The sequence below is a fragment of the Anolis sagrei genome, chromosome 6 (assembly GCF_037176765.1).
Source record: "Anolis sagrei isolate rAnoSag1 chromosome 6, rAnoSag1.mat, whole genome shotgun sequence".
In the NCBI taxonomy this organism is placed as follows: Eukaryota; Metazoa; Chordata; class Lepidosauria; order Squamata; family Dactyloidae; genus Anolis; species Anolis sagrei.
The window spans coordinates 30412295-30472405 of NC_090026.1; the positions used below are offsets into that span (position 1 = coordinate 30412295).

The 60111-nt window shown below is 41.3% G+C and overlaps 1 protein-coding gene across 2 annotated transcripts; it reads left to right on the forward strand.

Moving 5' to 3' along the window:
- Positions 1-3643: 3643 nt before the first annotated feature.
- ETV4 (ETS variant transcription factor 4) lies at positions 3644-51907 on the forward strand. 2 transcript variants are annotated; one of them, XM_067469996.1, is made up of 14 exons: positions 3644-3868; positions 5241-5318; positions 8045-8147; positions 8270-8366; positions 9878-9925; positions 35953-36006; positions 38194-38320; positions 39267-39341; positions 40833-41080; positions 46083-46157; positions 48025-48093; positions 49261-49430; positions 49526-49627; positions 51364-51907. In XM_067469996.1, the coding sequence occupies exons 3-14, from the start codon at positions 8088-8090 to the stop codon at positions 51574-51576; spliced, it is 1338 nt and encodes a 445-aa protein (XP_067326097.1). In that variant the 5' UTR covers positions 3644-3868; positions 5241-5318; positions 8045-8087; the 3' UTR covers positions 51577-51907. The 2 variants fall into 2 exon arrangements, with proteins under 2 accessions (XP_067326097.1, XP_060636787.2); XM_060780804.2 differs by lacking the exon at positions 5241-5318.
- The last annotated feature ends 8204 nt before the right edge of the window (positions 51908-60111 follow it).

Below are 60111 nucleotides of genomic sequence, written 5' to 3' on the forward strand. Positions count from 1 at the left end.
TCCCACAAATGAACATTACATTTTTATTTATATAGAAGATCAGGGATCCTCAAACTATGGCTCGGGAGCCGAATACAGCCCTCCAAGGTCTTTTACCCAGCCCTCATTCAGGGTCAACCTAAGTCTGAAACAACTTGAAAGCACCCAACAACAACAACTATCCTATCTCATCAGCCAAAAGCAGGCCCACACTTATCACTGAAATACTAATAAGTTTATATTTGTTAACATTGTTCTTCATTTTATTTATTGTATGGTTTTTAAGTGTTTTTGCACTACAATAAGATATATGCAGAGTGCATAGGAATTCATTCATGTTTTTTTTCCAAATTATAACCTGGCCCTCCAACAGTTTGAGGGACTGTAACCTGACCCTGTTTAAAAAGTTTGAGGACCCCTGATATAGATGGTCACTCATTGGCCTGATAGGTGTATTATGTCCAAATTTGTTGTCGATTCGTTCAGTGGTTTTTGAGTTATGTTAATCCCACAAAGGAACATTACATTTTTATTGCTATAGACTAGCTGTCCCCTGCCACACATTGCTGTGGCCCAGTCTGGTGATCTGGAAAATAAAGTAGTGTTGGTTTCTAATATATGTAATTTCTTTATGCTTGTGGGTAAACAGTGTTTCTTGCTGTTTCTTTATCAGTGTTGATGTGGATATTGTCTGGTTTGCTTACTCTGGAACATGCAACTTATACCGTATATACTTGAGTATAAGCCGACCCGAATATAAGCCGAATATAAGACTGTCCAGCTCTGATTAAATCATTATTCTAATCTTCAGTGTAAATGTGCTTATGTATCCTTTCAATAATAATATAGTAAAATAATAATAATAATAATAATAATAATAATAATGAAATCCAGCATATATACCTCATTTGCTGTGTCATACTGTGTTTTTGTGTCAGGATAATAATAATAATAATAATAATAATAATAATAATAATAATAATGTATTGTCGAAGGCTTTCATGGCTGGAATCACTAGGTTCTTGTGGGTTTTTTCGGGCTATAGAGCCATGTTCTAGAGGCATTTCTCCTGACGTTTCGCCTGCATCTATGGCAAGCATCCTCAGAGGTTGAGAAGGTCTGTTGGAAGTAGGAAAAATGGGTTTATATATCTGTGGAATGGCTGGGGTGGGGCAAGGAGCTCTTCCCTGCTGCAGTTAGGTGTGAATGTTTAGCTGATCACCTTCATTAGCATTTGAAGGCCTGCCTGAGTCTGGGAAAATCTGTTGCTGGGAGGTGTTAATCTGTGCCTGGTTTTTTCCTCTCTGTTGTTTAGCTGTTATAATTTTAGAGTTTTTTAATACTGGTAGCCAGATTTTGTTCATTTTCATGGTCTCTTCCATTTTTCCCATTTTTCCTACTTCCAACAGACCTTCTCAACCTCTGAGGATGCTTGCCATAGATGCAGGCGAAACGTCAGGAGAAATGCCTCTAGAACATGGCTCTATAGCCCGAAAAAACCCACAAGAACCTAATAATAATAATAATAATAATAATAATAATAATAGAGTAAAATAATGGAAATATAATAACAGCAATAACAGAGTAAAATTATAAATGCAGTAACAATAAAAATAAAGTAAAATAATAAATGTAATAATAATACTGAGTAAATAAATAATAATACTAATAATAAATAGAGTAAAATAATAAATGTAATAAAATAATAGAGTAAAGTAATGTAAATATTATAATAATAATTAATATATTAAAATAATTCATGTAATAACAAAGTAAAATAATAAATAACCTTGATTCGAGTATAAGCCGAGGGGAACTTTTTCAGCCTAAAAAGAGGGCTGAAAAACTAGGCTTATACTCGAGTATATACAGTAATTGTCCTTCTTTGGGGGTCCCTTTAAAATCTATGATACTATATTTGTGTGTGCGCGCATTATATTTATCTATCTATATCTATGGTTGGGTGGGTCTTTGTCAGGAGGGCTTTGATTACATTTTCTTGCCCTGGTGAAGGGCGTTGGACTAGATGGCCTTAAGTATTTTCTGTTGGTCATGGGGGTTCTGTGTGGGAAGTTTGGTCCAATTCTATCATTGATGGGGTTTGATTGTAGGTGAATTTGGTCCAGATCCATCTTTGTTTGAGTCCACAGTGCTCTCTGGATGTAGGTGAACTACAACTCCCAAACTCAAGGTCAATGCCCACCAAACCCTTCCAGTATTTTCTGTTGGTCATGGGGGTTCTGTATGGGAAATTTGGCCCAATTCTATCATTGGTGGGGTACAGAATGCTCTTTGATTGTAGGTGAACTATAAATCCCAGCAACTACAACTCCCAAATGTCAAGGACTATTTTCCTCAAACTCCATCTGTGTTCATATTTGGGCATATTGAGTATTCATGCCAAGTCTGGTCCAGATCCATCATTGTTTGAGTCCACAGTGCTCTCTGGATGTAGGGGAACTACAACTCCAAAACTCAAGGTCAGTGCCCACCAAACTCTTCCAGTATTCTCTGTTGGTCATGGGGGTTCTGTGGGGGAAGTTTGGCCCAATTCTATCATTGGTGGGGTACAGAATGCTCTTTGATTGTAGGTGAACTATAAATCCCAGCAACTACAACTCCCAAATGTCAAGATCTATTTTCCTCAAACTCCATCTGTGTTCATACTTGGGCATATTGAGTATTTATGCCAAATCTGGTCCAGATCCATCATTGTTTGAGTCCACAGTGCTCTCTGGATGTAGGTGAACTACAACTCCAAAACTCAAGGTCAGTGCCCACCAAACTCTTCCAGTATTCTCTGTTGGTCATGGGAATTCTGTGTGCCAAGATTGCTTCAATTCCATCGTTGGTGGAATTCAGAATGCTCTTTGATTGTAGGTGAACTATAAATCCCAGCAACTGCAACTCCCAAATGACAAAATCAATCCCCCTCCAACCACACCAGTATTCAAACTGGGGCGTATTGGGTTCTGTGTGGGAAGATGGGCTCAATTCTAACATTGGTGGCATTCAGAATGCTCTTTGATTGTAGGTGAACTATAAATCCCAGCGACTACAACTCCCAAATGACAAAATCAATTTTTTTGAGTGAAGGACATACATTGGGTTGTTATGTGTATTGTGTCCAAATTTGGTGTCAATTTGTCCAGTGGTTTTTGAGTTCTGTTAACCCCACAAACGAACATTACATTGTTATTGGTATAGATTAATCGAGACCCAAAGCATCTCACAACATTACAAACACTTTTGACAATTGCCAAAAGTATGTCCAGAAATGTTTTGTTTTTCAAGACAAGCCCCCACTTCCTGCCTTTAACGTTCGAGGCAGGAATGGAAGGAAAGCCCAAAACCAAGGTCTTTGTAAACGTCGCAACTAAACCACTTCGAGTTCCCGAAGGACAGGGCCTTGGTTGAAGCCGAGCCGCTGAGTTCTCCAACCCTGCCCTATTCCCTCCCTCGGAAGTCTTTTATGAATGAATTTCGGGCGCCCTTCTGCGTGTGCGCGCCTCTGTGCCTGTTTTTGTGAATGGAACTTCCAGCCATGAATGAATCTCAGAACGGCCCGCGCCGATTGGCCCGGGACTCTCAAGCCACGCCTCCTCCCGGCAGAGCGAACGCCACGATTGGCTGGGCGTGTCTCAGCGAGCCGAGGGAATCCCCCCTCCCTTTCCTTTTGCCTCCATTCACAAAGTCAATGAAACAAAGAGAAACAGAAGAGAGGCTGTTTCTGTGAAAGAGGAAACGAGCCCGAGAAGGGAGGAGGGAGCAGCCCGTCCCACGAGAGGGAGAGGGAGAGGAAAAGCAGCCGCCGTGGATCCCGATTCGGTGGAAACAACTGCCTGCTTGGGCTGGAGGGTCCAGAAGACCTGACTGAAGCCCCTCTCAGGTGAGGAAAGAGAAGTTCTGGAAATAAAGCTATGTTTTCAGGAACCATTGCAGAAGTTTGGGCGAATTTCAGGGAGGGAAAGGTCATTCGACATTGCTCTGGGGCCTAGATCTACCAAGGGAAAGCTGATGCCTAGGAGAGGGATGCCAAGGACAAGGAAGAGAAAGAGCCAAAGTGCCAAGGATGAAGTTATGATGTGGGGTTTTGCTCAGGGAAAGAGAATAGGTGCAGCCACACTGTAGAATTAATGCAGTTTGGCACCACTTGAACTGCTGTGAGATCCAGGGAGTTGTAGTTTGGTGAGGCACCAGCACTATCAGGCAAAGAAGGCTCTAATATAACTCCCAGGATTCCATAACAGTGAGCCATGGCAGTTAAAGCGGTGTCAAACTGCATTAATTCTACAGTGTGAAACAGGCATGGGAAAACTCTGGCCCTCCAGGTGTTTTGGACTTCAACTCCCACAATTCCTAACAGCCTCAGCCCCCTTCCTTTCCCCCCTCAGCTGCTTTGGACTTCAACTCCCACAATTCTTAACAGCCTCGGGCCCCTTTCTTTTCCCCTCTAAGCTCCTTTGGATTTCAATTCCCACAATTCTTAACAGCCTCGGGCCCTTTCCTTTCCCCCCTAAGCTCCTTTGGATTTCAACTCCCACAATTCCTAACAGCCTCAGGCCCCCCCTTTCCCCCCTCAGTTGCTTTGGACTTCAACTCCCACAATTCCTAACAGTCTCGGACCCCTTCTTTTTCCCCCTCAGCTACTTTGGACTTCAACTCCCATAATTCCTAACAGCCTCAGGCCCCTTCCTCCCCCCCTCCCCTCAGCTGCTTTGGACTTCGACTCCCACAATCCCTAACAGCCTCAGGCCACTTTCTTTTCCCCCTCAGCTGCTTTGGACTTCAACTCCCACAATTTGTAACAGTCTCAGGCCCTTTCCTTTCCCCCCTCAGCTGCTTTGGATTTCAACTCCCACAATTCCTAACAGCCCCAGGCCCTTTCCTTTCCCCCCTCAGCTGCTTTGGACTTCAACTCCTAACAGCCTCAGGCTCCTTCCTTTCCCCCCTCAGCCGCTGAGCGCCTGAGGCTGTTAGGAGTTGTGGGAGTTGAAGTCCAAAACACCTGGAGGGCAAAATTTGCCCATGCCTGGTGTGCATCCACTTAAGGAGAACCAGACAAGCATGAAAGGGGAATTGTAGTGGACGGGAAGGGGGAGTTTATAATCCAACCTTTTTCACCTTTCCTAGTTGGGGAAATACTATGAGAGCATTGCTCATAATAACTGTTCTTCCTCTGGGTTGCTGTGAGTTTTCCAGACTGTATGGCTATGTTCCAGAAGCATTTTCTCCTGACGTTTTGCCTGCATCTATGGCAGGCATCCTCAGAAGTTGTGAAGTCTGCTGGAAACTAGGGAAGTGTCCAGGGTGAGAGAAAGAACTCTCGTCTGTTTGAGGTAAGTGTGATTGTTGTAGCTGGCTATCTTGATTAGCTGCCATGAGTCCCCCTTCGGTGGTAGAGAAGGGCAGGGTACAAATATTTGAAATAATAATAATAAATAGCACTGAATAGTTTCAAAGTTTACCTGCTTCCTGCCTGAGGGAATCCTTTGTTGGGAGGTGTTACCCGGCCCTGATTGCACCATTCACACTTGCCTCAAACAGACAAGCAGTCTTTCTCCCATCCTGGACCTTCCACAGTTATATAAACCCCATTTTCCTAGTCTCCAAAAGAGTTTTTTCTCCTACCGTGGACTTTATATGTAAACCCCACTCATCTAGTTTCCAACAGACCTCACAACCTCTGAGGATGCCTGCCATAAATGCAGGCGAAACATCAGGAGAGAATGTTTCTGGAACATGGCCATACAGCCTGGAAAACACACAACAAACCAGTGATTCTGGCCGTGAAAGCCTTCGACAACACATTGTTGTTCTTCCTCTTCCAAGTGAATTTTTCCTTCACTCCTCACATTTCTATTACTGCAGAGAGTGAGATACTCAACATTGTTCACAGCTTGAATTCCGATATTTGCTGTGTTGGCATTCCCTTGGTCATTTTGCCTGTGCCCTTTGCTTGTATTTCAACTGAATTTTTAAGTGACTGCAGTGCTCCACATTTGGAGACTGAAGGAGACTTTCAGGGGGGAAAGAATCAGTAGGCTTATTTGGGGGGGGGGGGGGGAGGGGGCACTTCCGTTTACAACTACACCTCTGTTGAAAGTCAATGGGATTTAATTCCAAAGTAAGTATGTATAGGATAGCAGCCAGAACAGGGGCAAAGTGCAAACTGGAATGGAGAGATAAGCAAAGATAAGTTTGGGAGAGGAGCAAGTCAAGTAGAGGCCAGTGAAAAACATGAGGTGTGGACTTAAGATGTAAATACAAACAGAGAGTACCAAGACTAAGGAGACATACAATCATAGAGTTGGAAGAGACCTGATGGGCTATCCAGTCCAACCTCATTTTGCCAAGAAGCAGGAAAATCACATTCATTGATGGCCACCCACCCCCTGCTTAAAAGCCTCCAAAGAAGGAGTTTCCACCACACTCCAGGGCAGAGAGTTCCACTGCTGAACAGCTCTCACAGTCAGGAAGTTCTTCCTATTGTTCAGGTGGAATCTCCTTTCCTGTAGTTTGAAGCCAATGCTCCTCATTCTACTTTCCTTGGCAGCAGAAAATAAGCTTGCTCTCTCCTCCCTATGACATTGTAGGGGAAAACAGGAGGCAAGATCTGGCAGAGGGTGAAGCCAAACTCAGAAGGACAGAGAAGGTGGAAGGGTGCATTTGTAAGGCGGTGAACAAGATCCAGAAAAGGGTGCCAAGGAAAGGAGCAGCCAAATACAGAAACAATTTGTAGGGGAACCCAAGAATAATGAAACTGCAAGAAGATGTGGGCTTCAGGGCAGGATGCCAAGGGAAGGGGGCAGGAGAAATCAAATCAAGAGGGGAGTTCCAAGAGAACAGAAGGTGACATGCCAGGTTTTCAGGAGGTGGAAGGTCTAGGAGAGGAGCCACCTCCTAGCAATAGGGAGGAGAAGGTTGCAGGGAAGCCCACAAACTAAAGGGAAATTCCAGGAGCAAGAAGGAGCAAGATCCAGAGAAGCGAGCTGGAAAGCGGAGGAGGAAATCAGATAAAAATGAGAGAGTAAGGTTGAAGAGAGAGCTAGTATGATGTAGAGGTTTGAACATTGGAGTATGACTCTGCAAAACAGGGTTCCAATCCTTGTTCAGTCAGGAATCCACTGCGTGACCTTGGACAACACAACTTCCCCTCTGAATACATCTCATTAAGAAATCCTTGTGATTGGTTTGCCTTAGGGTTGCCGTAAGAATGACTTGAAGACACACAAAACCAAGGAAAGGTTGTAGGGGAACAGGGTGGGGTGGGAACTGTAAGGGGCAAGGAAAGTGAATGTTCATCCCAAAGCAGGATGGGAGGAGGAAGAGTGTGAGAGAAGAATAGCAACAGTCCTTTGAGGCCAGACCAAGAAGGACATCTGGTTCATAAGAAGGCAAGCTTGGGGGTGGTTGTGTGGGGAGGGGTTCTTATAGGTTCCCCACTCCTCCCTGTTAAGTAACCTTTTGCTCTTAAGGCATCTTTGTTTTGGGATGAGTCAGATTGAGAATCGATCCGCTGTATTCACAGATTCTGCATCCATGGATTCCATCGTCTACAGCAGTGATTCTCAATCTGTGGGTCGCCCATGTTTTGACCTTCAAATCCCAGAAATCTGAACAGCTGGTAAACTGGCTGAGATTTCTGGGAGCTGTAGGCCGAAACACTTGGGTATCCACAAATTGAGAACCACTAGTCTACATCTTGAAAATATTCTCAAATTAAAATTTCCAAAAAGCAAATGTTACCGTTTTATATAAGGGACACCATTTTACTAAGCCATTTCTATATTTTTGCACTTGAGCATTCATGAATTTTGGTATCCACAGGGATCCTGGAATCAAAACCTGGCAGATTCCATGGGCCCACTGTTCCCTTTGGTTTGGCATTGCTTGCAGCAGGAAATAGAGGGCCAGCAAAATGCCCTGGTTCGCTAGGGCCCCCCTACTGAGAAATCTGTCTTGGATCTCATTCTTTGTTCTTGTGCAGCGTGCTTGTCGCCACTGTTGAAAAACCTTCCACACCTATTCACCTGGCTCCCCCTTTTCATGATTCTACTCGTAGGTTTGGCTGCCTTGCATTCTCTGCCTGTGAAGAATCCGCGCTCATGACGGATGGGAGGATGAAAGGATATTTGGACCAGCAGGTGCCTTATACGTCTGCACAGGTGGGTAGACTAAAAAGCGTTTGTCTTTGACTCATCTACTCTCGCTATGTTCAAGCTTACCTTATGGGTTTTCTTGTCCAAATGGAGCTTGACAGCTGTTTTTTGTTGTTATTTTCTTAAAGAAACCCTCAGGACATGGAATGCTGGAGAACCGAGTTGTGATGGCTGCACGGAGGAAATCCATGGATCCAGGTGTGCCCCACGTCCCAGACTCAGAAGGTGTGTTGAAAGGATAGATTTTGGAGAGAGATGAGTGGGATGCTTATCTAACTCAGAATCCTTCAGGTGCTTGGGATGGCAATATCTTTCACTTCTGACCAGCTTGGTGCTGGGAGTTGTAGCTTAGGGTGTCTGGAGAGTGCCAATGTGGAGAAGAGGGGTCTATGAGGAATCATTTGAAGAGATTGTAAGTGGATGGGATTGTAGCTGGAAGATAAGATCTTGGCATACAGTCTTGGCCTGAAATATGAGTGCAATGACATAAGAGTTCCCATTTTTCAGAATGAGGAAGAGACTGAACTTTTTCTTTCTGGTCTCCTAGTTTGCTACATATTTTTCTTGAGTTGAGTATCAAGCACTTTAGTAGATCAGTGTTTCCTCTCAAAACATGTTGGGACTAAAATTTGCTATCCTCAGCTATTGCAGTCCAACATTTTGGGAAGGCACTATATTGAAAAAGGTTGTGGTTGACTTGCTTCTACTCTTTTCCCAACCTGGGGCCTTCCAAGATGTTGTTGGTCTGTAATTCCCATGACCCCTCAATACTGACCATATTAACTCATGGAAATTGTACTTTAAATACATCTGAAGGGACCAGGTTGAATGTGGAGTTGAGGTGAAAGACTATTTTGCTGTTGTTTCCTCCTCCCATACAAGTGGAACATGGCGGCTTTTGTCTCATCCAGTTTGATTTGCATCCAAAGGAAATACTCTAGTCTGGGCTGGCAAACTGTTCACATCTGTGGTCAATGAAGTCATTTTGCAATAGCTGTGAAAGCCCAACTTCCAACTCCCGTGTAACAGAGATCATGGCATTTTGGTAAGCCATTTTTGTCCTACCTTGCAGAACAAGTTGTTGGCAGGATAGCCAGCAAACTCAAAGCTTCTCTCCTCCCACCTCCAATTTTAGCCCCTTATCATTTAGTGGGTATTATGGATGAAAGGGGACTTGAATCTGGATCTCCTGGATCCTAATGTAGCATGAGGCGCTACATTACCTGGTTTCTCTATGTATGAATAAGAGCCCATAAGCTTCAAACTTTGTTTGTTTTTGTCATAATCTGGATAGTTTTCTCAGACATATAACCTACCCACATACTTTCTTCAGTCCCTATATAAAATCCCCACTTGAATATCCTAAAGATCACTGCCTACAGCAGTTTGTAGATGATGTAAAGATGGAGAAAATTGTGATGGTGTGGGCTAGCCTGTTTGAAATCATCATAACACTATATTTCAGGGTTGGAGAAATGGCATGCCTCTGGATATAGTTACACTCTAGTTCTCATCAGCTTCAGGCCAGGAATAAGGCATGGTGTCAGCTCTGTATGCATTTGTTTGTGTTTATCAGGTGTGAGGGTGGAATATATAAGATTCGGGTTAAAGACTTTGACCTTGGGTTCAAGACAGTGGGATTGACCCCTAGTTATGTTCTGTTATTGTCCTTGTCTCCTCGCTACATTGTTCCGGCTGCATGGTGGGTCATCCTGTCCCAAATCCCTCCTTTGCAGATCTCTTCCATGACTTGAACCTCCTACAGGAAACGTGGTTTGCTGAAGGTAAGGGCTGCTTTTGCCTCTTGTCTTTTAGTTCTTGCTTCTCCCCACCTTGCCGCTGCCTCCTCCCTTTCGTCCTGTTGCTTCTGGATCTTTTGCATACATAGCTCAGTCTCCGGGCTTGGGTAAACTCAGGAATATGAATCGCATCATTGTGTCGGTATTTGCTTATGAAAGGAACTTGGCATGGGGCCCTGAAAATTTTCCTTTGCTGCTTGGTGGGTTCCTGGTGAATGCTGAGTAGAGTCAAGGGAGGGGGCAGCTCCTTTTGCAAAGGTCTTGATCTACTCTGATATTTTTGGAAGAGGCACAATTATTTTATAAAAATCAGGGGTTGGATTGAGGTTTTTTTTTCTTCCCCTGATGGCTTGGTGGTTCTAGTGTCAGCCTTGACTGTTTTTCTAGTTTCTGACCAACCTGCCACCATCAGCTTGGGAAGGCAAACCTGTTGATTCCCTGAGAGCTTAATTAATGTCAACGGCATTTAATTGCAGTTTGGGAGTTGGTCTTGTGGTTTTGTTCTTGCAGACTCGGATCTAGGGACCTGAGATTTTGAAAAGGTTATCAAAGGCTATGGGTCTTGTTTACTTTAACTTAGAGGAGTTACCTGTGCCCATTTAGAAGGTAAAGGAGTGTTGACATGGATGGCAAATTTTCAAAAAGGAAAACAGTTTATAAGCTGAAGAGGGGAATTCCACCCGCATGACTCAGTAATCCATGCACATCCTAGCAGGCCTTTCATGTTAACTAGGAAAGTGTAGTTGCATTGCATTCTGGTGTTTGTCTCCTTTACAATTGTCAGCTACCACCTGCCATACTGTATAAGTGCTTAATAATTAGCACTGGGAAGTTACTTTTCCAAGTACAATTCCTAGAATACCCAACTAGGAAATTCTATGAGTTGTAGTCCAAAATGAAAATGTTTTCCATATTTTGGTAGTAACTGCAAGAAAAAGGAATATGCTTAGGTTTGAAGGAACTGAATATTTTTAGACATGGCTCCAATTTCTTTTGTAAACTAGCAGATGGATCTTGTGGTTTTACAGCAGTGGTTCTTAACCTTCCTAATGCTGCAACCCCTTAACACAGTTCCTCATGTTGTGGTGACCCCCAACCATAAAATTAGTTTTGTTGCTACTTCACAACTGTAATTTTGTTACTGTTATGGATCGTATTGTAAATATCTGATATGCAAGATGTATTTTCATTCATTGGATCAAATTTGGCACAAATTTGAATACTGGTGGGGTTGGGGGGTGGGATTGATTTTGTCATTTGGGAGTTCTAGTTGCTGGGATTTATAGTTCACCTACAATCAAAGAGCATTTTGAACTCCACCAACGATGGAACTGAAACAATCTGACACACAGAACTCCCATGACCAACAGAGAATACTGGAAGGGTTTGGTGGGCACTGACCTTGAGTTTTGGAGTTGTAGTTCACCTACATCCAGAGAGCACTGTGGACTCAAATAATGATGGATCTGGGTTGTTGTAGGTTTTTTCGGGCTATATGGCCATGGTCTAGAGGCATACTCTCCTGATGTTTCGCCTGCATCTATGGCAAGCATCCTCAGAGGTAGTGAGGTCTGTTGAAACTAGGAAAAAAGGTTTATATATCTGTGGAATGACCAGGGTGGGACAAAGGACTCTTGTCTGCTGGAGCTAGGTGTGAATGTTTCAACTGACCACCTTGATTAGCATATGATGGATCTGGACCAAACTTGGCACAAATACTCAATTTGCTGAAATGTACACTAGTGGAGTTTGGGAAAATAGACCTTGACATTTGGGAATTGTAGTTGCTGAGATTTATAGTTCACCTACAATCAAAGAGCATTCTGAACTCCACCAATGGTAGAATTGAGTTAAACTTCCCACACAGAACCCTCTTTGGCCACCCTTCCCACACCTCCCTCATGACCCCCCCCCCCGGGGGGTCCCGACCCCCAGGTCGAGAAATTGTGTTTTAGAGAAATTTGTTGTTTTTGTCCAGCTTCTGTTACCCTTAGAATTATTATGGAAAAGGTTCTCAAATCTGAGTCTGCATCCGAGAAACAGAATCCATTATGCAAAACTGAACTGACACCGTCAGGGATATTTAATTTGCATAATGTATTCTAGTAATGTAATTTTCTTTGACAGTTTCAATATGGTCTGGAGAACATACCCGTCTGACTGGTAGTATGGCACTGACATTGCAGCACATGTTTTGTCAGATATACATTAATGACCATCAGGACTAAATGCTTGGTAAGGAATTCTGCATTTTAAAAAGAGAATGCTGTTTGTCAGGAATTCAGCTGCCAAATGGGAACACGGATTCTGAGCTTTCAGATTAGCTAATAATGTTGAGGAAAAGTTGAAGGTGTTTGAGAATTTGTATAGTTGAAGGCTTTCTCGGCCGGAATCACTGGGTTGTTGTGAATTTTTCAATCTGTACAGCATGTTCTGAAGCATTCTCTCCTGACGTTTCACCTGCATCTCTGGCAGGCATTCTCAGAGGTTGTGAAGTTGTTTGAGAATTATTTTTGTATCCTTGCTTTGTATTCTGTGAAAGCAGAGAGTTCCTACTTTAGGAGTGGATGCATGAGTACAAATCACTGGAGTAACATTTTGTGGATCTCTTGGGCCACTTCCACATAGCTGAATAAAATCCTACATTTTCTGCTTTGAACTGGAATATATGTGTGGACTCAGGGCCCTTCCACAAAGCCCTATATCCCAGAATATCAAGGCAGAAAATCCCACAATATCAGCTTTGAACTGGGCTATCTGAGTCTACACTGTCATATATTCCAGTTCAAAGCAGATGTGGGATTTTCTGCCTTGATATTCTGGGTTATAGGGCTGTGTGGAAGGGCCCTTGATTGAAACATAACTTATAAAGGAAGAACAAAGGAAATACATTTTGTGGCTCTGTAGAGTTATCATGCCAAACGTTTGACTCTGATTCTGTTTTTCTAATGTCATACTCTTGACTCCTTCATAAACAGTAAATGTGTATGAATGAATAACAAAAAGTTACTGTAGAAAAACAATAGTGCAAGGCATTTCATTATCACCCCAATTTCACCCCATGTTAGTGAAATTGCTATACTCAGAAATATATTGTATTTGATTAAAGTTTCTTAATATGAGAAACTTCTTAAATTCCCATGAAAGGAAATGTGCAATAAACTAGATCTCTAATGTTTTCTTATCTAATTTTGAAGCCGGAGTTGGAGTCAGTACATTTCTACCAACTTCAACCACACCCGAGATTACTTCTGATCCCCCAATTCCCCTGCTATTTTGGAGACGTTTTCAAAGAATGAATATACTCAAATTTAAAATGATGTATACTAGATTTGCTTTAAATATAATGTCTAACACATTAAAATTTGGTATGGAAATTATTCTCTTGGAATATTGATAATGATGTATAGTATATACTTCTGTTATTTTTACTTAAAGAATAATTTTTCAAAGATTACATCCATAAAGAGAATTATACTGTACCAATAAGTTACGGTAACTTTCTCTTGCTGAGGCATTACTGTAGTAATTTCACCTTTATTCATTCCTGTTTTACACTACTAATGAGTTCCATTTCAAGTTGAGAAAAACCTGATTTAGTACAACTAGGGGCCCTTCCAGACAGACCCAAAATCCCAGGATCTGATCCCAGGTTTTCTGCTTTAAGATGGATATGAGTCCACACTGCCAGATAATCTGGGATAAACAGAAGACCTGGGATCAGATCCTGGGATATAGGGACTGTCTGGAAGGCTCCTAGCTGATTGAGTAGAGTGAGATTATTCTGTTTTGTTTTGTCTTTTTTTTTTTTAAACTAAAGGATGGATGTTGAGTCTGTGGGCATGGAAAATACAGTATATCCCATTTTGCATCAGCTTCTTGAACTAGTTACTGATTGAGAAGTAAGATATTTTCTGAAACAGAAACGAACTTAGTAACTCATTCATGTATTAGTTTGTTCTTCTGGGCACTGGAGTTTGTTAATGTGTATCTTAGAACAAAAACTGAAAGTTCATATGATATATTTATCCCTTCTACTGTAATTGATTGCATTACAACATCCCTGATAACTATGGATAAACGCTGTGTGTGCTGAAAAATGTCCACAAGAAAATACAGCATTGGATTATTATTATTATTATTATTATTATTATTATTATTTGATACACAACAAGATAAGTACACAGCAAACAAGATCACTATGCTGGCTTTTGTATTGGATCACACATTTGTTGGACGCTTCCCAAGTATCTAGGACTGTGTAGTATATTGGTGAATAATGAACGTGGATCTGAGAAGGGACAGATAGTAATTTTGTCCATGCAGATTGTTTTCAAGTGCTTTTTTTGTGTAAAAAAACTTGAGAAACTGCAAATTGTTTCTGGTGTGAGAGAATTGGCCATCTTCAAGGACGTTGCCCAGGGAATGCCTGGATGTTTTACCATCCTGTGGGAGGCTTCCCTCATGCCCCTGCATAAGAAGCTGGAGCTGATAGACAAGGAGCTCACCCCACTTCCTGAATTTGAATCGCTAACCTTTCTGTCAGCAGCCCTGCCTGCACAAGGGTTTAACCCATTGCGCCACCAGGGGCTCCTGTTTTCAAGTGCTGGCCAAGGTCTTTAGGCACTGCACCCAGTGTACCGATCACCACTGGAACCAGTTCGATGATGATGATGATCTTTATTTATTTTCCACCTTTCTCCCCAAGGGTATTCAAGGTGGCTAATAGCTATACACTTTGATCAATTTAAAACAAAACAAATACAACAATTAAAAATACATCCATCCATACCCCACACATCTCTTCTCAGATTCCTATGTAGCCAGCCAGTTTCGTTATCATTTCATAGAACAGAAAAGGGACATTAACACTAAGCCTCACTTAGAGTTAATTTTCCTTGCTGCTGCTCAAAATCCTTGAATAGTGAGAAAGAATTAAAACGGGGAGTGCAAGGAGCCAATGAGTGACTCTTGCTTATCTTATCTTTGAAGCGCAACTCCTCTGTTTGCCTTCCAAGCTGAGCTCAGCAAGTTGCTGAGATTTTACCTCCAGGATGGGTGGCAGAATGCATGAAACATCCCCCTCCCCAAAATCTGAGATTGTAATTGCTCATAATAATAACCAAGACTATCACAGATTTGATGTCTGATTCTTTAAATGAATGGTATGGGTGTGCCGAAGACGATTATCCTTATATGACAGTTGGTGATTTATTGCCTGTAGCAAGGAACAAGGGAAAACAAACACTGAAGAATTTAGTAACCATGTTCTTGTATTGGATTAAAGACTTACTGAGCCAGGTACATTCTCCAAACAATGGGCAAGTCATGTGCCTCTGAAAGATTACATGCGGGGCGTGATCGCACAGAGCAAGTTCCCTACTGCCTGCTTCTGGGATTTGGCATATTACCATTGACTGTAGATCCTTCTTAATGCATGGCTACTTCAAAAAAAATCGGTATTTTCCTCCATCTGGTTTCTTCACATAGAAAAGCAAGCTTCAGTGGTATTTTTCATAGAAGGTTATAGACCCAGTTTTGAGAAGAGTAGACGTGAACATGAGTGACTGTACTAGATTCATCAACTTGATTAGAGTATGGACTCCTTATCCATCCATAGGAGCCCCCAGTGGTGTAATAGGTTAAACCCTTGTGCTGGCAGGACCGAAGACCGACAGGTCAGAGGTTCGAATCCGGGGAGAGCATAGATGAGTTCCCTCTGTCAACTCCAGCTTCCCATGTGGGGACACGAGAGAAGCCTCCCACAAGGATGGTAAAACATCCAGGTGTCCCCTGGGCAACATCCTTGAAGACAGCCAATGCTCTCATATCAGAAGCAACTTGCAGTTTCTCAAGGTTTGAGGTACCTAGAGGGGGTGGTGGTGATTATAGAAATAATAATAACAATAAAAATAGTAATAGTAACAGCAACAACTTTATTTTTGGGCGGCTTACATATGGCACAAGGTATTGAGGGTCTTAAAATATATCCCCTGAGATACAGGGGTCTTGGAGTATTTTTAAACAAGAATTTAATCTAAATTACATTAATATTTTTTTTTAAATCCTTTTCATTTTTCTCCTTTCTATTCACCATTCTGAAGGGAAGCTTGGGATGAGGTCAACACAGATGTGTATCTTGGGAATGGAACTCAAGTCTAAACTTGAAATATATTTATGTTACAAATACACATTTTCTGAAGGCAATTTTATACACAATGGTTTTTAATAATTTTGTGCATAAATCAAAGTTTTTGAACACAGAACCACCAAAGGAGTCATTGTCTCATTCGCCCATGTGGACACTTTTGGATTTTGGAGTATAGGCAGTCTGCAAGGTAGGATCAAGATAGTGTGTGTGTGGGTTTGTTCTTAAGCTGAATGTGTATGTAAGTCAGAACAAGTACATTTTTAAGTGTAATTCCATATATGTAAAAAAATATGAGAGAGATTGAGAATGATTAGGATAGCATAGGAAAGGATCAACACCTCCTGGGAGTGGTAGTTGCTAGGATTTATAGTTCACCTACTATCAAAGAGCACTCTGAACTCCACCAATGATGGAATGGAACCGAACTCCCATGACCAATTAAAAATACTGGAAAGGTTTTCTGGACATTGGTCTTGAGTTCTGGAGTTGTAGTTCACCTGTATCTGTGTTTTCATTTATCCATGTCCAATGGGCTTGTGCAATCAAGGTAAACCTTGACTTGTTTTGGTGTCCTGGCTTTTGGTGGGGGCCCCGATCCATTTTTTGAGAGCCTCCCGAATTCGGGAAGGCAGATATCTGTTTTTGCTCTGAGGTGCCAAAAGATTCATTTTCTATCGGCTCATGATGCGGGGGGGGGGGGGGGGGGAGGTGTCCCCGGCTCCCCATCCTGTCATTTTCGGCATTTAAGCTGTTTCTGCTCTAGAGGAGAGGCGCTGCACGCCACACACACACGCTTTCCACAGCATTTAAAGGAGGCAAGTTCTTAAAGCTGTTTCTCTAGAGGAGAGGTGCTCATCTGCAGTCAGCTGCTCACTTTAAGGAGGTTTCTTACCTTTTTCTACTCTAGAGGAGAGACACTCAGCTGCAGGCACAGGTGCACACACTTTACGGAAGCTTCTTATTCTTAAAGCTGTCTACTGTAGAGGAGAGGTGCTGCAGACAGAAGAAGAAGAACTTTATTTTTCTACCCCGCCTCCATCTCCCCGAGGGGACTCGGGGTGGTTTACATGGGGCCAAGCCCAAGGCAACATACAATTAAAAACAGAACAATAACATATTAAATAGCATAAAAACAGCATAAACAATAATAAACAAGCATCATAAACAACAACAGAGATAACCTCTAGTCTCATTTTTCTTGGGGGGGGGGGGAGAGTCAATGTGGGAAATGAGTTAAAGGATAGGCTGGTCAATAAGTTGGATAGAGCGTATAGTAGCATAGGAATATAGCAGTCAATCAGGGTCATTTCAGCTTAACTTAAAAGTGTAGTAATCAAATAAAGGAACTTGAATTCAGGTCATGTTTGTGCACTTTTTCTCCCGGGCCTGTACCACACCAGCAGCCACATACTCTTCCCAAGGCATTTTAAGGAGGCTTCCCACTTGGCTCTTCCAGGTAAGGAAGAGCGATGACCTTCTAGAAGAGGAGAGGTAGCTGGTTTTCAGGAAATTAGACTTTTCTTTTTGTTTGCTGGGGGATTAATAAAAAAGATTAAACTGTGGTCCTGAAAAGCAGAGGAGGTGCTGAGATCGGCTCCCGCTTGCTTTTGTTGTGGGTGGGTTTTCGTACCAGGTGGGCCCATACTGTTATGGGCTCCTGAAGTACCGAAGGTACCGAAGTGGAAGGAATGAATTCCACACACGAGTGTAATGTCCAACAAAATAGGTCCTCTCTAGGTATTTTCTAGGTCCTGTAGTATGACACCATAATATTCCTGAGTTAGAAAAGCCCTAATTTTATTAGGATCTGACAATATCTGCAATTTTTTGTATTCATCCAAAGACCAATATCATATGCTCCATGGATTCTGGGGTTGCATTATACCCCATATTTCTGTGTATGAATAAAACACTCAAGAGAGCTCTTTCGATAAAGAAAACCTCCTCTACTTCTTAGGAAGTAGAAAAAGGATTTGAGCACTTATCCAACAAGGCTACCAGATACATTAATTCCCAAAATAGGCTGGCTAGTAAGGCAGATCTTTGCATCGAACACACAGGATATTTTTCATTACTGCAGACAGTTAGAAAATCTTGCCTGACATGTTAAACTAACCATTGGATCCTCTCATTCTCTTAACACCTTTGATTTTCTGTCAGGTCCCTCATTCAGGGATGCTCCATTAACCAGGGAAAGCTCTGTAAAGACCTTTGTTCATTGTATCCACTTTGCTTGAATTCTCAGGAAGTCTTTTCATCTGTTTACAAGCACCCCCCCCCCCCCCCAATCTATCTCAAAATTGGGAATCAAGGCAGCTTGAAATTTTTTAAAAAAGGAACAATATTGTTAAAAACATACAAAAACAACATTAAAATATAAGGAAATTATTGACAGTATAGTATGACTATCACTCAGTTAATGCAGCAGATAGGTTCTTACACCATTAAAACAACAGCAGTTCAGTCTTTTTCCAGCCAACTTTTGATCCAAAACTAACAATATGCAGATATGAAATGAAGCAGCCAGGTTTCGTAAGCCTTGCATAATTGAACAAAAACATTGTGAGCCTTTTGGAGACTATTTGAAAGCGTCTTCCAAAACACATATACTAGTATGATTTCCATTCTGGTGTTCTGTTTTTTAAAAATGCTGGGTTGGAAAGTAGGCAGGTTTATGTACTTCCATATTTTGTTTCAATTTTGCTGTTTAGGCAAACTCATAATAATAGAATTACTGCCATATAAATCTTGATTATCTCCTTTGAATGGAATTATATGGCAGTGTAGACTCAGGCTGGATCTGCACTGCCATATAATCTAGTATCTTAATCCCAGATTATCTGTTTTGAACTGATTTATATGAGTCTGCACTGCTATATTATCCAGTTCAAAGCAGATAATCCGGGATCAGAATATGGCAAAGTAGATGAGTCCTCATATAATCCAAATCAGATAATATGGATTATCTGCTTTGATGGTATAGATCCAGCCTCATATAATTCGATTCAAAGCAGATAATCTGAGATCAGAAGCTGAATTATATGATAGTGTAGATCCAGTCTAAGTCTAGATTTATCACATAAAGAACGACAACTACATTATATGGCAGTGTAGGTGGGGCCTGAGATTAAGAGGCTTTCGAAAAAAAGAGTTTCCTTGTCAGATGCTTTGTTCACTGCTATGCCTTTAATGGAAAATAATTAAACACTCACTTAAAAAGATAACATGCAATTAGAAAGATAAAAGCAATTTAAAAAACATGTTGGTTTAAAACAATCCAGCAACCCTAGTCTGATCTTTCAAAGCCTTTCGGAATAAGAAGCATTTTGCCTGCTGATGGCAAGAGAGTAAGGAAGGATCTATTCTGGCCTCCCTAGGAAGGGAGTGCTCGATTCAGGAGCTGCTGATGAGGCTGGATCTACACTGCCCTATAATCTTGATTATCAAAGCAGATAATCCGATTTGAACTGGATTATATGAGTCTACATTGCTATATAATCCACCATAGAGTTAATATAGAAATTGAATAGTAGTGGAGCCAAAATGCACCCTTGCTTGATGCCTTTCTCAGTTTTGACCGCTTTGGTAAGATGGCCCTGGGGATTGCATCTTACTTTCAGAGTAGTTCCTTCATGCAGTGTTCATAGTAGTTGTAGAAGTCGTCTGTCTATTGAGGTGGACCCGAGCTTTTCCCATAGTTTGGTACAGCAGATAGAATCAAAAGCTGCTCTGAAGTCTATAAACGCAGCATAGAGGGAGGATGACCTGTGGGAGGAGTATTTTTCTATGAGATGTTGCAATACTATACATCAAGGGTCCACAAACTTCTTAAATAGAGGGCCAGGTCACAGTCCCTCAAACTGTTGGAGGGCCGGATTATAATTTGAAAAAAACATGAATGAATTTCTATGCACACTGCACATATCTTATTTGTAGTGCAAAAATACTTAAAAACAATACAATAATTAAAATGAAGAACAATTTTAACAAATATAAACTTATTAGTATTTCAATGGGAAGTGTGGGCCTGCTTTTGGCTGATGAGATAGGATTATTGTTGTTGCTGTGTGCTTTCAAGTCGTTTCAGACTTAGGTTGACCCTGAGCGAGGGCCGGGTAAATGACCTTGGAGGGCTGTATCCGGCCTCCAGGCCATAGTTTGAGGACCCCTGCTATACATACTATACATTGATCGATGGTGGATCATCCTTCCCTGAAGCCAGCTTGCTACTAGACTCGCAATGTGCCCCACCTTTCCCCTTTAGTGCCCCCTCCCCCCAGTGTTTTTGATCCTTCCTATCAATCTCTTCCCTCCCCCCATTCGGTTCCATACCTGTTACAATATCCTGTGTTTTAAAATGTGATTTTAAACTGTTTTCTAATCTACTTTTAAAAAACTGCTTTATTGGGGAGTTGTCCTTCCCCTCCCAGGGTGCTTGTGCCCCGCTTTGTGCTGGTCAGTGACCATAATAAAGTTTTGTTTTGGCCATTTAATCCAGTTCAAAGTAGATAATATGGATTTTATATGGTGATGTATTTATTTATTTACCACATTTATACCCCCCCGCTCCCCCCCCCCCCGAAGGGGACTCAGAGTGGCCTTACAATAGGCAACAATTTGATGCCGCACAAATATATACAAATAAAATAAACAAATACATCAAAATCCAAAAAGTTAAAAACTGGAATTGTGGGAGTTAAAGTCCAAAACACCCGGAGGGCCGAAGTTTGCCCATGCCTGGTGTAGATGCATCCCTGGATATACAATGCAAGTGACACACTTGTTTTTAATCTCAAATGTATGTTTTATTTCTGCTACCACCATGTCAAATGTTGGTGGCACAGTTTTTGCGTGTGTGGTGCTTGGCAGGTTCCAAGAGGGTCGCATCGTGGTTTGATGCCATCTTTCCAATGCCACTGTTTGGAAAGCCAGCCATTTTCAATGCCACTGTGCCATGAACCCCCCCCCCCCCCCCAGTTCTACCTATTGATCCCATCCTAGATTGAGAAGGGAAAATTCTGAACGACTTGGCTTTTAGCCAACCAACTGTGGAATACAGAAAATATATTTTCAGGGAATAAGCTCACTGTCTCTGGAAAGAACCGTCAAGCTTGCATTGATCCGGCTTTGTTTGAACATTTATCACAGCTGGATTAAAATGCGAGATGCACAAAGCTCTCCAGTCTTGACTTAAGTATGTCTAGAGATGGTGAGTGCCTTTAACAAAATAGATTAGTTACGATTTTGTTTTAAAAGCAGAATAAAATAGAGAATTTAGTTTTGATTCTAGCAATCGAAGTATTTAGACTGTGATCCTTTGCCTATACGCTCGATAGTAAGTTTGCTTAAACTCGATCAGACTTACTTTTCAGAAAGCATGTTTAGACTTGTACGGGAAGAAAAAACTCTTGGCTTCTATGATTTTCTCAAAAGAGATCAGGAAGAAAGATAAGATTTGTATGGCTGTTTCTGTCATGAGTTTGCATTTCAAAAGCTTCTTATCATGAAACGTACATCATTTTAGTACATACACCGAGATATTCCTTTTTCTGTTTTCTGATCTCAAGTAGTCTCTGAATCCAAAAAATCTTTCAAAATCAAAATGATGGTTCCAAAATGTAATAAAAGGGAGGCTTGTTCTGATATCCGTTTTATTCCTGCTGTGCTTTACTGTACTGTCTTTGTCAATTTTTCCATCCATGAAATTTGACATGTTTGAGATAACCACTTCCTTAGTGAAGAGGATGTTTTGATTGTATATTGTTTTAATAATAATGGTAATACTCATCGTCATTAGAAAAATATCCATGAAAATGCCAAATTTGCAAATCCATGCATGTTTCTTGTAGAATAAGTAATACAAGCAGTACATGTTTAGTATCCAAAATGTTTGGAACCAGAAGTGTTTGAGATTTTGGATTTTTCCCCCCCCAGATTTTGGAATACTTATATTTAAATATACCTATCTAATGAGAAATCTTGAAGGTACGACCAAAGTCTAAACAGGAAATTAATTCATTTTTCATACATACCTTATTCACGTAATCTGAAGGTAATTTTATGAAATATTTTAAATAATTGTGTGCGTTTTTGAGAGATCTGTTGGAAACTAGGAAATTTGGGTTTATATATCTGTGGAATGTCCAGGGTGGGAGAAAGAACTCTTTGTCTGTTGGAGGTAGGTGTGGAATGTCCCACCCTGGACATTCCACAGATATATAAACCCAAATTTCCTAGTTTCTAACAGACCTTATAATCTCTGAGGATGCCTGCCACAGATGCAGGCGAAACGTCAGGAGAGAATGCTTCTAGAACATGGCCATATAGCCCGAAAAATCTACAACAACCCAGTGATTCCAGCCATGGAAGCCTTCAACAATACAATTGTGTGCATGTTCGCGGATATGGAACCATCAGAAAGCAAAAGTATCACTGTCTCAGCCACCCACATACATCATTGAATGTGGAGATAGGTAAATCAGATTGGGACTGATAATAGGATTCATATCAAAGAATTATTTTTAAACATTAGAATAAATGAATGGCACCGTAATTTGGACTGGCACTTAGAGGAGAGCATGACTTGGAGGGAATCCATGAAAGTTAAAAAAAAACTGTGATTAAAAAGACCTTCATTTTTTATCTTTCTAGGACTTTCTATGTCCTTCAGAATGACTCTAGTTAACATTTGCTGGAAGCCGATTTTAGAATTGCATTGGAGGATCTGGTGTGAAACTGCATTAAGTAGACAATATAGATCAGTGGTTCCCAACCTTTTTTTGACCAAGGACCAGTTTGACCAAGGACCACTCTCCAACATTAGTACCGATAGGGTTACGAATCAGTTTTTGGTCGGCTTTAGATTTGGTTTGGTTATTTGGGGTGCTGGTTCAGAAAATTGCATTGGATAGACCACATCAGCTCTAGTTTCTGATACAGAACATATGCCATCCAGTAGTCACTATTTGCTCACCCACAGAAAACACTATTTAATCTAGAGCTGATGTTGTCTATCCAATGCAATTTTCTCAATCAGCACCCCAAATAACTCCAGGAACAGGCCTAAAAACGAAGACACCAAGAAAAAAATGTTTTTTGTTGGATGGTTTGGATGTCGTTAATGCTCAGCACTAGAAGAGGGCTTTGCGAGACCAGTCGCTCTTGTCGCAATGGTGTAGTAACGGTGAGGCCGCAGACCATATTTTAATTCTTAGTTCCATGGACCACAGGCTGGGAAGCACTGATCTAGAGATATTCTTCCACATAGCTATATAACCCAGAATATCAATGCAGAAAATCCCACAATATCCGCTTTGAACTGGGTTATCTGAGTCCACACTGCCATATATTCCAGTTCAAAGCAGAAAATGTGGGATTTTGTTTAGCTGTGTGGAAGGGGCCTGAGATACAGCATTTTAATCAAATCCATGAATAATCAAATCTGCAAAAGCCAAACTTGCAAATGTGTAATACATTGTGAAAATTGATATACAGGCAGTCCCCAAGTTACATAGTTAAGAACGGGGTTGGGACAGTAGGAAGTGAGAGCCCTCTACCTCTAGGAAGGGAAATTCACTCCTGAAAGGGTTATTATTAGGCCTGTTTGATCAAGAAAAAATTTGTTTCTAAATTCGATTCTTAATTGGGGTGTTTTTTTGTTTCGATATTAAAAATATTTACAAAACTTACCAAAAAAATGTTTTGTTATTTACGAATTTTCGTAAATATTTACAAAACATTTTAGAAAAATTTTTTTTCTTGATCAAACAGGCTAAGTGTGAATGTTGCAGTAATGGTCACCAATGGCTTTCTCCCACCCTGGACATTCCATAGTATTAGAGATGATATATAACTCACCATTTGCCTAGTTTCCAACAGACCTCTGAGGATGCCTGCCATAGATGTGGGCAAAATGTCAGGAGAGAATGCTTCTGGAACATGGTCATATACAGCCCTGAAAAGTCACACAAGCCGGATGGCGCGCGGAGGCCGCTTGTGAGCGCGCGCGCGCCATCCAATGGGCTCCGGCTCCTGCGCCCCCCCTCCTCCTCCTCCTCCTCCCAGCTGGGAGGAGGAGGAGGAGGAGGAAGAGGAGGAGGAGGGGGGCGCAGAAGCCGGAGCCCATTGGATGGCGCGCGCGCTTACAAGCGGCCTCCGCGCGCCATCCGGCTCCGGTTCCTGCGCCCCCCCTCCTCCTCCTCCTGGGAGGAGGAGGAGGAGGAGGGGGGGGCGCAGGAACCGGAGCCGGATGGCGCGCGGAGGCCGCTTGGATGGCGCGCGCGCTTACAAGCGGCCTCCGCGCGCCATCCGGCTCCGGTTCCTGCGCCCCCCCTCCTCCTCCTCCTGGAAGGAGGAGGAGGAGGAGGGGGGGCGCAGGAACCGGAGCCGGATGGCGCGCGGAGGCCGCTTGTAAGCGCGCGCGCCATCCAATGGGCTCCGGCTTCTGCGCCCCCCTCCTCCTCCTCCTCCTCCTCCTCCCAGCTGCACTTCCTGCAACACAGCTGGGAGGAGGAGGAGGAGGAGGAGGGGGGCGCAGGAGCCGGAGCCCATTGGATGGCGCGCGCGCGCTCACAAGCGGCCTCCGCGCGCCATCCGGCTTCTGCCACGGTGCACTGCTGGGGTTCTTGGGAGCGCCGGATTGGCTCCCAGGCTCCAGCACTGCAGCACCACTCAGCAGCAGCCTCCATGCCATTAACGACACGAGCTGAAGCTCGTAAAATACATGGGGCTGCTGCTTCGATATTTTTAAACCCTTCCGGGTTTAAAAATATGTTTTGATATCGCGTCGGATATTCAAAAAATAACGATTAAAAAACGAAAAACGAATTAACGAAACAAAACCGACAGGCCTAGTTATTATCATGGGGAAAGGTGTCTCCAGTGAAGGTTTAGCACCAGTCCTTGTTTCAATAGCAAATCACATTTTTCAAAATCCAGTTATCACAGGGACAGAAAGTGAGATGAAATCTTCTCAACAGGGGCACAGTCAAATATATGTGTCTTGGGGGGGGGGGGGGGTTGGGGTGGAGGGGGGGTGAAGTTACACTTTTCAAATGTATATGTTCCAACTTACATATAAATTCAACTCAAGAACAAACCTACTACATTTTGGTGTCCAGACTTAGATATCTAAAAACGTAGATGCTCCAATGTGCCTTTGATTAATCAGTTCACTGGATGAATTGGCCCAGCTACCCATAACTTAATTTTTGGCTCATGCACTTTACTATTGTCCCTGTCCCTGTAGTTGTAGAACACTAATTTGACTTGGCCCTTCCAGCCCTAATTTATTATCTGGCTCTTGCATTTCTCTGTCAGCCCTGTCCTTGCAGTTGCATTGCACAAGCCCTTGCCTCATCCCTTAGCTCTGAAATGTCCACTGTGCTTGGCTACTGGTTGTTGTATGATGAATTATGTTTTTATGATATTTGTATGATGTTGTGTATGTATTTTTATTGTGTATATTTTAACTATGTTTGACTGGGTTTGGTCCCCATGTAAGCCTCCTCGAGTCTCTTCGGGGAGATGGTGGCGGGATATAAAAATAAAGTTGTTGTTATTATTATTATTATTTGAAACACAACAAGATGAGTCCACAGCAGACAATCACTCTGCTGACTGTTGTATTGGATCACATGTCGGACACTTCCCAAGTGTCTAGGACTCTGTGATGTATTGGCAAATAATGTGTGCAGATCCCAGTAAGGTGGCCTTCTGCAGCTGGCAGATGGTAATCTTGTCAGTGCCAAGGGATGAGGCAAGGGCTTGTGCAATGCAACTACAAGGACAGGGCTGACAGAGAAATGCAAGAGCCAGATAATAAATTAGGGCTGGAAGGGCCAAGTCAAGTGCAGGACAAGGTCTTTAGGCACTGCACCCAGTGTGTCAATCACCACTCAGACCACCTTGACTGGTTTGTGCCAGAGTCTTTGCAGTTCGATCTTTAAATCCTCATATTGTGTCAGCTTTTCCAATTGTTTCTCTTCAATCCTGCTGTCACCTGGGATTGCAACATCGACGATCCATACTTTGTTTTTTAACACAATCGTGAGGTCAGGAGTATTGTGCTCCAAAACTCTGTCAGTATGAATTCGGAATTATTATTATTATTATTATTATTATTATTATTATTATTATTATTACAGAATCTATCTTGTTCATAGCTTGAGGACTATCTTTAAATATTGTTTGCTTTCATTCCACTTGTTGTTTGACCTTTTCTATTCCTAATGTCAGCTAGAGGATTCTGGGAACTGTAGTCACAAAAGGAACTTTTTGAGGGGCAGGCTTTGCCAGTACACTACCTTTTCACTACAGTTTCTATGCACTCGCTGCTTCCCTGCCCCCATCCTCTGAAATTTCAGCATCTGTTTTAGCTATTTTTATTTAAATAATGCTGAATTTGCATGACTTCATGCTTCCTATTAAATGGTGATTATGAAGTCATCAGTTTCCTTTCACAGGCCTTCATCGAATTGGGTGCATTTCGGGTAAATGTGGCAAACAGGTGCAGCTGCCCAAATTCAGCACTTAAAAAAAAAGAATAAGAAAATGACCAAAGGTCTGGCATTGGAAAAAAAAGACAGAAAGGCAAGGGTTGAGCAATATGAAATGTCTGCCTAGGAAAGTCATGGTTTTGAGTAATGAAATGAATGGAGCACCAGACAGTCTAACAGATCATGAGATCTTTGTGTGGATTGTACCATCTTCTAATGCAAATACATAGCCAGCATAAATGGGAAGATCCTGGTTGAAAAACCCCTACTGAGCCACCAAGTAACTTTAAGAGAAGTTCTTTCTTTCAACTTAGCCTCTTTTATAGGGTTTTTATATGACCAGAGGACCACATTTTATTCCAGTTATAAAATATGATGGCTGGTTTTCCAACAGATAGTAAGGTGAAAGGGAAAATTGGTTGATTGAGGCCCCTTCTGTGTTGTTGGTTGTTAATTATTCGTTCACTTGCTTCCGACTATTCATGACCTCATGGACCAGCCCACACCAGAGCTCCCTGTTGGCTGTCACCACCCCCAGCTTCTTCAAGCTCAAGCTAGTCACTTCAAGGATACCATCAATTCTCTTGCCCTTGGTCGGCCCTTTTTCCTTCCATTTTTCCCAGCATCATTGTCTTTCCAAGCTTTCTTGTCTTCTCATTATGTGGACAAAGTACTTCATCTTTGCCTCTAATATCCTTCCCTCCAGTGAGCAATCGGGCTTTATTTCCTGAAGTATGGACTGGTTGGATCTTCTCGCGGTCCAAGGCACTCTCAGAATTTTCCTCCAACACCACAGTTCAAAAGCATCTATCTTCCTTCACTCAGCCTTCCTTATGATCCACCTCTCACATCCATAGGTTACTATGGGGAATACCATTGCTTTAACTATGCTTCTTCTATAAAATCCAGGTTATGCGATGGTTGGATAAGTGAGACTCCACTGTATATGGCTCTCCTTAGTTATGGTACTGTTCCATTATCTGGGCGGAGGCTACTAGGAGGCACTAAACAGAGGATAGTCCACCCTGCAGGGGCTGACAAAGGAGTAGAACCATTTCCCCCTGTTTTTGTGTTATTCCCCCCACCCATGTCGCTGTTATGGAAATAGCCTTCGTTTATGAAATGAAAAGTGGGGGGGGGGGGGGGGGGAATAACCAGTGAAAACTAAGGAAATGGTTTTCCTCCTTCAACCCCCCCCCCCCCCCCCAATAAAATGAACTATTCTTCTCTGTCTAGCTCCCCATTCTGGCCTCCTCCCAGGTAATGGAACAGTACTGGAGCGAGCAATAAAAATATATTCAGTCTCCAAGTTACAAGCATCCGACGTACAAAGGACTCGTAGTTAAGAACAGGGGTGAGACAACAGGAAATGAGAGAAATCTACCTCTAGAAAGGGAAATTCACTTCTGAAAATAGTTATCATGGGGAAAAGGTGTCTCCAAAGAAGCTTTAACACCAACCCTTGTTTCCACAATAAGTTAACTTTTTCAAAATCTAGTTCTCACAGTGACAGAAAGTGAAATGAAATCTTCTGAATAGGAGCACAGGCAGCAAAACAAACACCACGGGGGTGTTATCCCTTCTCAATGCTTTTGGCTGGAGTTACGCTTATCAAATATACTTATTCCAACTTACGTACAAATACAACCTAATAACAAACCTACAGAAACTATGTTGTTCGTAACTTGGGGACTGCCTGTACTGTGGTGTACCCTGCCTCAAGCTATGAGAAGAGGTGGGTAACAAATCAATTAGTGGGTTGCTGTTGTTGTTATTATTATTATCATTATCATTCTAAGTGATGAAGCACGCACAGAAATGTTTTAATTTGTATATTAAGGCAGATGCTGTCTAAGTCTAGCTAGGAGTAACAAAAAGGCCTGCCATCTGTCCAATACATACTTATTTAAGAATAAACTACATTTAATATATGGGGTGGGGGCTGTACTTATAACTGGCACAATATTTAATGTGAATTGTATGATCATGTATGGGAAAAGTAACTTGGCTGTGCCCTATACCCTTTCTCTTCATTTAAAGCTTTGTAGATATACTTTACAGTTTGTTTTGAAAGGATTAAGTGTGTGATATATCTTCTAACATAACATATTGTGCTTTTAAAATCATCTCAGGGAAGGAGGGAGATATGTGATCGAAAACCATATAGGCAACTTTGCATTTGCTTAATAGATTCTTACACATTTTCCCTTTGCCAGATAATATTAATTGCACATTTTCCATTTCCTTATTTTTAGTTTTATGAATATTTCATGTATGTATTATTTTGTCATTGCTCTCGTGGTAGTTATATTGTTTCCTGTTTCAATTGTTGGTGGTTATTTTAATGCAATGCGCTCTATGCTTGCATTGTTTTGCTTTTTAAAATGTATCTGCAAGTAGACCAGAAAATAAAATCTGTTCCAGGATTCTTATATCTGTTTCCTGTAATGGCCAACCAACTGCCTTCATAAAAAGAACATGAAGACTCTGGCTGGATCTACACTGCTCTATAATGAAGTTTGCACTGCATTATATGGTCAGTGTTGAACCATATAATGCAGTTTGAACTGCATAGAAATACACTATGTGGGTCTACACTGACCATATAATTCATTTCCAATCTGCATTATATGGCGGTGCAGAACCAGCCAAAATGTCTTTCCATCTTATTATTTTTATAGGGACCTGCATATAGCTATCAAAGCTAGTTGACACTGTAGATCAGTGGTTCTCAACCTGTGGGTCCCCAGATGTTTTGGCCTACAACTCCCAGAAATCCCAGCCAGTTTACCAGCTGTTAGGATTTCTGGAAGTTGAAGGCCAAAACATCTGGGGACTCACAGGTTGAGAACCACTGCTGTAGATTATTCTTGGATGTATTGTATCTAAGCCTTGCCAGATTCAAGCCACTCAAGATGGGTTGGACTACAAGTCACATTTTCTCCAGCCACCATGGACAATGGATGGGGCTGATAGTGGTCAAATACATCTATCTGATGGGGATTAGCCACTGAAACTTGTGGCAGTGACTTCTATGGCTTAGTGATGCACTCTGGATGTGCAACTATGGCCCCTTATACACTGCCATATAAAATTCAGATCATCTGCTTTGAACTGGATTATATGGCAGTGTAGACTCAGATAATCCAGTTCAAAACAGATAATGTGCGTTATCTCCCTTGATATTCTGGATTATATGGCAGTGTATGAGGGCATCAATGGAAGAGTAGATTTTTCATAAAAGCCATGCTATGGATAATGGACTCTATAACATCTTTGGAGAATATCAGGTTGAGGAAAGGATTACTATGTGCAAATGAATTAAAGCTGTATTATAAGCAGAATCATAGAATCATAATGTTGGAAGAGACTTCGCGGGCCATCCAGTCCAACTCCATTCTGCCAAGAAGCAGGAAAATCACATTCAAAGGACCCCTGACAGATGGCCATCCAGACTCTGCTTAAAAGCCTCCAAAGAAGGAGCTTCCACCACACTCCAGGGCAGAGAGTTCCACTACTGAACAGCTCTCACAGTCAGGAAGTTCTTCCTAATGTTCAGGTGTAATGTTAGGAATTGTGGGAGTTGAAGTCCAAAACACCTGGAGGGCCAAAGTTTGCCCATGCCTAGTATAGATGTACCAAGAATTAATTATATGGGTACCTATCAGAACTTGGAAAATGTACTTTTTGGACTATAAATATCTGAATCCCCTGACCAGTATGATCTTTATTAAGAGAGTTGTAGTCCAAAAGTATCTTTTCCTGATGTTGTGTTCATGGCTTTCCTCCCTCAATATCCTGAAAGCCCGGTCAAAGTAGGCCAGTAGACCCATTTAATTCAACACCATGTGGAAAGTATTAAAAAGCAGCAACTTCTTGGAAAACTTGTACAATCTATTTATGTTACACGCTCAGGAAACAAAGTCAGTTTTAAAAGCATGAGTGGTCCAGGGTTGGAGTTATTGGAGGAGGAGAGAAAGAGATTGAAAGGTTTTGTTTTTTTTTTTTTTTAAAAAAAGGATTTCGGATGTGAGTAATTTCTTTTAAAATAGATATTATTGTAAACAAAATTCAGTCAATCTAAGATTTCAGATGCAGTTGATTTTAAACATTTTGTTGGAGGAGGATACAACCAAAAGCTTATGATTGAGAACTTAGAAAGTTGACTCTACTCATTCTCTGTTACTCAAGAATAAGACCTATTTACTCCAGCGAAAGTTTTTGTTGTTTGCAATCTAAGAACTGAATGCCAAACTATTATATTATAACTTTAGCAAAGGAATTTTGAATTCGCAAACACATTCTATGTGGGGTTGCCTTTGTAGACGGCCCAGAAGCTTCAATTAGTCCAATGGGCGGCAGCCAGATTTCTAGCTTGGGTAGTGTACAGGGAGCATACTACTCCTCTGTTACGTCAGCTCTACTGGCTGCCAGTCTGCTACCAAGCTCTTGACCTATAAAGCCCTAAACCAGTGGTTCTCAACCTGTGGATCCCCAGGTGTTTTGGCCTACAACTGTTCTAGGTGTTGAATGCCAAAACATCTTGGGACCCACAGGTTGAGAATCACTGCCCTAAACAGTTCTGGGGCAATTTATCTGCCCTAACAAATCTCTTCTTATGAGCCTTCAAGAGCTTTAAGATCGGCTGGGGAGGCTCTGCTCTCAGTCCCACTTCTGCAAGTTGATTGGTGGGGACTAGAGACAGGGCCTTCTCAGTGGTGGCCCCCTGGCTGTGGAACTCCCTCCCCAGTGACATCAGACGGGCCCCATCTCTTCTGGTTTTCAGGGGGGAAAAAATTAAAGACCTGACTCTGTACACAAGCATTTGAAGAATAAGCTATTACAGATTTCGAATAAGGATTATGAGCAAGGATTATGGATTAATTGTATTATGCACTTTATATATTTTAAATCAGTTATTATTCTATGTGTTTTAGTATTTATTTATTGTATTTGTATACCGCCATTCTCAGCCTGTCAGCAACTCAAAGCGGTTTACAGCAAATCAGTACACTTAATATCATAATACAAATTAAAACATTTAAAACAATATAAAACCACAACAGAACCAATGAAACCAACATCATTAGCGTCTCCTTGTTAAAAAACATTCTCCAGTTCCATCGTCTAGTCATTCGGTTTCCTATGTCAGTTACTCTGCATTTGTAAACGCTTGCTCAAACAACCATGTTTTATCTTTTCTCCAATCTGATATCCCTAGGGAGGGAGTTCCATAGCCGGGGAGCCACCACTGAGAAGGCCCTGTCTCTCATCCCTGCCAACCGTACTTGTGATGAAGGCGGGATCGAGAGCAGGGCCTCCCCGGATGATCTTAAGGTCCTAGATGGTTCATAAGGGGAGACGCGTTCGGACAGGTAGATTGGGCCAGAACCGTTTAGGGCATTATAGGCTAAAGCCAGCACTTTGAATTGTGCCCGGCAGCAGACTGGCAGCCAGTGGAGTTGGTGCAACAGCGGAGTTGTATGCTCGTTGAGTGCTGCTCCTGTTAACAATCTGGTTGCCACCCGTTGGACCATTTGAAGCTTCCAGATAGTCTTCAAAGGCAACCCCACATAGAGCGCGTTGCAGTAGTCTATACGGATTGTAACCTGAGCATGGACTACTGTTGCCAAGTCAGACTTCCCATGGTATGGGCACAGCTGGCGCACAACTTTTAACTGTGAATGCTCCCCTGGTCAGCGCCGAAACTTGGGGTTCCAAGCTCAGTGATGAATCCAGGATCACATCCAAGCTGCGAACCTGCGTCTTCAGGGGGAGTGTAACCCCATCCAACACAGGCTGTAACCCTATGCCCTGTCCAGCCTTGCAACTGACCAGGAGTACCTCTGTCTTATCTGGATTCAGTTCCAATTTGCTTGCCCTCATTCAGATCATCACAGTGGCCAAGCACTGGTTCAGGACCAAGCACTGGTTCAGCCTCCTTAGTAGAGGGTGGGAAGGAGTGACAGAGTTGGAGTGATCTCCCCCAGCAGCTTCATGTAGATGTTTTATTTGCCTAACTGTCTTAATTTTTTAATTGATGGGATATATTTTTATGGTTATGTTTTAAATGGCATTGAATCTTGCCGGAGTTGTAAGCCACCTTGAGTCCCCCTGTGGGGGTGAGAAAGGTGGGGTATACATAACCCAAATAAAATAAAATAAAGTGGCTTTCCAATAATTTGAGACAGGAAAGTGTAAATCAAAATGTTACAAAGATCAGAATGGAAGATCAGTTTGTAATGGATACTTTGAAAATATCAAAACCCTTTAAGGAATATTACAAAGGCTTATATGCAGGAGGCAATGAGAAAATCTCAGCAACAGAAAATTACTTGGATAAACTCCAATTAGATAAATTATACTTAGAAGAGAAGCAAAGTTTGAAAGGGCCTATGACAACCATGGAACTCATTGAAGCAATTAAAAAGATTAAATCTGGAAAAGTGCCAGGCCCAGATGGACTATCTGCAGCATATTATAAGGAATTTGAAGATGAGCTACTTCAACCATTTAAAACAGTGTGCGATGACTTATTACAAAAAGGGTGGATGCCAGATTCTTAGAGAAATACCTATATGACAGTGATTCATAAAGAAAATGCAGATGAGACATTAACAAAGAATTATAGACTTCTCTCATTACTAAATAAGGAATATAAAATATTTACTATGATCTTGGCAAACAGATTTAGAAAATTTATTTGTTAGAATATCAACGAGGGCCAGAGTGTTGTGTGTGTGTGTGTGTGCTGGAAAGAAGAATGTTTTTTCAGATTGAGCCGGGTGTGATGTGTTTTATGTAGTCTAACAGGTTTGCAGATTGTTTTATTGCTTTTAACTATGCATTTTAATAAATCCTGTGTTTAATTCTATTTCAATATATGTATACTTTGGGTTTTAATTTACATATTATGTGGTTTTTAGTGTTGGCCACTTCTCTCCTTTGGAAAAGAAGAAGTGGAATATAAATACATTTAATAAATAATAAATGGAAATGTATTTATTAGCTGCTTTGAGTCTTCTTTGGGAGAGAAAAAGCCGGATGATATATATATATATATATGTATGTATGTATGTATGTATATCAAATAAATATACAATTAAGGAGTTGTCTAAGAACTGTTCTTGATTTTTGGAACATTATAAAGACAAAAGGCCTGTTTAATTTTTTTAGATGCAGAGAAAGCATTTGATAATATTTCTTGTAATAAGTTATTTCAAGTACTGTATTGGGGAGATTTTTCAGGCAATGAAGATAATCTATTTAGTTGAAAGTTCCATGATCTTAGCAAGTAGCAATGCAACAAGTTGCAAAAAGTGACCAGATAGGGTTAAAGATGCCTTTCACTCTTTAATTCCAAGTGTAAAAGAACATATTCTTGGCAATATTAGATCAGCCGCCTCCCTCCTGTCCTTCAGAAGGATGGTGAAGACCTGGCTGGGGGAACCAAGCCTTTGGGGCAGTGCAATGAGGCAAAATAGTGTCCTGAGATGGTTTTTAAGCAACTTTTAATGTGAATATAAGTAATATTAATGTTTGTATATATTTATGGTTTTATGTCCCAGCACTGAATGTTTACCGTATCTATGTTGTGCTCTGCCCTGAGTCCCCTGCGGGGTGAGAAGGCGGAATATAAATGTTTTAAATAAATAATAAATTCCTAGAAAAGGAAGTGTGGTTCCATTATAGTATCTTAGGGCCCTTCTACACTGCCATATAATCCAGAATATCAAGGCAGATAATCCAGATTTATCTGTTTTGAATTGGATTATATGAGTCCACACTGCCAGATAATCCAGTTCAAAGCAGATAATCTGTGTTTTTATACAGCTTTGTAAAAGGAGCCATAGGCTCACAGCTGCAGGGTAAGTCAACTTATTGTAACCTCCACTTTAAGGACAGATTTAATTAGGATAAGAGAAAAACACCCACCGATGTCAAGGAAAATGGTCTCTCTTAGAATTATGTAAAGACAATAATCATGCAATTAAAAAGTGAATAAATGGCATTTGAAACTTAGAGACAGAAGATAAACCTGGCAAAGAATACATGATAAAGGAGTTCCAAAATTTTGGGAATAATATTCATATGGTTGTATCGGGGGAAATGTTGTCCAAACCCCAGAATTTACTTTGTGCAATAATTCAAAGAAAACCTATGTAAGGCAATGTATAGATATCTAACCTAAAGCAAGCTGTTAAAGACGTTTCAAGCTTCTGCTGGGGAATGGCAAGATAAGAAGCTTTTCTTCATGACTGTTACTAACAGACTATAAACTTATTCCTATGTCGGAACATTATATCTCTTTGCTGGAACATTGTAAGTTGGTTTGGATGTTTTTTTTAGTACATTTACCTTTTGAAATAGTGTGAAGATTTACTTCCAAGTAGGCTCTATGTAAGGGTTGAAGGAATTATTACTTTGTGGCATCTCTTTTGAGGTATTGTAAAGAGTTGCATATATACATACATTGTTTATTTGTATATGCATAGATAGCTGTGCATTAATTGAAGATAAGAAGGGCCCGTTTTTTTATACATGGTGGATTTGTAAGAAGGTGAAAAGTTATAGGTCTAAAATTTGTATCTTAATGTCTGAATTTCCCTTCATTCTAAGCCCAGCCACAAACTTTAGCCAAAGAAAAGCCATGATTAATGTGGGAAAATAATCAAAAACTGTATCTGAGCAGGTGGTTTTCTGCACCAGTGCCGGTGGATTCCCAAGTCAATAATGGCTCTTTCCATGATTTTTGGAAATATTCTGTTGCTGCAAAAAAGATTCAGAAGAGAGCTACAGTTATGAAGGAAATTCTAGAATATTTTACATTGGACAAAGAATTGTGGCATGGCTCATTTTACTCAAGCTATTATGTGATCTGCCGGCATTATGGCCTTAGATTGTTTTTCTTTTTGGCATGTTTATGCTTCCAAATGGTCTGGATCATTTGCCTTGAACAGTGAGGAACTATTGACTTAGCCACTCTTAACTTGAAAGCCCAGATTTGCTCTAAAAAAGCTCTAGCTTCTCATTCTAGCTAGATCCAACACTTGAAGCATTTGGTACTACAAAGCAAAGGAGAAAAAAAATCCCTAGGGTTTTTCCCGTTCCAAAGAAAGGAAGAAAGAGACAGCTTTGCAAATGGGCAAATCTACTGGGAAAAAGATTATGTAGAATCGCTTGCAGTCCCAAAGGGAAAAACTAGCTTCGGTCTCTTGGCAGTTATAGTCTCCCGTCTCATATGTAGCCAGTCTCCCCCCCCCCCTTTTTTTTTTCATTCTTCTTCTTTCTTTTAGTGTCTGTTTTTAATAGAGAATTGAGTAGGAGGCCAAATGTTACTTGCCCTTCTTTTTTGCACTTTGCAGCTCAGGTTCCGGACAGCGATGAGCAATTTGTGCCTGACTTCCATTCAGAAAACTGTAAGTACTACTGTTAATTGGGGAGATGCAGAGGAGGGGAAGGTCTGATTCTGGTGGGGAAAACCAGAAAAAAAATCGAAGCTACTGGACTATGATGCAAAAGTCTGAAACTCCAGCAGCCTGATCCCTTTCTGCTGACATCAACAAGCTTGGGTTCATGTATCTTAGCACAGGGTAAGGCTTTAAAAATAATTCTTTACTAAACTTTGAGGTTTTTCAAATGACAAAACTTTTTTCTCTCTCTAGTTAATGTTGCTAATTTAGTATTATAGCTGCTGTGGTTACAGATGTTGACTCTTTCCTTTGGATGTCCACATGTACTCAGAAACAGGGCTAACATTCAAGGCACCAAAATGCATGTTGACCAGTGTTGTTGCTGTTAGTAGTAATAATAATAAAAGTTGTAGTAATAATAATATAGTAATAATAATTTTTTTCTTATCTGCCTCTCCTCTTGTCTCAATATGGGTTACAACATAGCTAAAACACATAATCATAATCATAGTAGTAGTAGTAGTATTTATGTACTACTTTTTCTCTGCCAAAGGAAACTCAGAGTGGTTAACATTAAAAACCATATCAGTGTGTAAATTTAAAGCCTACTCTCAAAATAATAATAATACAACAATAATAATAATGCACTTTATTTATATTCTGCCCTTCTCCCCCAGGGGACTCAGAGTGGATTACAGCATCTAACATACATAGGCAAACACTCAAACCCAAATGAACGATTCTTAGGTCCAAAGGCTATACATGATGGGGTGGTGTCATGTATAGCGATGGTCTCAATGCCCCCCACCCAGTCCATTGCCACATAGCAGCTCTGGAAGCCGAGGTCAAGGCTTCCAGAGCTGCTATGTTATATATGTGATTTTAATTGTTGTTTTAGTGTTATATTTTAATCGGATGATTTTAATGTTTATCCATTGATGTATGTATACATGTGGCATTGAATTGTTACCTTTGAAAGGCCACCTTGAGTCCCCTTCGGGGTTGAGAAAGGCAGGATACAAGTATGATAATAAAAAAATCATAATTAAAAAAGGTCTTTCCCTTGGAACCATACTTGGGATGATAGAAGAGGATGGTCATGTGTCTTTGTCAAGAATGGATGGTGCATGGTAGAAGGATTACCAGGAGACTTCTTTTTGAATAAGGCCATGTCTCTGGAAGGCCATGACCAAGAAGAGCGTGATTTCAAGAATTAAAAAAATCTATCAAGTAAAGGAACTAGGGGATATTGAAACTGCTTGTCTACAGTATACACCTCTGGAGCAGACTTAGCAGCTGCTCAGTCTTCCCTGCTTGGGGGAGATGCCTTGTAATCCTGACTAACCTCCACATTTGCAAGTTTAGCTTTTATGGATTTGATTATTTGCAAATTTGATAAACATGGTCTCTAGATCCTCTAGCATGACTCCATAGTGGATTCCACTGGAAGGACCTAGAATTTCCTACAGACAATACCTCTCCAGAAATCTCTTTGCCTTCCAGGATTAGTCTATAATCAACTTCTGGAACTTGATTCTAGGGTCACAGTAGAGCAGTGGTTCTCAACCTCTGGATCCCCAGGTGTTTTGACCTACAACTCCCAGAAATCCCAGCCATCTTACCAGTTGTTAGGATTTCTGGAAGTTGAAAGCCAAAATATCTGGGGACCTACAGGTTGAGAACCACTGCAGTAGAGGATGTAGAGATTCCTAGATAAATGTTCTCTCAGGTTTTTAAAATGCCTTATTTCATTCATATTTTTTCCACTTTCACAGAGATTCTGTGTTTGTAACTCCCACATAAGCAGTGGGGCTATTGTATAACAATATTGTATAACAATATTGTATAACAATGTCTTCCCTTGTGTGGTCACCAGCTATGAATCATTTACTGCTTCTGTAAGCTTCTCAGAATGAGTTGCTGGAGAGGAGGGCTTGAGGAGATGACTCTTGTCCTCATGTCCTGGTTTTGGGCTTTGTAGAGACATCTAAATGGGCATTATGGCAACAGAAAGCTGGACAAGAGAGGACTTGGGCACAGCTCTCCTTACATAGTCCCCAGTATCTGCCACCAAAAGTCAATGCCTTCTCTTGCCTAATAGTAGGTTTGTTCCTTAGCTCATAGAAACTTCCTGTGGGTGCATACATGGACTGGATTGCTCTTAATAACCTCATTTTTGTTATCCCCTTCCAGTAGCCCTCCATAGTCCCCCTGCAAAGATAAAAAAGGAACCCCAGAGTCCGTGTTCAGAAGCTTCCACATCTTGCCGGCACAGGCAACCTTTTCAGTACCGCAATGGAGAGCAATGCCTTTATGCCAGGTAACTTCCTTATATTATCTTCACCCATTTCTTTATTATTCTTTGTATCCAACCACTTCACCAGACTCCCCTATCAGCTAGTTTTGACTATGATTCATCCATCTCCAAGAGAGTCAGTGGAATAATCTTTCATGCTGCAATTTAGTTTCTATGTACAACAAGGGCCAAAAAACCTGGCCATTCCTACTCATGCACTCTCTGAAACTCCTATGTGATCTTTCAATTCCTTTACCTTGATTGCTGGCTGCAGCTTTTTCTCCAGTTTTACCACTCTTTCATGTTCCTAATTCTGGTCAAATGTCTTGCAAAATCCTTCCTCTTTCACATTGATTATATCCCTGTATATACACACATGAACCCAAATAAACACATTCCTTATCTGGAATTCCAAAATGCAAAAGTGTTCATGTGTGTGGCTGAGAGAGCGTCATCTTTGTTTTCTGACAGTTCAAAATACATAAAATTAATTTCATGGATAAGATTGTTCACCATATTGCATACATGATCTTCAAGCTATGTGTATAAGGTTTATATGAAGCCTAAACAAATTTCATGTTTAGACTTGGATCCCATTCCTAGGATATCTCATTATATACATGTATGCAAATCAGATATTCCAAAATCTGGGGAAAAAAAGTCCAAAATAGAGAACACTTCTGGTCCCAAGCATTTCAGATAAGGGATACTGAACATTTATATGTGCATATGTGCACATGTGTTCGTATTGTCTCTTCTTTCTCTCTTCCACTTTCTCTTTAAATGTTTTCATTCTTTTTAGAATCTTTGCTCGGTTTTGCATACTTGCCCACATTTTAAAAATTAATTAAAAGTATAAAACAAAAAAAAATCACCTGTCTTCAAGCATCAAGGTTATGTTGGGTTAAATGTAAGTGAGAGCAAGGAAGTTATATGCTCTGTTTCAACGGATGCTTACACATTTTTCTAGGCAAGATCCCAATTTTGTAAATCCCTCTGGCCCACCTCAAGCTGCACCGAGTCGGGCATACCTTATGGAACACAGGTGAGTCACTGCATAAAATTGGTCTCATTTTGAAATATGTCTGTCATTCTGCCCCCGTTTCCCCTATTGTAACCCTGGAAGCCCACAGCAGTTTAAGGTGTTAATTTGAAACTGAATTGCGTCCTCCCTTGAGAAACATGTCCATCATGCATTACCGCCAAAACCTTTAGACTAAAACTTCTCGATAACTTGAATGCTGTTTATATAACATATACTGTGGCTAAGGCTTGCATCTACACTATTGAACTGCATTATATGATCAGTGCATTTATTTTTTATTTATTTATTTGAACCATTTATACCCTGTCCTTCTCAACCTTCGAAGAAGGACTCAGGAGGGCTTCCAACAGGCAACCATTCAGTGCTGACACAATATAAAACATATAAAATACAACCATATACATTAAAACATTTATAAATATACATTAAAAACAGTTTGCCAGGTTAAAAGTGTAGACTCACATAATGCAATTCAAACTGCATTGAGTTGCATTATATGAGTCTACGCTAACTATATAATGCAGTATAAAGTGTATTATTTGCCAGTGTAAATCCAGCCTATGGCTTCTGTGAAGCTCTCCAGAAAGTGTTGTACATTTGCTGCAACAAGCTGTAGTCGCCCTAGCAAGTAAGACATAAACGTCAGCCTTTATGTAGTTCTCCAGTTTCCCAACAAACCTTTTCCAATGTTTGGATTTAGGGCCCCTCCACACAGCCATATAACCCAGAACATCAAGGCGGATAATCCACAATATCTGCTTTGAACTGGATTATGTGTCCACACTGCCATATGATCCAGTTCAATGTGGATATTATACAGCTGTGTGGAAGGGGCTTTAGAGAGGCTCCTTTGTTGGTCTCTGGTACTTGTTTTGATGGAAATAAGGTGTAAGAAATCCATAACCTTTGTTTATATTAGACTAGGGCACTTTGGATGCTTGCTTGAGTTGGTGGGAGCTGTAGTCCAACACATATTGGCCAAGATCTCACATCTTAGCATAGCGGAGATATGTCGTGCTAGCACTGTCCCTTGTCTATATAGAACCCTGCCATAGAGTCATGTATGAGAAACAGTGAAAGCACATAGTGGTCACTTTATGGTGCAGTTGGTAATCTGTATAGGATGTTTGCAGTGTGTAGTGTACATTGACACACCACTCCAGATTCATTACTGTGTATCTACAATGGTGTGCATCTGCAGTGGTACTGTGTGTAGAACTCAATTCCCACTACCAGTAGTTGGGAATGTTCTTTCCATATTGTTAAAGAAGGCAGATAAGTCTGAGAGGGTATGACAGCAAGTTACCCAGTGAACACAGATCTCCAGAGCCCAGTCTAACACTAACCACTCTACCACACTGTCCTGACCCAGAAGTCCTGCTCAGAAAAGAAGATGTCAACAGTCTTAGACCACCTACCTTTTTATCTGGAGGGGATGTGTTCTTCTGCCACCCTCTGAAACTCTGCTATCTTTCTATGTTTCCCTCTTAGCTCATACCAGCTGCATCCTGAGACTGGCCAGCCCTTCTCTGTCTCCCAGACCTTGGCATCAAACACTCCACCTGCTTATCAGCGCCCGTTGCCTGCCCCATGCCGACCATACCCTCCTCAGGGTTTCAAGCAGGAATTCCATGATCCCATGTATGAGCAAGCAAATGCGCTGGGAGCTACAGGGAGTTCCCAATACACAGCCGGAGTGGTGATCAAACAAGAACAGATGGACTATGCATTTGAAACAGGTAGGAGGACATGAGAGGTCCATTTTTGGGATGGTGGTGCAGTATACAGGCAGTCTCCTAGTAACAAACATCCAACTCACAAATTAATCATAGTTAAGAACAGGGGTGAGAGAACAGGAAGTGAGAGAAATCTACTCCTAGGAAGTGAAATTCACTCCTGGAAGAGTTATCATGGGGAAAAGCTGTCTCCACTGAAGCGTTATCACCAATCCTTGTTTCCACAACGAGCTTTATTTTTCAAAATCCAATTATCACAGGGACACAGAGTGAGGTGAAATCTTCCAAACAAGGATACAGACAGAAAAACAAACACCACAGGGGTAGTAACCCTTTCCTATGTTGCCCAAAGCTAAATTATATATATATATATATATATATATATATATATATATATATGTATGTATGTATGTATGTATGTATATGTATATGTATGGCTGGAATTATACTTCAAAATGTATTTGTTCCAACTTACAAACAAGTTCAGCTTATGATCAAGCCCATAGAACCTATCCTGTTCGTTAGTTAGAGACTGCCTGTGCATATAAGGTGGTAATTTTTATTAATTTTTTTTTAAATTATTAACATCTGCACATTTTATTTGGGGAGGAAAGGACCTGAGATTTGTGACAAAAATTGACAGGTTTTCTCAGTCAGGCCAAATATTTGCTCAGGGTGTATCTGTATTGTCTAATTAATACAGTTTGACACCACCATAAGTGCCATGGCTTAATGCTATGTAATCATAGCATTCGTAATCTAAAATGGTCTTCAGCTTCTCTGCCCAAGAGTGCTGATGCCTCACAACTCCCAAGATAGCATTGATGGGACTTCAAGTGGTTTTTGTTTTGTTTTTTGTCATGTCAGGAGCGACGTGAGAAACTGCAAGTCGCTTCTGGTGTGAGAGAATTGGCCGTCTGCAAGGACGTTGCCCAGGGGACGCCCAGATGATTTGATGTTTTTACCATCCTTGTGGGAGACTTCTCTCATATCCCCGCATGAGGAACTGGAGCTGATAGAGGGAGCTCATCCACCTCTCCCCGGATTTGAACCTGCGACCTGTTGGTCTTCAGTCCTGCCGGCAAAGGGGTTTAACACACTGCAACACCGAGGGTTTCTTTCAGGTGGTGTCAAACTGCATTAATTCGACAGTGTAGATGCAGCTTCAGTCAGGTTAAGATTTTAGATAAACTCGGTCAGGCTTGAGTGTTAAAACTCTGGGTTTGAACTCCTGTGTGTTTTATGACTATCTGTTTTGGGGGGCAGAAAATGTACGGTGGTGGTGGGGGAAGGCTGTGACCTTTGGAGTTCTTTATGGAGACTTTAGGGGGTCCATGTGGCACCAAGAACAGGATTTGGGCACATCCTTTCCACCCAGATTCACACTTTCTGCAACCCCAAAACCTCAGCAGCTGCTAATGGTTTGTTCAGTCTTTTCTCTGTGGCTTTGGCGCTCCTACAACTAGTTAACAGATTTCTTTTCGGATGCATGGCTTCCTTCTGAACAACGACCTCTTCCATGAGTTGTACTTTTTTCTTTTCCGCCCTTCAGCCTCTCACATTTGGATTCTCGAATTGTGCCGTGGAGCTCGGAGCAGGAGTCTTGCACATGCGGTGACCTTGTGATGCTAAAAAAAGGAGAGGGGGCTGGGAGGGGGGAAGAGAGAGAAAGGAGTTTTGTTTGGCTCTCCAGGGCCGAGTCTGGTATTGCATAACCTTGAACCTCCACCCTCCCTGCTGTTTTGGCACGGAGCCTGCTTGTTGCTGAATGAAGCAGAAAGGAATTTCATTCACAAAATGGAGGCAGAGGAACCGGCCTCCTGGGCTGAGGGGAGGTGGGGCAGGATGGGTTTCGGATTACATTGCTCACGCTTTCTCCCCGCGGGACGGCTGACATCAGCGTATGCAGGCTGGTAACCAGACAGCCAAGCTTTGGCTTGCAGCCCAGAGACAAAATCAGGGCAGGCAGAGAAAGTGAGAACTTCCAAATGGAGGGGAATCAAAATGCCCTACTGGAAGCATGTTTTCCTTGGTTTGCTAAGTATTGGCTCCCTAATGTGGCCCAGATACATGCACAATGGACAACTCTTAAAGTGGTTTTTTTTTTTTACTGGACTGATTCTTCCTCTTTTGAAAACTTCAAAATTGCCTATCTTCTTGGAAAAAAGAAATTGACACTCAGAGGGAAAGATGCTAACAGCTAGCCACACTAAAGAATTGCAGTCCTGAAAGGTCCCTTTTGCCAAGCTCTGTTCCTGGCCTTTCCCATTCCTTTTCAGTGAAACTTCATAAATACTCAGCTGCTTTGTGGAAAAGACAAGCTTTTCTTGACTATGCATCGAAATTGGGCAGAGCTTGGGAAAGTCTGTCTTTTTAGACTATGTTGCTCAGAATCCTCCTGGGTAGGGGATTCTGGGGATTGTAGTCATAATGACTCATTTTTTAAACCTTTGTGAATATGTAATGCAAGAGTATTTGATTCTACACTTACATCTGTATGTGGAAATGGGGATGGGATGGGGAACCTTTTTGCTTTTTGGGGCATGGACTTACATTTCTGAATTTGGAGATCCTAATAGGAAGAAAATAGATACTTTCCCCTATGCTACCATCAATTTTATTTGTTTCAAAGAGCTTGAAATAAATTTATTTTATTTATTTATTTACAGTATTTATACCCTGCTCTTCTCAATCCCGAAGGGGACTCAGAGCAGCCTTACAAAGGCAACAATTCGATGCCATATACACAACAGACATAAAATAAACATATTTATTTGTTTATTTACGACATTTATATGCTGCCCTTCTCACCTCGAAGGGAACTCAGATTGGCTTACAAGATATATATACATACAAGATATTATATTATTAGCATAGTACAATATCAGTACTAAATATTACTATACCATTATATTGTAATATTATTAGTAATATTACATGTAATATAAATATATAATTATAATATATTATTTTTAGAATTATATTGCATTACATTATAATATTATAAATATTATATGTATATACAATATATTATATTATATTACATTATATTATATTGTTAGAATAGCATAGGAGACAAGGTGGAACTGTCCCCGGGCCCCCTCTCTCTTCACTCTGGCCCAGAGCGGCAGTTGGTGTTTGGGGGAGGGATCCCCAACCATGTACATTAAAACATGAATTTAAAATTATATAAAGAATAAAATACATTATTAAAATGACAAAATTATAAAGCCATTCCAAACAGTTAAAAGTAACAAAATATTCCCTATCCCAGTGTTAAACCTAAATGCAAAACATAGCATCATAGGGTTGTTGTAGGATTTTTGGGCTGTATGGTCATGTTTTAGAAGCATTCTCTCCTGACATTTCACCTGCATCTGTGGCAAGCATCCTCAGGGGTTGTGAGGTTTGTTGGAAACTAGGAAAATTGGGTTTTCCTAGTCCCCCCCCCCCCCCCCAATATCTGTGGGGATATGTTCGGGATATTTGAAACTTTGGATAATAGAAAGCTGTATTTTTTTCCAATGAGACAAACAGCAGAGTTACTGAGAAGAGAGTGTATAACTGGATAAGTGAAATCGTGGATAAGTCCAATGCTCGGCAGCCAGATTTCTAACCGGGGCGAATTACAGGTAGCAGTCAACTCCCCTGTTTAAGGAGCTCCACTGGCTGCCGCTCATCTTCCGGTCCCAATTCAAGGTGCAGGTCATCACCTATAAAGCCCTGAATGGTTTGGGACCCACCTACCTTTCTGACCACTTCTCCTACCACAAACCTGCATGATCTCTTCGATCCTCTGGAGAGGCCCTTCTCTCGCCCCTTCCTCTATTACAGGCTTGACTTGTGGGAACCAGGGAGAGGGCCTTCTCTGCTGTGCCCCCCCCCCTTTTTGGAACTTGCTACCTAGGGATATCAGGCAAGCCCCTACCCTAGCTGCTTTCAAGAAGGATCTAAAAACTTGACTTTTCCGATGTGCCTTCGGAGAGTGACCACTCAGCCCATCTGGTTGTTTCCACCCACAGTTGCCCTCAAAATAAAGCACCTTTCCCTGTCCCCTATAAAGGCCAAATTCCATTGCTCCTTCTTTCCGGGCTCCTCTCTTGTAAATGCACTTTTTATCCCTATCTCGCCCAGGGTTTTAACCTTTTAACATTTTACCTCATACATCTGGCCTGCCCTCTATGTTCGATTTTATTATGCTATTTTATATTTCTTATTTTATTTGTTATTTTATATATTTTGTTATGATGTATTTTCTTGTTATTTTGTGTTTAATCATGTTGTATTATTTTGGGCTTGGCCTCATGTTAGCTGCCCCGAGTCCACTTTGGGGAGATAGTGGCAGGTTATAAATAAAGATTATTATTATTATTATTATTATTATTATTATTATTATTATTAAAGTGTAACTGTGTATATCAGCTCTATGAATACTGTGCAGCTAAATCCTAAGAGATAATATCCAATCTGTTTACCCCCCCCCCCCCAACAGAGGAGATCCACCACTTTCCAAGGGCATTTTTTCTTATTTCAAATGCTCTTACCATTCGGATGTTATTCCTAATGTTTTAATGGAATTGCCTTTCTTGTATCTTGAATCTGTTGGCTTTGGTTCTACATCCCACTGCAGCAGAAAAAGGAGAACACTCTGTCTTCTGCCTGACAGCTCTTCAGATATTTAAAGATAGCTCTCATATCTCCTCTCAATCTTCTCTTTTTTGAGCTAAGGGATCAATAGGACAGTAATCAAATCACATATATTCAACAGATATCACAGATAATTCAATGGCCTAAAGACAGCCAGCATAACCAGCACCATCACAACCAAGTTATCTTCTGAGACTTGACCTTTTTGAAGTGTGTCCAACTGTAGAGATAGAAAGAATTGAAAGATGACTGTGGAGAGACAAGTTTCACAGCTGTATTGCCTTCACTTTTCAGCCTTTATGTCTCTGGAAAAAGGAAGCAATCCTATTTAGTTCTGCATTTTGTCTCTTCCTTACAGATGTCCCAAGTTGCCATTCGATGTATATGAACACAGAGGGATTCCCAGGTCATTCCAACCCTGATCACACATTAGGTAAGCAAGCTTGTGTGAGAATCTTTTATATGTACACGTCTCTTGATCCTGGGAATGATTTCCTTCACTCTGTCATTGTGGGTGGTTTCGGTATTGACTGGCATCAGCAAAATCAGTGGCAGCTGGCAGCTCCCCTGTGAATGGGGCTGTGAAGCTGTTCTGAATTTAGCCTAAACTTTAGTGGAGCTATCCAAGGCCTTGAAGTATTTTGGGGCTGAACTTCAGCAAGTTGATTATCTGCTGAAAAATACCTCAGAGCAGATTCATTGTTACAGTGATGTGAAAGTCACCGGTATCATTGTTGTCATCCAAGGTCCAGACCTGGCCTTCTTCCACTAAACGGGATGCTCCTGGCAGAAGAGAATATGGGCTGGATGTGTGACTCTTATTTAAAAATATGAACATGTTAAGCATAATGTATTGTCGAAGGCTTTCATGGCCGGAATCACTGGGTTGTTGTATTTTTTCTCGGGCTATGTGTCCATGGTCTAGAGGCATTCTCTCCTGACGTTTCGCAGACCTCACTACCTCTGAGGATGCTTGCCATAGATGCAGGTGAAACGTCAGGAGAGAATGCCTCTAGACCAACGCCATATAGCAAAAAAAAAAAAAAAAAACAAAAACCCTACAACAACCCAATGTTAAGCATATTTCTTAATTCTGTTTTGGGAGCTGTAAATGTCAAGACTGAACTTGGTATGTTGGTGTTATACCAGGACTGTGTAGACCAGGGCTAAATCCCCACTCAGCCATGAAACTTCACTGACTGTTCTCTCCCAGCATCTTGCTAGGAAAACATGATGATAGGATTGCTGTAGGAGTGCTGTAAATCAGAAATGTTTTGAGGTCATACAACATGTGTCAAGCTTGTTCTCATAGTTGATCCTGAATGTAGTTACTAGGAAGAGCAAGTCTCATTTTAGATTGGAAACTAAAGGAGGTCATAGCTCAGTGGATTTTACTTTATCTGAGATCTAAGGTTTAATCCCCAGATTTAGAGATTTGCTAAAGCTTTGAGACTTGCCACTGATCAAAATCAATAGTACTGGACAAGACTACCTTTGACCTTGAGTAGGCTGAATGGGCCCATATGAAGCTGACACATGGCACTTTGTGAATTGATGGCAGTTAGTTTTATCTACTGTTCTTTTAAAGTTGTATTATTTTGTTTTTGTGCTACATGTGTTGATGGGGGTTGTTGTTATAATTTTATGTGATTTGTTTTACACTTTTGTACTGTTTTTACCTGTTGTATGTTATATGTGCACCCTGGAGTGCCTTGTAAGCTGCCCCAAGTCCCTTCAGGGAGATGGTGGTGGGATATAAAGAAAGATGATGATGATGATTATTATTATTTGAAACACAACAAGATGGCAACAGCAGACACTCTGCTGGCTGTTGTATTGGATCACACATCGGACGCTTCCCAAGTGTCTAGGACTGTGTGATGTATCGGCAAATGATGCGTGCAGATCCCAGTAAGGTGGCCTTTTGCAGCTAGCAGATGGTAATCTTGTCAGCACCGATTGTGTTTAAGTGCAGGCCAAGGTCTTTAGGTACTGCACCCAGTGTGCCGATCACCACTGGGACCACCTTGACTGGTTATTATTATTATTATTATTATTAACTATCCTTTACCTAATAAATGGTAGGTTTCTAGATCATACCCATCTTGATTGTATGTGTATGATTCCAAAGACTTTCATGGAGATTGTTAATTCTCATGTGAACAGTCCTACCCAATCTGGAGCTTGTTATGAAGCTGACTGGGATGACAGTTCACTTGATCACCAACAGGAATCATTAAGGGTTGGTTCTTGCTACAATTTAGATCACTAATTTTGTTCCCCTTTCTCCTTTTTTGTAGGGTACGGTTACGAGAAACAAATGCGGCCTTTCAATGAGGATGTTTGTGTTGTTCCTGAGAAATTTGAAGGTCAGGGAAAAAAACATACTGGTCTTTGAGTCCCTAAGGTTTTATGCTTGTGCAAATAACACATTTTTATATATAAAATCTGTTAGAAAATAAATATATGTTCTGATTATGAAGCAGACTATCCAAGTATCAGTCACAGATCATAAGTCTGCCATATTATAGGAAATATTATTTTCTGCTATGTCCTGTGCCAAATTTTATACAGAATATTGTACACAACCTCTCCTAAACACAGCATCCAAAAACTGTACAATTTTTGAAGGCTTGCTTTTAGCAGGAAAAATGCTAAAATTACTCCTTACTTACATGTTAAATGAGTTGATTTTCTTCTTGTCAGCTTTTTGCACTGTCCAGTTTTCACAGAAATACTGTTAGCAGAAGCATCAATAAGGAAGCTGTTTGAAGAATGTGCACATGGCCTCTCGTTCACAACTGAAAGGAAAGTGTGTAAAATAGGGGATTTAGTTCTTGTTTGCAAATATATTTGATTTCTGTCAACCAAAATAAACTTGGGGAGTATGTGTTTAAAAAGGAGAAGGAGTGAGTGAGTGACAATTGATAAAGGTACTGAATGTGGTCTGGATTTTATGCTGAAATTTTAACAGAACTCTCCAAATTGCAGAATCCTAGCTTTAATATAGGTTATAGTATTTTGTATAAGTTGTCTTTAAAGTTTGTACTAAAAGACAAAGCAGGTTCATGACTTCACTGGTGCAAGAGCTACCAGCCACTACAGTAGACAGAAAAAGATAATGGGATAAAAGGAGGTTTGCCTTTAATTTTTATTTTGTATCGAAAGCATTGCATAAATTAGTATAAAACTGATAAAAATAGATGGAGCACAAGCGGATAAATATCGTTTGACCAAAAGCGGGCAACAGCGACTGCATTATCTGTAGCTGTACATGAGCCAGGATAGTGTAGACAAGCATACAGATGCGGAGTTGTCTGTTCTGCTCCACAGTCGCACAAGATGTAAGATTCTTTTAGGTAGTGCCATTTTGCCAGGTTGTCTTTCGATCTGCCATCTCCACTTCTGAGTCTGCTCGGGGAATTCCAAGTTACCCCTTTTTTGGTTTGCCCCAGAGGTTGACTCTTGTGGGGACCCCCGTCCAATTGGGATTTCCTGATTTAGCTGCCTTTAATTGTGTTTGCTGTACTTGCCAGGAGACATCAAGCAAGAAGGTGGCGGGTACCGCGAAGGTCCCCCTTACCAACGACGAGGGTCTCTACAGCTTTGGCAGTTCTTGGTGGCCTTGCTGGATGACCCTAGCAATTCTCACTTCATTGCTTGGACAGGCCGGGGGATGGAGTTCAAACTCATTGAACCAGAGGAGGTGAACTTTCCCTTGTCTTCTTTTATTTAAAACACTTTTGTGCCACTTTTCTTGTATGATCAATCCTCTTCTTCCTCTCTACCTTGGTACTGCAGGTGGCACGACTTTGGGGCATCCAAAAGAACCGTCCTGCCATGAACTATGACAAGCTGAGCCGCTCTCTGCGCTACTATTATGAGAAGGGTATTATGCAAAAGGTGGGATTTAGAACTGGAATGTGATTTGAATTTGATACGGGATGGAGCATCCAGACAGCCCAAGATAATCTTTCCAGTCTATATGACACAGATCCCAATCATGTGCTTAACATCTCTCCCTGCTTCTGTAGTTCAGAGAACATGTTGCTTGTGGTTGCTACATTTCCCCCTGTTTGCTAGACAGTATCAGATTGTGAAATCCAAAGAAGCCCTATCCACTGTGGTGCAGAATGCTGATATTTGCAATCCTAACAAGATCTGGAAGATGCCATTACTGCCACCTTCTGCGTGCTTTGTGTGTAGAAGGTCATAGGTTCCGTTGCTGGCACCGCCTTCTTGTCATCTGCTCAGTTTGAAGGCTCCAAGATTGGAATCGTTTAAAACATCAAGGCAAAAAGCAATCAGCTATTGGCAGACATGTATATTTCGTGCCTCAGAAAGCTGGAGTCAGCAGATTGCATTTGTACAGCATTCTGTATACTGGAGAATTTGCTCTGCTATTTTTGGGCATAGGGAAGAGTCAGGGACTATGCAAAACTCTCAAATTCTGCCTTGTAAGTACTAAATCAGCATTTCTCAACCTTGGGGTCGGGGCCCCTGGGGGCGTCATGAGGGGGTGTCAGAGGAGACGCTAAAGACCATTAGAAAACACAGTATTTTCTGTTGGTCATGGGGGTTCTGTGTGGGAAGTTTGGCCCAATTCTATCGTTGGTGGGGTTCAGAATGCTCTTTGATTATAGGTGAACTATAAATCCTATCACTTACAACTCCCAAATGTCAAGGTCCAAGCTCCACCAGTGTTCACATTTGGACATACTGAATATTCGTGCCAACTTTGATCCAGATCCATCATTGTTTGAGTCCATAATGCTCTCTGGATGTAGGTCAACTACAAATCCAAAACTCAAAGTCAATACCCATCAAACCCTTCCAGTATTTTCTTTTGGTCATGGGAGTTCTGTGTGCCAAGTTTGGTTCAATTTCATTGTCGGTGGGTTTCAGAATGGTCTTTGATGGTAGGCGAACTATAAATCCCAACAACTACAACTCTCAAATGACAAAATCAATCCCTCCCCCCATAACCCCCCCAGTATTCAAATGTGGGCATATCAAATTTGCTCCAGTGAATGAAAATACATTCTGCATATCAGACATTTACAATACGATTCATAACAGTGGAAAAATTACAGTTATGAAGTAGCAACAAAAAAAATTATGGTTGGGGGTCACAACAATACGCAGAACTGTATTAAGGGATCGCAGCACTGGAAGGTTGAGAAACACTGAAGGTTGAATATAAGGTGGCATATAAATGTCGTAAATAAATACATACATACATAAATACAGAAACAAACACTGGACTAGATGTGCAATATGCTGACTTGTATAGTGCCATGAAGGGACAGAAGGGTAAAGTCCTGTTGAGGAAAAGTCTCCATTTGAGATTTGGTTCCCACAGCAAAAAACTGTGCTGTCCAGAGAATATTTCTGGCTGAAACAAATATGCCATTGTGGTCCTTTTGGAGGAAAAAAAGGTCCACCCCAGACAGGTATACCCTGGCTATCATATGATTCTCATTTCTAGTTTAGCATCTTTCAATCCATTTATTGCCCATTGTGTATGATCCATCAGGTACAGGCTTCCTTCTTTGAACCATCTTGGTTCTGGAGGAATCTAGGTAGGTTTTTGCCCAATTTCCACCTGCTGTAAGTGCTTATGCTTCTTCCTTTTGCAGGTGGCTGGCGAACGTTATGTATACAAGTTTGTCTGTGAACCAGAAGCCTTGTTTTCCCTTGCCTTTCCTGACAATCATCGTCCGCCCTTGAAGTCCGAGTTCGAGTGGCACGTCAGTGAGGAAGACACAGTGCCTCTCTCCCACCTGGATGAAAGCGTTGCTTACTTGCAAGACATGGGAGCCCAGCCTTATGGGAAAAGCTACACATATTGACTGGCCGTAAGAAGAGACACAAATCAGATATGGGCATTTTGTATATATATGGAGATGTTTGTCAGTAATCCCCAATGTAGAGTTGTGTCCTTGGCTCTGTATTGGGAAGTACAATGAGTTGCCTTATGGCAGGGCAGCACCGTATTCCAGGACCTAGAGAGCAAGGCTTGGATTGGAGTCAAATCTTGCCTTGGCTGTGGACTCTCTGAGTGAACTCTTTAACACATTACTTTTTTTTCTGCATCCATTCTCAAGGAGTAACAAGTCATAACCTACCTCACAGGGGTGTTGTGAGGACAAAAAAAAGATAAAGATTGTAAAGTGCTTTGTACATTTTTTTGTCCTTGAAAATGTTATCTTGCTTGATAAATTAACCATTAGACAGAGCATGCCTAATCTAACAGATTAGAGCTGTTGGAATATTAGGCTTGGGCCCAAATCAGTTTGACCAAAAATAATTTGCAATATTTGATGGTTTTGTGTACTCCCCAAAAAACAGAACAGGGCGGAGGGAGCCGAAAAGCTGGGCAAAACAGATCAAGGGAGCCAGATATATCGGCTACTGGAGAGGATGGAGTTAATTCTGCATGATACCTGAGGCAGGGATCTGCTGTGGGACTCCTGGAGAAGATCCTGCAGCATCCTTTCTCCCTGTCTGGCTATAGAAAAGTTCCCTAGGCTCCTTCTCCAGAGAAAGCCCTGCTGGGGACTCACTTTCCCAGCAGCACTTGTGTGGGGAGGGCATTGAAAAGCCTCTGAGTTCCTCTTAGAGCATGATGGGAGTTGAAGTTTTTCTCTCTCTCTGTTTCTCAGCCAATAAAAGGCCTGGTTGTATCCATTCCCTGATTGGCTGAGAATGAACACAACTGGTGACTACCATTCCCAGAACTCTCTCTTGTGGTTTGTCTTTAAAAATGTTATGGTAAAAGCACTGAGTTGTTGAACTTGCTGACTGAAAGGTCACAGGTTCAAATCCGGGGAGCGGCATGAGCTTCCACTGTTAGCCCGAGCTTGTGTCAATCCAGCAGTTTGAAAACATGCAAATGTGAGTAGATCAATAGGTACTGCTCCGGTGGGAAGGTAACGGTGCAACTTACAGTCATGCTGGCCACATGATCTTGGAGGTGTGCACAGAAAACACTGGCTCTTCGGCTTAGAAATTGAGATGAGCACCAACCCCCAGAGTCGGACACAACAGGACTTAATATCAGGGGAAAACCTTTACTCTATCTTTACCTATGGTAAAAATTTAAAATAATTCTAAAATAATAAAATAATTCTAAAAAGTCAGTAAATTGGTGAATTGTTTTGAAACTTGGCAAGCCTGCAGTTGTAAATAGGGTCTAAAACTGAGGTAGGTTTCATGCAGATTGGTCTTAAAATGACTGAGGGTTGAGCCTTTAAATTTTCCCATTGTGGCCAATGGGCCGAATCTTTGCCGAATGAAAACAGCAACACCCCTCCCAATTTGAGTAACTTCCTGGTAAACAGAATGAGGGATTAACTGAAAATGGACCCTGAAATGGTATGCATTTTGGCCGAATTGCACAAGTCTATGGAATACGCAGATTTCACATTCGCAACATTTTCTTTGTGAGGAAATGGAGATCTACATTTGGACCACAGCAGGGTTGGGTAAAGAGCATTTCAAATGGGCCTCCAAATAATTTTGGAAAAGTGAAAATGCCCTCGAGTGGGTTTTTTTAAAGCTGAACACAGTTTACTCTAAAGGCAAGCTGGACTGCTACTTCCAATATTCCTCACTTTGATCTATGTAGAAGAAGCTGATGGGATTTGCAGTTTAGCAACATCTAGAGTAGTGGTTCTCAACCTGTGAGTCCCAGATGTTTTTGCCTTAAACTCCCAGAAATCCTAACAGCTGGTAAACTGGCGGGGATTTCTGAGAGTTGTAGACCAAAACACCTGGAGATCTACAGGTTGGGAACCACTGATCTAGAGAGTGGCAGGATCCCCACCTCTAGGGGAAGTGTACAGTTATGATTTCTGCATCTCTATACTAGTTGATTTAAGAGCTTCATGGCTGCCAGGAATTCAACAGCTAGAGCTTTTAATGATGTCTTCTGAGGTCCATCTACTACTGCAGGATTGATGCAATTTGATACCACTTTAACAGGATCGGGGTATAGGGTGGCAACCTGTGTTGGACGGGGTTACACTCCCCCTGAAGCCACAGGTCCGCAGTTTGGGTGTCCTCCTGGATTCTTCGCTTACACTTGAGGCTCAGGTGTCGGCGGTATCCGGGAGGGCCTTTGCACAACTGAGACTTGTGCGCCAGCTGCGACCGTACCTCGTGAAGGCAGATCTGGCCGGGGTGGTCCACGCCTTGGTCACCTCTAGAATGGACTACTGCAATGCGCTCTACGTGGGGCTGCCCTTGAAGACGGCTCGGAAACTACAATTGGTCCAGCGGGCAGCAGCCAGGATGCTAACTGGAGCTCATTATCAAGAGAGGTCAACCCTCTTGTTCAAGGAGCTCCACTGGCTGCCATTTATTTTCCGAGCCCAATTCAAGGTGCAGGTGCTCACCTACAAAGCCCTGAACGGTTTGGGACCACCCTACCTGCGTGACCGCATTTCCATCTACGAACCCACACGCTCACTCCGGTCATCGGGGGAGGCCCTGCTCGTGATCCCACCTACGTTGCAAGCGCGCTTGGTGGGGACGCGAGACAGGGCCTTCTCTGTGGCGGCCCCCCGACTTTGGAATGCCCTTCCAAAAGAGCTTCGTCAGGCCCCTACTCTGGCAGTTTTCAGAAGGAACCTAAAAACTTGGCTGTTCCGATGTGCCTTCGCAGATTAGGAATCCCCATCCCAAGTCCTAGATGCACTTTAGCACAACCAATGCTGCTGCACACCACACTTTTAATCCCACGTTCCTCCTGCCATCTCAGCACTTTTAACCCTGTACCCCATTGCGCTGGCCGAACCAGTTTTAATAGTGTCTTGATGTATTGTCATTGTGGTTATTTTGCTTAATTGTTTTGATTTGCTTTGTTTATTGTTGTGTTATGTTTTATTGTATTGTGTTTTGAGGCTTCGGCCCGTGTAAGCCGCATCGAGTCCTGCGGGAGATGCTAGCGGGGTACAAATAAAGTTAATAATAATAATAATAATAATAATAATAATAATAATAATAACAGCCATGGCTCAATGCTATGGAATCTTAGAGGTTGTAGTTTGGTGAGGCACCAGCCCTCTTTGACAGAGAATGATTTAAGACTACAGTTTTCATGATCCCACAGTTGAAGTGGTGTTAAACTCTATTGATTCTACAGTGCACCCCTGTGGAATTAATGCAGACAGGGAACCTCAATCAGAAATGTTATGTTGCAACCACAAACCATATTTTGGAACTATGAAAGCAAAGTGGACTTGTGTGCATCTCTTGTTTCAAGTGCATTTTATTCTTGGAAATAAGGGAATTGGCTGTAAGGGTCAAATGGTGAGTGGTGCTACAGCTGTCATGTTCTTTCTATACAATTTGACACTTGGAACAAAACTTTCCTTCAGCAATCGGTATCTTTAAGCCACCAATTTAAATCCCTCATATGATGAAGTGGATCTGATAGGACATCAGTTCTCCTATTTCAACATTAAGCAATCTTCAAAAACATTAGAAATAACCAACATTAAAACTCAAAACGTAGCTTTGTGATTTAATTTTGTCTCAACAACAGCAACAACACCTATCTTAACATGCACAGGTAGTAAATTGTGAATTGTGAGCTGGTAAATTCAGTACAGCTTGCATAATGAAAGTATGTGGGGAGTTTAAAAAAACAACTTTACATTCAATCAATCAATGATTTATTACGGTCTTTGACCATCACACAACTTTACATTCAAGTTGAGATGTTTCAATATATGCTTCATCTCTTATCTCTCCCTGTCTGAGAAGCAGAGTTTCTCAAACTATCATCCTCTAGATGTTTTGGATTTCAGTTCTCACAATTCCAATAACTGGTAAGCTGGTTGGGATTTCTGGGATCTGAAGTCCAAAACACCCGGAGAAGCACAATTTGAGAAACACTGCTCTAAAGAATATTGTCTTGTGTTCTTATTTCTAAGCCAACATCTGAGTATTCATCTGAATATATAGCAAAACGGATGAAGAAATTTTACCCGTTCAGATATTATTGAACTCTAGTTTCCATGATCCCTCATTCTTAGATTTTTTTTATCTAGGTTGATTAGAAATTGTCCTATTGTTAAGGGCCTCTTTAGAAGTTTGTACAGTCAGTTCTCTATATCCACAGATTTTGCAACCTTAGATTCCACCTTCCTCTGCTTGAAAATATTTTAAAATCTAAAAAGCACATCTTGATTTTGCAGTTTTTAATAAGGGACACCTTTTTCCTATGCTATTGCATACAACAGCACTTGAGAGTCTACAGATTTTGATATCTATGGAATCAAATACCAAGAACCAACTGTAGTTTGAGAGCAGGAATAATTTCTACTCTGTAAAAGATATGAGTATTTATATTCTGGTTTGCTGAGTTTTCCAGGCTGCATGGCCATGTTCCAGAACCATTCTCTCCTGACGTTTTGCCCACATCTATGGCAGGCATCCTCATAGGTTGAGGGGTCTGTTCAAAACTCAGTCTCTGAGGATGCCTGCCATAGATGTGGGTGAAACATCAGGAGAGAATGCATCTGGAACATGGCCATACAGCCCAGAACACTCACAGCAACCCAGTGATTCCAGCCATGAAAGCATTCCACAACATATTTGTGTTCTTTTTAAACCACCAGTTTAAATTTCTCATATTAGACAGAGGAAGCTTACAGATTGTCCACTTCTTGGGGCAATGTGTGCTACTTCTGTACTGACCATTCAAAGACAACATTGGGATTTTTTTCCGTGCAGAAGTCTGTGTTTCTCCTTGGTTGAGAAATAGTCATGTCACCCAGCATCCACCAACACTGATGATTGACTGCCCTGTGTGGTGAATCTCTGAATTGCAGCCAGCAATTCTTTAATTGCATTTTCCAGCTGGCAGACCTTTCTTAAGAGCTTTTAAAGCAGATGTTGGAGAGTCACCTCTCAAAATAAGTGGCCTTTGAAGTCCTTTCCAATGTATCTCTCATGCTGCACAATTTGATGGTCCTTTGATACCATTTTAAATGCCACGTCTGCACGCATTATGGTTTGCATGCACAAAACAAGGCACAAGAAAGGGAATCTGATTTTTCCTTTAAAGACTTCACTTTATATTCCTGTTCAGTTTCTCAATATGGCTGCTTTGATCATGCCACTATGATCCCACTATTTGGACAACTGATCATGTCTAGATTGCATGCCACATTGTTGCCAAAATGGCATTTGCCAGAGCTGACTGTACTTATTGATCTTTGCTGCTTGTCAGTTCATAACCGTAACATCAGGAAAGTCTCTCATGCTAACATCTTTGATTTTTCCCACTGTTGTCCTTCATCCAATCTTTTTTAAAATCAGGCCTACTACTTCAGCACGAGCTTTTTCTGGTCTCTGGAAAGTCTTTATGTAGGGAGCCAATGTGGAATAGCATGAAGAATGTTGAAGCCCTTCAATATTACATGTTTTAGATTTGAATTTAACTTCAGACTTTGTGGTCACCACATCCAGCATAATTATTAGGTTTTTCTGCTTCTCTTCTCTCAGTCCCTACTTTTTATATCCCTTAATCTGACAAAGAGTTATTGAGAACTCTAAATCTGGAAGACTTAGACTGTGGTAGCCTGCGGTATAGTCCGAACATATATTTTATGTTTTCTTCTTCCTACACCAAAATTGTTTTTTTAAAAATCCACACATTGTTGTTCTCTAACATGCTTTGTTTTATATGCCCATTTGCTTGTGGGCATGACTTATGGACCTAGCCCAGCAGTTGCATTCCCATCTTGGGAATGAATTAGTAAAGGGAAATATAGGATGATATATTTGCTACCATATTTGCTCTACTTCTAACTTACATGTGGACATTTGCACATAACGTTGAAGCTGTAGCAATGTCTTTTTTGTAGCTGTAGAGACAGACATTCCCTTTCCTAATGGGTGTTATGTAATTTCAGGTCTGCTAAAATAACGGGTTTGGGGTCCAGAGTGTCAAGCTTCCAGAAAGCCAGATGAGACACAAATAGGTTGAAGGCAAAATCAGAGGTTTTATTCTCAATGGCCAGAGAGGATATCAGCAGAGACAGCACTCCAAAGAACTGACTTACTATAATTATGAACATACATTTTATTTATAGCACTTTGGCGGCTATGCAAGACTCTGACGCTGGCTCCTAATTGGTCAAAAAGGCTCTTAAGATAGGATCCACTCCCTGATTGGTCCAGGACTCTGTATGACGTCATTGTTGGTTGGTCCCCACTGTGGCGGGAAAGTCTAAGAAACTCATTTGATTATTTTTAAGATTGTGTTTGTTTACAAAATGCAGTGGGGAAAGCAATAATGGGACAAAATGGGTCTTGATATCTCAGCTCTAGTTAATAAGATGGGTGCAAATCCAGAGAGACAAAAGGGTGCTTTATGGTGTTGGTTATTTCAGTGGGAATCCCATAGAGAAATCCAGTTTGGTGACAGGGATGTGGAAGTGTTCCTAGGAATAACTCAGATCATATCAGAGTAAAATGGGAAAAGACCCAGGGGCTCTTGCACAAACTCATTGTGTGGCCCTTGAATTGTTCCAGTGCATTAAGAAGAGATTATGATAATTATGGGATTACATCCAGAAGTCCAAGGTGCAGTGGCACAGCATTCCATGGAAATTCAGAACAAATGGAAAAGGCAACACGGTGTACCAATGGAGCCGCATATCATAATTTATAATTTTGGGTTCTAATTTTTGATAACATGGAGACCACAGACTGGATGTATGGGACTACAATTCCAAGAATCCCTACTTTACTAAGATTTGGTGGTGATTAGGGAATAGAAGGCAAATTGAACTACCCAGTCAATTTCTAATGCCCCATGTTATACCTATACATGGCAAGAATTCTTCCCATCACAGCTACACTACCTGGCATCCTCTTTAATTTATTTATTTATTTATTTATTTGGGGTTCTTATACCCCGCCCTTCTCACCCCGAAGGGGACTCAGGGCGGCTTACACAGTAAGGCACGATTAGATGCCAGCATCAAAACAATCATCACAACTTACAGTAAAATTCACAGTTACTAACAGCTTCATGCATTATTCCAGTAAAAATCAATAAAAACAATACAAACCTAAATTCCTCCCTTACATTGTCAGTGTTTGCTGTCTCATAGATCCGCTTTTAATACCATTTCGTCCGTCCTGCTGGTCTTTAATTGCCTGGTTGCCCAAAGGCCTGGTCCCATAGCCAAGTTTTCACCCTCCTCCTGAAGGAGAGGAGGGATGGTGATGCTCTGATGTCCCCGGGGAGTGAGTTCCACAGGTGAGGGGCCACCACTGAGAAAGCCCTGCTCCTCGTCCCCACCAGCCTCACTTGTGAGAGTGGTGGGGTCGAGAGCAGGACCTCCTCAGATGATCTCAAACTCCGAGGTGGGACGTAGCGGGAGATACGTTCGGACAGATACACTGGACCGGAACCGTACAGGGTTTTATAGGTCAAGACCAGCACCTTGAATTGTGCTCGGAACTGAACCGGCAGCCAGTGGAGCTGGCATAGCAGGGGGGTGGTATGCTCCCTGTATGTCGCCCCGGTGAGCAGTCTGGCTGCCGCTCGCTGGACTAGTTGAAGTTTCCGAACAGTCTTCAAGGGCAACCCCACGTAGAGAGCGTTGCAGTAGTCTATTCGGGATGTAACAAGAGCGTGGACATTGTCATTACAACAACAACAACAGTTTTATTTCTTGTTCACCTTTCCTCATGGCTTGAGGTGGGTTACAGCATTAGTAAAATATAAACACATAATAATTTTAAAACACTGTAAAATACACATATTAATACATACCTCCATAAAATACATATCAAATGCACAGTGGAGTTTAAAATTCACCATTAAAACTGTCAAGGGAAGATATCTCTAGGGAAGAAATGTTCAAGACTTGGCTATTATAAGTATTACTGCCATAATATTTGCAATTATTCGCATAGCTGGGAAAGTGGAATTGCAGAGAAAGGAAACAGGAAGAAAATTCAACAGGAGTGTAATGTCTAGATCATAAGAAGCAATAGTCCTACTCCATCCTGCTTAGGTCTGATCTCACCTGGACTAACACTGTCCAGTTCTGGGCATCAAAATTGAAGAAAGATATTGATATGCTGGAATATGACCGAAATGGTATTGTTAGGGATGTATCACTATAAAGTCTGAAAGTGAAGCACTGTGAAGAACTGCCTAGGAAGTGGGATATGTTGAGTTTGAAGGAGAGAAGGTTAAGAGGTGACATGAAAGTCACAATTAAATATCTGAAAGGGTGTCATATTCAGGAAAGAGCTCTGTTGTGACATACTGAATAGTTTTATTGGCTGTAGGTCTAGTTATACAGAATGAATTCAAAATATTTTAATAGACATCTATGTTCTGAATGTAGTGG

Coding starts and splice junctions, on each gene's coding strand:
- ETV4 (XM_067469996.1), top strand. CDS start 8,088: ATGACGGATGGGAGGATGAAAGGATATTTGGACCAGCAGGTGCCTTAT. Junction 38,321..39,266: donor GAGCAATGCCTTTATGCCAG/GTAACTTCCTTA, acceptor ACATTTTTCTAG/GCAAGATCCCAATTTTGTAA. Junction 48,094..49,260: donor TGTTCCTGAGAAATTTGAAG/GTCAGGGAAAAA, acceptor TGTACTTGCCAG/GAGACATCAAGCAAGAAGGT.